Genomic DNA, 61,439 nt, shown 5'->3' with positions numbered 1-61,439 from the left:
CAGAAAGCTTTGCAGAACTTCCCCAATACAGCAACTACAAACGAAAATTTAATGAGATATGCTGCTTGTTGAGTTAAATCTTATACGACTTTAATATATGATTAGAAGCGATAATTAACTTATCAGTCATGTGGCGGCAGATATTTGCAGAAACAAACAACATGCACAGGTCTAGCAGGCATGTGTGACTTGAATTGCTCGTTAACAGGTCCTTATGGAGAAATATATATCAGTGTGAATTACTCTTACAAACCAAACATATTCACAAAGATAGAGAGAAAGAGGGGGGGGGGGGGCACAATCATATGGCTCGTGGCGGCATTGTTAATCGCCTAGCCAGGCGTGGAGCATCACCCGCGTGCTCAGTGTAGTATGACCAGGGGCCTCGTATGGTATGACGTACAATTATTCTATAACACGCAGTGAGGCGGAGCTCGGAGAGGAGAGCGGACAACAGCTGCTACTGTTGCGTTGTAAACACAGCCTCATATACAGCCTGCTGATTTTATGTATTCGTGAAGATCTGTTCATTGACATGTCCACAACTAACAACGCATAGTGAGTAGCCGCGGTGTAATAATGCGAGGTTGAGGCTGGTCCTGTTGTTACACATCGCTCAATTACTGAAGGGCGTAGGCCCCTGCACCTGCGAGGAAAACAGTAAACCCGAAATAGCGATTTTTTTTTTTTTTTTTTTTTTTTTTTTTTGTACGTCCGCGCCATCGATGTTCGGACACAATCTGATCTCTGTGAGAGAAACACGTGGGACGCCAACGTACTCATTGAGTAGTAAATGACAAATCGCTCTCGAGCTCTCTCTTGTGATGTTGTGTACTGCTGGTAGGACAACACACGTACGAAGAGATCGGGGAAGAGACGCGCTGATGACTGTTGGGCGAAAAGACATCTTTCAGCAACATCTTTCAGAGAGATTCCACAATTCAGGTACAGTCCTTGTGAAGTGCCGATAAGTTGTTTTTGTGTTTTATTACCTGCAAGAATCTTAAGCTTATCGAAGAAGAAGAAGAAAAACATGATACCCATCGTACAAAACCATGATAGTGAAGACTGACATCTTCACCGAGTGCATGTGTACCACCAGTTGGTATAGTAGACCCATGCATCATGCATACAGTCATCGATTTGAGCCTTTGAGGCTTTGTCTCTTTTCCACCCCTGTTTTGTGTAACTGCCGTGTAGCTCTATCCATGGAGCTATGGTAGCTCCATGCTCTATCACATTTTTTTTTTCTCGTAGCCGTTTCTGTAAGCAGATGTTTAATCATTCATTGTTTACCATTAACGACTGAGCGTGAGAATGCTGCCAGCAATGTCAACGATCATGATGTCTTAATGATGTGTTAGCTATCATACAATGTACGGGACCCTTGGGTATATAATGATAATATGACATTTCCCGCACTTGCTCTTAATATGCTCCCCATGTAATCTTGTAGTCAAGCACCTCATCGATGATAGGCAACGATGGTGATTATTATAGGGTATAACCTGAGGCAGAAATTGCGATATATTGAAACATATACTACTGCATGTATGGACCAGCTACTTTTACTACTCACTACTAGATTTACTGTACTTATACTATCTACTACTATACTACTTCGACTACTACTACTACTCTCTACAAAAAAAAAAAAAATCGAGTGAAAATATTCACTCTTAAAGGAGTGAATAAAAAAAAAGAGTGAATATAGAGTGAAATTGGAGTGAATTTTGAGTGAAAATGTTCATTTTCACTCATTTTGGAGTGACCTCGGGGATCACTTCAAAATCTTCGAGTGATCCTTGAGGTCACTCCAAAATGGGTGAAAATGAACATTTTCACTCAAAATTCATTCCAATTTCACTCCATATTCACTCTTTTTTTTTTAATTCACTCCTTTAAGAGTGAATATTTTCACTCGATTTTTTTTAAAGAGTACTACTACTACTACTACTACTACTACATTGTACTACCACTACAGTGTCCCCCTACACTACATTTATACTACTATACTACCACACTATTACTGCTAATTTGTTTTAATAGAGTGCCACTTTTTGTGTCTGATTGTGTGTGTGTGGGGGGAGTATGATATCTCACATTCCCTGCATGATATCCCTATATTCCCGGCTTTACCCATATGTCAGTAATATAATTTTTTTCTGTTTTTGCCAAAATTAAATGCCGCAATGGTGCACAGAGCTGGGCCACTTGCTTAACCGACAATCTGTAAATCGGGAGATTAACTTAAAGTAACATGATCAATTGCCAGTAAATTACGTATTCACTTTCCATGACCAAATAAATATTATTCCTGCGAATCAATAATTGCATGAGAGCAAAATAAATTTAGATTTAATAGGGTGGGGATGAGGAGTCTCGGAAGTTTTTGCAGCAGTGTGAACGTGCCTTTATCAACACCGGGTTAAAACACACACCACACAACCTTTACGTGTGTATACGCACATTGGATCACGTGCTGATCAGAATGCCGATGTACATAACAGAAAGTGATGTGTACGTAAACACATACTGCACACTGACGTAGACGGGGCGGGGGGGGGGGGGCGTGTGCGAGGAGTGATAAGGTTATGGTTGATAGAGTGAAAATTGCAATCCTTGTTATAGAAATTTAGTCTAAATGCAATGAAAGAGGCTCGTTCAATTTGCTGACTCCGCATTTTTAATTCAAATAATACACGTTGTATATTTACTTACACGTTGTATATACATGTACGCACCTGCACAAAAGCTATCCTGTCTTAGATGTGTGTGAGGGTCCACACACTCACACGCATTTCACAGTGCGATAATCTTCAAAACTTGAAGCTGCACTCTACCTGGAAGAAGAAGAAGAAACATCAACAACAACAACGTGAATATACATCATGGTATAGTCAGAAATGGACGATGAAATGAATTTTATGACAATAATGCATCTATCGACAGATATAGATTAAAATGTAACGATACGGATATACCATATAGATTGAGATAGAAGGAGAATTAGCCTGCTTAGTATACAGGATTATTAGCAGGGAAGGTATGGTGAGTGTATGAATTGGGGATTAATCTATGAGACAGACTCCTATCCAGTGCAATTCCTCGTACATACTTAAGCATTGAAACACTCGAGCTTTCTTTCTTTGGATTTTTTACTTCAATCTGAAAGCCTTCAGAACTAGAAATTTTAAGAGCAACAATAAACCACATGAGAACGACAGCAAAACAACCATGTAGGCCTACAGTGTATAGAACGAAAAATATAACATATAGAAATAATTGTATATGTAGACATAACAGCTGCATTACCTATATATGAGAGATATATAGAGCCTATACATATACACGCACGCACGCACACACGTTATGACATACGAGCTGATCCCGTTGCCACACATTCCTTTAGCAAACTTTTCGAAGTGAATGCAGTGCTATCAGTTTCACTCACATGACTACCCGTAAATCCATGATAGGCTTAATGTCACAGCTGAATAATATCGTAGCTGAAATGCTGTAATAGCCAATGACAGTCCTGCCAAGTATCAGCTTGGGAGGCAAAGGAAGATGTTTTTGATGGGAAAAAAATCCAAAAGTGTAAGACCTTTAACTTTTGATATAGTTTTCAGACGATCATGCAGGAGACATATCCGCCATTAAAAAAAAAAATAAGAAAAAAAATTATATATATATATATATATATATATATACTTACCAGTACAGATGGAGGGACAGACAAACAACCAGACAGATAATAGACGGACAGCCAGTCATCGGCTGGAATTAGACATGGATTAAATTGTACATAGGAAAGGACAAATATCATTTGTCTGATTGGTTATGCCATATCATCTCATTTGGTTAGACGTTACTATTCAGTTGCTAATCTGGACGGATACATTATTTTCATATGTTTTGAGCATTGATAGTATACTATCTCCAACTTTATCACTGACAACGTATAAAGAGATAGCAGTGTGTAAAGTTATACATGTATCTAAGAGCGTTCAGTCAGGCAACCTTGGACTCGAACAACCCAGCCACGTGATCAACCCTTGCCTACAAAGTAGATCGATATCGAAACGGATCGATTACTGGCACATGATTTGAGAGAAAGCGTTATATGTTATATAAATATGATTATTGTCGCAGGTGCGTTGGCCTGGTGAAGATACTCCACAAGTAAAGGGGTGTATATCACAAGTCGCGCAAGTTCGTATAAGGTTACCAATAGGTAGTTAAAGGGTTAATACAGTTTCAGTTCAGATGGGGCTTCACTTTTCTAACTTTTTTTATTGAAAATTTTGGAGATAATGAGAAACTAAGGAAATAATAACTTATTATAAAGCATATAATACAATATTCTAAGAGGAATCCAAAGTTTATGTGATGAAATTTTGTTTAGAAAAGAGTGAGATATCCGAAATAATGCTAACCTAATAAAAGGTGGGGCCCATCTTTTATTAGAATTGCTTTGTTTTACTTTGTTTTTGGATTTCTTAGCCATTTCAAAACCGATTTTCATCAAATAAACTTTGAATTCCTGTAGAATTGCATGCACTTTAACATTTTATTTCGTGGTTTCTAAGCAAAAAAAAAAAAAAATAAAAGCTGAATCCCCACCTCAACCAATGCTATACCATCCCTTTAAAGAATGATGCTATCATTTTTCTAATGGTCAGTCAATGGCCGTTACGACAGCTGTATTGTATGTGAATCTGGAGGGTCAAAGCCGTAGACTCTGATAGCCAGAGATGTCCGTAGTTGTCTTGGGTCGACTCCGATTACCACTTGCAAACCTGCTTGAATCGTGAATGGTGAAAACATCGCAAACATAACTAAATATTTGTGATCTGACACGGACATGTTATCATTACACAAGTTCCAAGTTCCAAAAGTGATAGTTGTAGTACTATTATAGTAGCAGTCATACTAATAAGCGACACCATCTTGTATAGTAGCACATTGTAGTGTGAATAACATGGCGAAATCTAGAATTCAACTGTCCATGATTTCTATTGATATCCCTGTTAGAACGGGACCTTTAGACTGACCGCGTGAACATAATATTCCATTACATTGCACTGCATTTCGAACAAAGCTTTATAGGATCAGAATAGATTGTTATCGTTAAAAAAAGTCGCCTCAAAGCACGTATCCAATCTCACGTGATCGTTTCCAAGTTATAGGCCTACTGTCTATCCGGGTTGATAGGAAACCAGCTATACATACCCATGTCATGTTCGCTTCAGTTTGCACCGTGCGTGAATATTGAATTTTAGGCCAAGAGTAATTCGACAAGTTAGTAATAATTATTGGGATGAGAAAATGTCACTGTCTACTCAGTAGGCCTAAACGATGAGCAAATACACGTACCATGCGTCGTCATTACTACTGTTTCCGAAATCGTTTGGTCGCAGCATTAGTGTATGGAATCTGAACATTGAAGTTGAGCATCGTTATCCACCCTTTTCTCTTTAAAGCGTTCAACAATCAGTTTATTACACCGTATTTTCATATCTGAATTTTACACATGTACCAGAGAAGCGCGGTAATGTGTGATGCAAATGCAATACATCCCAGATTTTCCAAACTGTAACTTGTTTTGACTACGTGCATACAGAGTATACACACAACATGCCACCAGCTCGTCAGTTGCTTTGCTGAAAGGAATTAAAGAGAAGTTTATCAGATGGAGCATTCTTAACCCATCTTAGCAAACGTCTTCAAAGTACAGAGTGTACAAGTTACAGTAATGGAGCTGTGGTTCGCGTTGGTCTGCCTATTCAATCTGACCCACAAAGGAGGTACACATTGTACTAGGCCTGCCTTCTCTCGCATATTCTTGTTTCAACTAAGACAACATCATAATGACATATCGTATCTGTATTGCATGCCAAACCAGGGAAGTGGGAATCTCCTTGCCCAAACGGAGGGATGGCCTGGGCTGCACCCCAAATACTCCTGCCACACCCTCTTGCACCACAAATTCGTTTTTCATGGTTGGTGGGATTTATACCGTAGCAGCATGATAGTAGTAACTGACTCTATTCAATAGACCACGTGTCCTTGTCCCCATAATATCATTGAAATGACCTCGAACAATATCAAAGCCCATGTAGGAAAGGAGGAATAAAAGACCAATCAACCATCCAATCTAACAAAAAAGTAGAGAAGAATAACCAGACGACCAGTCCCAAATTCTATTCCCAGGCTTCTCACTATTTAAGCTTTTTAGATAACAAGGTTGCAAATGACCACAGCCCTTGGACACTTCCTGCGTGTAATACTAGTAGTCGTTCAAGTTAAACACAGTAGAGAGTCAAATATATGGAGTACATAGTCATTCCAGTACACTAATACACGGCACAGAGTTGCCCGTCTGCTTAACAGTATTAATGTATGTTTTTTCTTCACATTGATAAAGGCATTACATGTGTGAAAATAAAACCTATGTTTTGCTGTGATTAATTTTGACTTACATGTAGCATGGCCAGTACGTTCACTTAACATTTTGGAACCGACAATAATATTATGATTTCTTCCTTTAATATCATACATTAATCCCGTCTCTCACTGTGCATCAGTACTCTTCTAAAAACAAATCGAGTGAAAATTTTCACTTTGAAAGGAGTGAATACAAAAAAGAGTGAATTTAGAGTGAAATTGGAGTGAATCTTGAGTGAAAATGTTCATTTTCACTTGTTTTAGAGTGACGTCAGGGATCACTCCAAAATCTTCGAGTGATCCCTGAGGTCACTCCAAAATGAGTGAATATGAACATTTTCACTCGAAATTCACTCCAATTTCACTCTAAATTCACTCTTTTTTGTATTCACTCCTTTAAGAGTGAATATTTTCACTCGATTTTTTTTTAGAGAGTAGGTTTTTGAACGTATATTTTGATTCAACTGCAATTATATAATCCAGTATCTATGGGACATGGCAAAATTGCTTCATAGGATGATGGGAGGCATTTCCGGAGAACCATTAGTGTCGCAGTGTGTCGCAATGTGAGTTCCTAGTCACGAGAATTACTTAGCCGTGTACGGAAGAAATGTACTGCAGGTGTACTTGACAGAGTGACACCTTACTGTTTGGATTGCCTATGACGAATCACTCACTTTCTGTACAAATCCCAGTGCACTAGATCAAGGAATCAAGGAACTTCACAGCAACTACACCTACAGACAGAGTCACACTCCCAGATGGGATGTTAAAGAATAACAACATACCGGAAGTGTTTCCAAGAGACTTACAGGTGATTGCCTGTACTCATGATTTTACCAACTTCAAAATGAAAATTTATCCAGAACCTCGAGTTGTTGTCGGATTTATCAGTTTGATTACCAGGTGTTGAAATGGGAAAAGCACGTGAAATTGTTGCCTTTCCTCTTTTTATTTTCTAAGAATACCATATCGTGTGTGTTTTTTGTTTGTTTGTTTGTTTGTTTTTTTTTTTTCATTTTGAAAAGCGATAGTGAATCGAATTTGATGAGAATACGATGTCACCCAGCCGGTATTTGTGTGGTCAATTTATTTTTAGCATGAGCAACAGAATGATTACTCACCAATCATGTCTTGATAGATTAGTCTAGAGTATGTAACGTCACGATCATTGGTGATTGTGGAAGTCACAATTCCTTTTCTAGTTGAAGTTCTTATGTTAAAAAAATACAGAAGAGTTTATGTTATAAAAATCAACCGACTTTACGAACAATATGAGAGAAAAATGTCCCAAGAGAAAAAGATATCTTAAACAGAACCTTTATACAGTGACTTAACAAACATAATAGGGAGGCGTTGGAGGGCAATCAGACATAATCTAACCTGTTGCTATTTTATGAGACACTAGCCTTGCCCCCTGTTCACTGATTATCTCAAATACGAGTTTATATAAAATCACATGGTCACCTCGCTGTGCCATTTCTTTGCTTTGTGTGCACTCACAATAATGCGATATATATTTCATAATAATTAGGATACAACATTGCATCTGTTACACAGGGTGTTAGGACTGTCTTTGAGCTCTTAGTCTTATCATTAGAGTAAAAACAAAACAAAACAAAACAAAATAAAGAGACTTGGAGAGTCAAGCTCATTATGAGAGACATGCAGAATAAGTGACTTTCCTTCCTAAAGATAAAAATGGAGCATTCCCTCAGTATGTGACGGAGAAAACTTAGAGATTTAAAAGTTAGAAACACTTTAGAAAAGGTTGAAGGTAATTATATGACACACTAAATTGTGAATTACATGTACTTTGACAAAAACTATTAAAACTTGTCCATTTTGACTGACCCCTTTTCCTCTTTCGTCATTTATGTTTATTCTAATAACTAAGTGTAGTCTAACAGAGGCATGATTTTTATGAAGAAAGGTGTCTTGGATTGAAAAAAAAAGAGACATGCTTAGTTTGATCTATCCCTCGGACGCCGTGCGAATTTGCGAAAAGCGACAGGGCTGTGTATAGCTAATTTTGGTCTTCATCTGTTACGGTGTAGGCTAAACCTTACGATATCAATATATCTTGCTTTAGTGATATAGTGAATATAAATTCAGTAGCTTGTGTATACATTTATTGAATATGAAAGACCCTGAAAAACATTTAAGAATATACGTCAACTTGGCCGGGGTTATTTCCTGGATTATTGTCATGGCTATGTTCCACTTCAAGTTTATTCTTTGCTGTAAACGATCGATATACTCTCATCGCTGTGTAACTTCCTGACGAGCTGTGTGTGCTAGTTACCATGGTAACAAACGCTCCTTCCTGATGAGTAATTGAGCGACGGACGCTGAGAATGTCATTACCCTTTCACTCCCCACGTGACGACTTCATTGCCGAGTAGGCTACTTTGCTATCAGATGGCAAGAAATGTACTATAAACCTGACAGAAGTGAATGTCAATGATAAAAACTGGGTGCGTGTGATGGCGTCTAGTGATGTGTGCGTGTTTGTTAGTATGTAATGTAATAAGAAATGTTTCTATTTAAAGTATCTGTGCGTCATCAGAATACGTTAGAAATGAAGGGATAATTATTATACTGAAGCAGAGGAAAAGAAATGGCACAAGAAAGTAGCTGTGGGAGTTCCTCAAAGGTTTGCAGCAAATTCGGAATTAAGAAAATTGCGAATGCCAAAACACCGAGTACAGTGAGACTGTTTAATTTCAGACCTCCGTCAGACACATTTTGACAAAGTGACATAAACGGTCAATGCAGTGTAATTCGATTTCTTACCAGATTTGTCTGAATAACTAATTTTCGCAGCTTATAAGAGGGACAGGCTAGCCAGTCACTGAGGGTGATATTATAGTCATCACGTCCCAGATGGAGTTCGAACTGAGAGCCGATGCGACAGACGATCAGCGTGTGGAGGCAGACAGCCCAGCCGTCCTCGACCTTTCGCCCAGCGAAAAGAAAGTCTTGTTGACGGAAGAAAAAAATCTCCTGGGGAAACCTTCTTCTCAACGTGAAGCAGGAAACGGGGAGGTAGTGGCCGGTGATGGCAGGGCAGCCCACACCGAGGAACCGAACAGGACAGGCAATGGGGGTGACCCGGGAGGAGGCGGGAGGGGTGTACGTGATGGAGACACCAGAGTTGCTGGAGACCTTAGGGAGGTTGGAGATGATGAAGAAGAAACTGCCTGTGGCTTCGGGTTATGGCATCCACGATTTCTCCAAGTAAGCTATGATGTATGACCTCACCATGCTTCAACTCTTTACCCAAGGAAAATTGCTGGTATCCTACTAGATAATATGAGATTCCTAATAGATAATAGATAATAATGAGATATATGAGATAACGGCAGAATCATTATTTGTCATTTCCTTTCTTTTTCAGTTTGAATGGATTAAAAAGTTTCTCATGTTTACATCGTCTTGTTCAAAATGGTTCATAACAAATCCATCAGATTGGTCCACCTTTGCCGACTGATTCTCTCTTTATTATATCCTTATTTGTAACAATTATGTCCTCATTAGGTGTTTGGGAAAACATTGTCATCAAGCAGACTGAGTCAAGTTGTGGTTTCTCAAAGTTTAAGAGCGCGATGTTGAGTCAGTCAGGATACGAGTTTTCATGTATTCAACCTATTAGTCATCTAGCATGCTATACATAGTCGTCTTGTTAAAATAGTTGACAAGTGCTTGTTGTAATACCATGCTGTCTAGTTTAATGCAGCTAATAGGTGTTTACGTACTGTGTCATATGGTGTGATCGGGGGCGCTGTGGCATAGTGGATAAGACTCCCGGCTCCCGTTCGGAGGACTCGAGTTCGAATCCCGCCAAGTGCTTACGTCCTTGGACAAGATGTTTTTACCCAATATTGTCCCTCTTGACCCAGGTGTATAAATGGGTACCTGGCAACCCTAGGGTAATAATAATAGCTGGGCCCTCTGGGAGAGCAGTGGCCCTCCTTTAGAGCAGAGGCAACACAGAAGAGGCTACTCTGGATAAATAAGACCTTACTATTAATATCGGAATGAGTTCACAAGTCTTTTATCCATGCCTCAGTTCTGTAACAGCCCCGTGGGTTTCCTCGTCTGTCTTTGCTGCTTCGGCTTCACGCAAGGCATGACGGTCAATGGAATCGTCTACGTGGTCACCACGACACTCGAACGCCGCTTCAACCTCCCCAGTGTGCAGAGCGGCTTCATCTCCAGCGCTTACGACTTCGGTGTCCTCATCGTCGTCGTGTTCGTCACGTATCTCGGGGAGCGAGCACACAAGCCTCGATGGCTGGGAATTGGTGCCCTGGGCTTCGCTTGCAGTTCGTTCCTCTTCTCTCTACCTCATTTCACAACAGGGGCTTACCAGTATGAGGTCAGTCAAGGGTAGTCCGTTCTATACAGAATCACAAATCATCGTTTGCATCTCTGAAAATCATATTAAATGTTATAAGTTATCACTATAATTATTATTATTTGGGGGGTTGCTCTTGTAACATATACGATTTGTTGGTGTACTATACAATTAAGGAACAATGAACGTGGTGAGAAATTGGGCCTTTGTTTTATTTCCATAAGCGTGGTCAGTATGTACTGGTATTTGCCAAGCTACTGTGTCTAAAAGTACTCGAACTAAAATTGTATTTGCTTCTTGATTATGGTGGATGTCGGGAAAAAAGTCAAATAATTACCTATGTTTTGCCTTGTTTTTATCGTTCAGACCCAAGACTTGGATACGTGTCATATGTCAGTCAACCAAAGCTCTAGCTCTGAGGACTGTACGGGGAGTTCTGGCGGGCTAAGTCGCTATATTGGTGTCTTCATTCTGGCCCAACTCCTCCATGGGTTTAGTGCCTCTGGGATCTACACTCTGGGAGTGACCTATATTGACGAGAACGTGGAGACCAAGCGATCCGCACTTTATGTCGGTAAGAAAATCAAAACACTGAAAGAAAGCAACTTGTTGAATGTTTTACGGAGAATGAAGTTGGGGTAAGGTCCTTTAGTTTTCTTATCCCGTTTAAGAATATTTATGATTCGAAATCTATTTCTTCAAATAATCCTCCTTTGTTATGGGGATATAAAGCAATAGGAACATGCAACAAACTCTCGTCTAAGTCGAATCCAAAGGGACCAGAGAAAATTCTTCGAAGTACTTGAATTTCCACTTATTCAATAAATCATCACATATCTACATCCATCCCGGGGTAGATTTTTTTCTTTGACTTTATTCATTTTAATACCATTTCTCTTAGTGTCAAAACTTTTCAATCACCCTTCCTCACGTCATTGTTGTAAGCTTCCATGAGACATGCTTAGACACTGACAAGAATGTCTAGTGGAGAATGACAGTCGATATAAATGCATGATCACATAGTATTCCTTTTGTGAAAACGTTTGGAAAATGCCCTTCTCTTTGGTAGGTTTATTTCAAGGAATGTCGACATTAGGACCAGCTCTTGGTTACCTGGTTGGAGGACTCTTCTTGAACTTGTATACTGACGTGTCTGTCGACCCGGCCAGGTGAGTAAAAAGAACTTAATCATGTACGTCATTATAGACGTAATTAAGTTGTTTCAGGAGCTGAAAACATAATTACGATGTTACAATTAGAGTTTTCGATTAATGAAGTATCATGTGTGTGATTAAAAGTATTATTTCTTTCATTTTGACAGCAGTACAGTTTGTGTAATCAAAATCATGTAATTAGGTTGGTTTGTCGTTACATTGCATGTTAGTATGATAAATAGGCTGCACCTTGCCGTGCAAGGGATCTTTATCCTGTTATTGTGTCTGTACTAATAATGTGAAAAGAGTCTATAGCATGTCTGTTGCTTGTAGCAAGTGATTCTTATTGTCTTAGTTAACAGTATACGATGATAATAATTATTTGCCACTTCTTTTATAGAGCAGACTGCAATAACTAGCCCTAATGGTAATGTTACGTTATAGCGTATAGAGCGAATGTATGCCTTAGCGTCCATATTTTGTTTTCCTCAAGAAAGTAAAATCTAGATTCGCTCAAAGTTTACTCGAATTCCTTAACGGAATCCTGATGTATATGATACAAATAAGGAACGAATGTTCGTCATCCTGTAAGTAGCATATTGATTAGTCACACTCTCGACCCTTATGGGTATGTTTCAGATTTGGTATGACCCCAGAGTACCTATTGTAACCTCAACGAATCCCCAACGAATACTATGTAGTGTAGCTATGTCAAGCTTGTCAGAATCAAAATAATGACAATTGACTCCAATTTGCGCCTTCATTTCCAAAACATCGGGCACACGTTGCTCTGTGCTCTGAAGTCGACTTACTATATAAGATCGTACACTCGTCAGTGACAACGATGGGTCAGGAAGATTTATTCTGTTTTTTTTTTCTGCCTTTTCGGTCCTGTACAGTTTGACCATCACTTCAGACAGTCCCCTCTGGGTCGGAGCATGGTGGCTTGGATTCATCTTGACCGGAAGTCTTGCCCTCAGCCTTGCTCTTCCTTTCCTCATGTTTCCTCGTGCTATGCCAGGCAAGGCAGCCGAAATGTCAATATGAATATCGTGGTGACTATAGTCATGTTTTGTATATCACCAAATAAAGTCAACGTCTTCTAGGACACGATGAATTGTTTAGTATGCGGCCTTGTAGTAGAAAGGTCGTTGTTAGCCAAGCGCGCTACCCGATGTGGTTCCGCTATGATAACAATGGCCTCCTTGTTGTTCACATTTCACGGTAGAATTGTTTATCCTGTTGTTAAATGCTTGTATGTATCTCATAAAGAAGACATTATAAACAGTCGTAAAGCTTTGAAAGGTTGAGAATTGAAACGCTGCGGAAATGCATCGAATTTAGACTGCTCTAAAGGGTAGTAATGTATAGACGTCAAAATACCGTTCGAAAATAAATCAAAGGACATCGTGTAGACGGAATTTTAGGGGGAGTATTTTGATGGTTGGTTGGAGAAATTTATGTTCCTTCTCTTAGTTTGAGGCAAATGTGACTTTTATTCTATTGATGTGTCTTATGTGCAATGTGTGCCAAGGGCGGTCTTCATTTTGTGACTTACGGTATTTAAGAATCAGTGACAAAATTCCATGCATTGTAAAACCTGAAATCCTGAACTTTAATCATGTAAGGCTCGACTGACTACCGACTTATTTACATGTTGTTAGTTTCTTGTCTATCTTTTGCTGATCTATGCCTCAATCCTTTCATGTTTTACGTACAGAGGCAAAAGAGCTAGCAAAGAAAAGGATTTCACAAGCGCAAAAAGGAAGCGAGTTCGCCGCCCGAGCTGGCTTTGGCAACACCCTGAGAGACTTTCCGAAGGCTGCACTGAACCTGCTCCGAAACCTTCCCTTCATGTGTGTGAACGGAGCCGCCGTCACCGAGTGGTTCATCATATCATCCTTGGCTACTTTCGGACCAAAATTCATGGAGACGCAATTCAATATATCAGCCAGCACGGCAGCTTTGAGAACAGGTCAGGAGACTAATGCTGAGTGATACAAAATCATCCATAAATAACATGAAAACATAGGTTTAAAGTACCCCTTTCTTAAACTTAATAATGAGGATGATATCCTCATTGTTTATAAGCTAAATCGGAGCCTGACTGGTTTTAGTCCGCACTTTTTTGACGCTAAAATTATTTGCACCATGACCAGATGTGGAGTTTGTGAACGCAAATCCAGAATAATCAGCATTTCCAGGGTGTGGTTAAAACGCCCCCCCCCCCCTTTTTTTTTCTGGCACGCATCATTGGAGTGGTGTGTGCGGTTATAATGACGATTTTCCAGGCTTATCATTTTTTTAGGGCTTCGTAAGGTAAAAGTGAGGATTGTTTTTTCAGAGTTTATGAAACCATTTTTTTTTTAATGCGGATTATAAATTGGAGGATACATTTTGCGAAAGGAGTATAAGCTCTTTCACAACCTAATCGTTGTGTGTTTTTGATGCTGCCGATGTCATTGAATGATAGCTTATACTATATAGCTACCGTTACGTTATCAAACTACAAAGCTTGTGGTCACATGCATCTCGCAAATCATTTTTTTTTTACCTATTATCTTTGTAGGTGACAATCATACTGTCATTTTCAGGGTATATGTGACTTTGTCTTGCATGTTCTGCATTCGTGTTTCGTATTTGTTTCTTTGTTTTCTTTTTTTAATGAAACATACGGTAATCTTTCGGATTTTTCCCCTTTGACATTACGATTACAACTCACTTCCTGTAACATTTCATGTCCCGGCATGTCCTGAATCCTTTTTTCCAAACTCTGTTGACTCATGATACAGGATTTACTTTTTCTATTTCCTGTTTGTCCTGTTCTCCTGTTTTCAATTTTCAATTTTCTGTTATGTCCTTGTGCTTTCATGTTGACATTACATGCGTTGATCTATAGCGAGGAAGTTCCTGAACCTAAAATTATACAAATGGGAAAAAAAATAATAAAGGAAAACAAGAAAACTGAATACTTTCGAGACTCTTATATCAATCATTTTGTCTGTTCGAGTGTTCTTTTGATATTTCTGATAGAAAAAGAAATGAAGCAAGCATTAACCTTTTCCATGCCGTCTGTTTTCACTGTGCTTCGTCCGCACTAGGTTTCCTGGTCATCCCTGCCAGTCTGCTGGGGGCGTTGTGCGGTGGATGGCTGGTGACTTTCTTTAACTTTCACTTCCGGGGCATGATACGTTTCTGCTTTGGTTGTCTTGTTTTCTCCTTCTTCATGCTAACTGCCTTCACCATACAATGCCCAAATGTGCCCTTCGCTGGAGTCACAGTGGACTACGGAAATGCGTATGTGTCAATTTGTCGTAGGAACCCCCCCCCCTTTTTTTTTGTAATGGCATGCGAGTAGTTCATTGCGTCTTATATTTTGTTATGTTATTTATGTTGTGTGTGTGTGTGTGTGTGTGTGTGTGTGTGTGCCAATAAGGGCAAGGACACACGCAGACCTGTCGCATTTTTTTGTTTTATTTTGTTTGATATCGGCAGACTTATTTCTTTATCAACATCGCATGCAATCGATTTTTTTTTCTTCTTATTTCATTTCTACTCGTGACCCTTTTCTTAACTTCGAGAGAGAAGAAAAGTCTTCCAATAGTGTAAATTTATCACGTGGGCAAGGAGAAAGACCTTACATAATATGATGCTGGCTTCAAGAATCTAGTAAGTCGATCTTAAACGATAAGATCGACTTAAAACTATGGTATGCTGTGTGTGTCTTCTTTGTGTTCCAACTTCGGAGTAAAACTAAAAATGTTTGGAACTGTTTTATGCAGTCATTGATATACAAAATAAAATGCGGGACGAGACAATTTTCAGTGAATTTTGTACAAATATGAAGTGGATTCTGAAAGACTGATAAGATTGAACAGGAGAACCTGTGAAATACCATAGTTTTTCACTTCCGTTAAGATCGACTTAGATCCATCGTGGAACAAACCCATGATAAGACAGATAAGAATTGTATACTAGTGATAAAAGATTGCACATATCAAAGGTATGATTTTTACCATAACGTATCCGTTTGTGACGTTTTCATAGGTCATCAAGAGAAGCGCCAAGTAGTATCGGCAACTTGTCGGCAGTGTGCAATGCCGGCTGTAGTTGTAGCAGTACATACGATCCAGTGTGTGGGACTGATAATGTTCTCTACTACTCGGCGTGCTATGCCGGCTGTCTGAATTACGAAGACACAGAAGGAACAGGCAAGGTAGGTAATCAGAGTTAAAGTTTGTTCACCTTGATCCACAGTAGTCGAGACTTCAGCGAAATTATGGTTATCGTCAGAGTTCGTAAACAGTAGTAATCAATATTCGCGAACATTATTCACAGAAGGTACAGGCAAGGTAGGTGATCAGAGTTTAAGTTTGTTCATCGTGATCCATCCACAGTAGTGAAGACAAGTAAAACAAGACCAAAAAAAAAAAAATACGAATTTGATTGCAACTGTTAACGAACATTTCGTTGTCACAAGTTCAAAATTTCTTTGCTCAAATTCTCAAACAATCGCCGCTCAGTGAGATAGAAGGATATTTTCGTACATACATTATTATCCTGAATAAAAACACCTTTTTTTCATTCATTAGGAAATGTATACGGATTTTAGATTTTGGCCGCCATTTTTGATATCTCAAAACCCTCAAGGATGAAAAATTTCTTTGCTCATTCGCTACGTTCGCAAACAATGGCCGCTCAGTGAGATAAGATTATTTTCATACACTATTATATTGAATAAAAACACTTTTTTTTTCATTCATTAGGAAATGTATAGGAATTTAAGATTTTGCCCGCCATTTTTAATATCTCAAAACCCTCAAGGATGCAAGAGTTTAATCATCCAAGTTCGAATGTAGCACCCTTGGTGGACGGCAAATCAAAGTTCAGGCTCAAGATGTGACTTGTTAACCCGTTCCATACTGATTTCTGAAATGCCCAGGTCACGAGATTTCCCGTACGGAACGGGTTAATACCTTGGAGAAGAATGTAATGATGTCGATTCTAGAAAAATAATATGACTGTTGGGGAACAATAAACATGGGAAAAACAAATAACAATGGTGCTGGGACTTGGAGCCAAGCCTCACGTTTTGCTGTGCGTGGTGGTTGGCGTGTTGGGGAATCGTGTACTGTGAGTGTATGAAGAGCTAAATATTGCGCGATGGGGCGTTTTGCTCTCGGGATTTTTTGGGGATCGTGGTGATTGGCGTGGCTGTGGGGCTAGCCTCACTGAGCGATGGGGCGTTTTGCTGTTGGTGTTTATTCGGGATCGTGGTGGTTGGCATGATTGTGGGGTTGCTGGGCGCGGGGTGTGGGTGGTGCTGATGGTGGTGCTGGTGTTGGTGGTGTGTGTGGTGGGTTGTGCCCGCGGTTGTGTGCGGGGCTCGTGCTGCACGTCCACTCATGGCGACCACTAGGGAGAGTTCCGCCCGACCATCCGGGGGTTGCATCTCTTTTATTGACTTCGGGGATGTTCTGCAAGAATGATCCCGAGTAGCTTAGTCTTTTCTTACCAGTCGCTTTATCCAAAATCTCAATTATGTTGGGTAATGTGAAAAAGACTTGCGCGTGGAGGCCAAACCCTTAAAGGGGAAGGCTAGTAACTGATCAGTGGGAATCAGTGGAAATGCTTGGAGATGATTGTTCCAATCCTTATGGGATTCATTCAAGAGTTCATTGTATATCTATTGTTGTGTGAAAATGATTTGCTTCAGAATGGTCTCATATTCAAGTAATGTGCAGTTTAATGCTTCCAGGTTAGCGTCCCTGGTCAGTGACGGAGCATTAATCTGCACATTACTTGAATATGAGACCGTTCTGAAGCAAATCATTTTCACACAACAATAGATATACAATGAACTCTTGAATGAATCACATGAGGATTGGAACAATCATCTCCCAGCATTTCCACTGATTCCCACTGATCACTTACTAGCCTTCCCCTTTAATTGTCCGGATTAAGTGCCCAGAATGTATAGGTACAATACAAAGAATTAACCCCCTCGAAACCACAATCCCAGAGTTCCAGTGATTCTGTATACAACAGGTTGTGAATAGTGATGGCAATTTAAATACACCTGTTGTTAGACCTTAATACCCGTCGCTGAAAAGGAACCTGTACACCAAGCATGCCAGGTAATCTTCCGGTGTGGTGGAGGATTGTTCAAAGTTCAAAAGACCGGAGTGGACAGTGGATAATGCAAGCTGAGCTTTCTCAACAGATTGCGTAAGAATACCATGATCGAATGTCGAGGCTTTCTGCCCGTATCCATTCGCTCCGCATTTAGTGTAGTGCAGGCACACGACCCTCTACGCCTGATATAAGTTATTGTCTTTCCACGTTAGCTGACTCTGAGAATCAATGACGAATAATTTCATTTCTATGTGTTTCAAGTCATCACGATGTGTACCTTGTTATATAACCCGACTTTGTTTTTCTTTTTCTTTCCTGATAGTTGTACACCAACTGTAGCTGTGTCAGTGATGATCTTGAATCGAACTCGAGCAGCTCCGCTGTGCTGGGTCGATGTGACCAGTCTTGCTCCAAAGAAACACTCTACCTCTTTCTTACCTTCGTGCAGCTCGTTGGAACATTCCTAGCTCTCGTCCCATCCACGATGGCATCCATCAGGTATCGATGCTGTCCTAAACAGTCCTAACATCACTATTACTTAAAATGCTTTATTTACATACAAAATAAGTGTATTGTTCCCAGCGACCATGCCAGCCCTGTTTGCCCGAAACGTATAATAGTGAGTTATGGTTAGGGTGGGATATCCCCTCCCCCCACCCCGTCTTGTAGTTCTACCACGTTGCCTCGCGTCCATCCAGTTTTTTCCTGAAACGTGATTTTCGTGGCCGCCGGGAACATGGCGTAAACGCAACATTAACGCAGCATTACAACTCTGAGATTGAATAGAACAGAACTCTCCATACACGAGAGTTCTGTGGAGACTGAATTAATGGTCTGAAAAGATGCAAATGACAGCTCCATGCCGATAGGGGGTAGCAGATTCATTTTTGCACTTTGCATTAAAGGAAAGCAGGGATCGAATGAATTCTGAAAAATTGAAAAATGAAAAGGTCGACAGTCAAATTAAATTGTATGAAGGGAGAATGAATAGAAAAGATGACATGACATAAAGTTGAATAAAAAGGAAATGGATAACGTTAATGGAAAGATGATACGGAGACACACACACACACACACACACAAATGAGGACATAGAGTAGGAACGATTAGTAAAATAATAAAAGGCAATACCTCGTATGTTATAGCATAATTATTCTGCAAGATGTCCATTCCTAATGGGCATGGAATACACTGAAAATTCTATAAAATTCTATGTGATGCACGGGACTGTAATGAATTATCAGTAAAGAAATACGTCGTACTTAAAGCAGCAGCCTGTAATATCAAACATGGCTTTCCTCACTTTTCTATGTTTTAGGTGTGTAGCACATGATCAACGCTCTTTCGCCCTTGGAATCCAGTCGCTGTGTTTCAGAGCGTTTGGTAAGTGACTAGATAATAAATAGTGTACCAGAGTTGTACGGATCCTTTCTGAGAGATGGACCACATCGTATTGCGCATACATGAACACAGATCATGGCAGACATGAGTCTAGATGTAGTATCATTATGCAGTGTAATGATGAAGATGACATACCTCGCCTGTACACCATGATATGACTTGTAGCAAAATAATGGCATCTTATACTGATTCCCTCAACGCTCTGTTGTTTTAACTTCACTTAACCCTAATAAGGCCGGGGCTTTTTTTTTTTTTTTTTTTTTTTTTTTTGCTATGCTATAACCGGAGGGGGGGGGGGGTGGATTCCGCCCCCCCTCCCCCCCCCAAGATCTCGGCCATCAGTGGTGCGATCACAAGGAAATTTGGCATGCGTGACACCCACGTCGTAATCTACAAGATTGTGTCATAAGATTTTTTGAAACAATCAATGTTTTATGTTAATTAATTAATTATGCAAATGAAGCCCAAGATTATATTTCAGCCAAATCAAAAGCATTGAGAGTCTACTTTTTGCTTTGTGTATCTGTTTTAGCATATTTAACAATATTGCACATCATAAAAACTCCCAAACGTCATTTCAATTCTTATGTATTTTATTGTTTTCGGAATTTCTTATGTATATCCTTGTTTTTCGACTTTTTTTTTAACGGAAATTGTCACTGACCACTTTTCTACCATAATTAGCCTAAAATTAATCAATGAAAGTGATTAATTGTAAAAATAATCAGGTTTTTATGACTTTTATGACAGAGCACTGGTTTCCATAGGAAATGTACACAAAATCACAAAATTATGCCCATTTTGGGGTGGCATACCGTTACAAAAATATGAGTGGCTTTGAAAAAATACGCGCGGACGTTGCAAATTTGGTCTCAAAAGTTGCGGGAGACTTGAGCAAAGAAAGTCAAGAAGCCTCGCGACGAGGCCTTCTCGCGTTACTATCATAGCGCAAAACGTCGTGGGGGGAGGGGATTCTGCACCCCCCCCCCCCGACCCTGTTAGGGTTAAAGGTTTCTTTATAATACAGTCGTAGTCTCTCCAGACCTGTTACAAGGTAAACGGGGTGTACACGGCTTTTAGTCATAAATGTCAAGATAAACTCCTTTCTGGTAGCATATTTTGTGAAGGATTCTATTATACTCAAATCTCATGTTCGGCTATGGCATTATCACGTGACCTTCCAAGTGACATAATCGAGTGTCAAGTGAAAAAGAGGTTATTCCTTTTAGAGCCCACGACACTGCTCTCTGTTCAACCTACAGTGTATATACAAAAAGTCCAGATTGAATAAATGAACGGTCAATCTCAGAAATTTGTCATAGAACCTCATCATTCAGACCAGGGATACCAAATGAAACAACGGCAACAAAAACATGTTGCCAATCCATTGATTTGATCCAGGCCCATTGATACGACATTCATGCAGGCTATGTAAGAGGAAACGGAGTCGTTAGTCTGTCTAGACAGGAAAGGCTTTTCATTCGTGTGTAGGTCTATTTACCTACCTTTGCCTACGTGCTTTTTCACAACTTTGCGTGAAACTCGGCACTTGATGTATTTCACGCCTCAGAAATTTATCTTATCTCCAATCCCATTTCAGATTATACAGTGATAAGAGTAATAGATGAGGTGATCATTATTATTTGCGAATCCACTTTATGTTTCTATCACTTCCAGCAACGCACGCACAGTTCATACGTTCTCTCTTTGATATTTTCTTCTTCTGTACAAGTCTCGTCCATCTCTAACAGTCACACACCGTAAAATTGTATATTTATCTAAAAAGTCTCTCTTATTGTTGCAACAGGTACCATCCCTGGTCCTGTGGTGTTTGGCGCCCTCATCGACAGAGTGTGTGTCTTATGGCAGGATTCGTGCGACGGTTCTGCATGCCTTCAGTATGACAACAAACAGTTTGGTCTTACTGCTTTGATACTTACCATGATGTTAAGACTCTTTTCAATTCTCTTCTTCGTCGGAGCCCTGGTATTCTACAAACCGACTGATTCACAGCCAGTGGAAGCGAGTCCAGAACAGTCTAGTAACGAGCAACGCGCTACAAATGCAACAGCATAAGGACGCCCTCATCTCAAAGTCCTACACGATCCGAAGCTGACGCTACCGGCCCCCATACTACTTACTAGTAAACTCCTCATAGTTTTCATAACTACTTAGTATACTGCCACAGTTTGGATGACGGGCAACATTTTGAAAATTGACTACACCTGTACTAGTATTGGTTTCCATCATAACATAATTTTCAGCCAAAAAAAAAAAAAAAAAAAAAAAAAAATGTGCGTCCTGCATTCCAGTATTATGTAGGTCGTTTAGTCACTGAGCCCAAGCTGCCATGCAGTCTGTAGTTTGGTAGTCCGTCCTTTGATCCTTCAACAATCACTGCTCTCTACCGTATAGCAATATTGAACTCCTCTCTAGGGAAGCTTAGTCATGACTTTGTGGAACTTTGTGTACATATGGATATCGATTGTATGAAAAATCGATTACATAATAGATTTATTTTTTAACGTGTTTAGAAGTTGGAGAACTTGTGTTAAAAATTCCACTCCCTCTACAGGAAAATGTACTATGTCGGTAACAAGGAGTAAAAAAAGAGCAGATTTTATTACTTTTTGTATCGATATCAAGACACTCTTTTTTTGCTCATTGATATGCACTTCCTTCTGATCTTACCACAGTATGATTGTTTCTTCCCATGTCAAGTGTACTTTTGATCCCCACTTTACTTTTCACTTGCGTTTCTATTCAGATATTGTCACTCAACACCCTCAATACTTTCTCGCAATACAGACATGACAGATGTATACTGGAAAAATAATGTTTGAAATTGGATGTATGACGAGACAGACTCTTCATATTTCACTATCTGCATCCATGTATAAACGACTAACAGTGTGAATGTGTCACACTGTTTCACTTTACAGTGATATTTCTTGTCAACAGGGTAAAATTACTGTGCACCAAAATGTGTATGTGGAATATTGTATTTGACTTGCAATCACTATGATTATGAAAAAAAAAGATATCGATTCATTATGTCTATGACTGTCTTGTCAACGACTCGTGACGTTTGTGCTGTTTTGGACATTTTTTGTTTTTTTTTTGGAAAAATAAATGGCTGCCTTAGCCGATGTGGTTTTAAAGAAACATTACTTTTAACTTGTACGTGTATGAAATATGTTTTTTTGTTTGTGTGTGTGTGTGTGTGTGTGTGTGTGTGTGTGTGTGTGTGTGTGTGCATGTGTGTGTGCAAACAAAGTCACCAGTAGTGATTTCTGAGCAGTTCTATCGTGTCCCTTGGCTTCTTCTGTGGGTATGTCACTGAACTTCTACTGTGAACTCACCGAGGACAAGTAGTTTTAACCTTGACCAGAAAAGAAGCAGTCACTATTTGTTTTATATATTGCATCCCACTTATTATGCTAACTTATGAAGGCATTGAAATGAACTTGTCGTGCGACCGGTCAGAGAAATTACATGAAGTATATTTTGACAATGCCGAAATACAGATACTCACATTTTGAAAAATTGCTAGCTGACTGCTGGGCAGTATAAACATAGCGAAAACTAGTGACTGCACCGATAACCAATCAGAATCGAAGATTCATCAAAGGAGGTATATATAGTAGGTATATATATATATATATATATATATATATATATATATATATATAAAAATATGAATATGTAACATTGTGGCTTTTTGTCAAAACAAAAAGGAAAAACAGAGTTTTGACAATCGAAAAACAAAAAGTAACATAGAAATATACATATTTTTTTTTTTTGGAAAATGAGTCACCCTGCATAATTCAGGAAGTCCAATCCTTCCGGTCACATTCTCCACTTTTACTTGCCAAATTTGGGCATAATGTCCACTCTCTGCCCTCCTTGGGTCAAGCTATGACCTCATAGCCCTCCACCCAAACAAAGAGGCAGTAAAAGTGACGTACGTAGGACTGTGCGTCGGCGGATTGAAACACTTATGTATCTTTGGGAAGGGTCCTAAACCCAATAAATAGAGAAGTTTTCCTCTCCTCACTTCACATCGGCAACTTTGACAACAGGAAAGCATCGAGATATTGTGCAGCAGAATTCGCGAGAGTCAGCTATCTGCGTCTCCGGCAGGGGGTTCAGTTATGATCAGAACCTGCGAATAATAAAGAACATCCCACATTGCGAGTCCCGGCTCCATTTGTTGCTCGTTACATATGAAGAGTTTGTTCGCAAAAACTGATAAGTCCATATTTGCCAAATGGAGATATTTGCGGTTAAAGGTCAATAAAACTAAAGAGAATAATAAGAATTTTTTTGCTTCTTTTGACCATAACCTCAAAAATGTAGCTTTGTAGTGATCAATATATCATTTAAAATGTACACTCTAAAAAGATTCCGAGTCAGAACTGGCAAGTATATTTGAATATACTGAGTTTCAGTTTGTCACAAGGTCACATTATACTGAATGCTTGGCTGAATGTCTCATCTTCTCCTCCTCTTTTCTCAGTTCTCTTTTTTTTTTCTTTCTTCTTCCTAGAAATTTTTCTCATTCTTTTCTTCTTCTTTTTTCCTTCTTTTGTTAGTAGTTTTGGTTAATAGTCAGATTGTATTTGAATGTTAAGGGCCTTCTGTCACCAGATTCAGTTTGTCAAGGTCACATCGCGATAAGTTTGAAACAATGGCTTGAAATACATCCAAAACGCGTCTATTCCGCATGCACCAGTCGCTGTTTATAATAATATCACATATTGATTCCAAAGAGATTCTATAACCTCAGAAGAACCTCTTTGATATATTACCTCTTTGGAGTATAAAAAAATCTACACCCTAGAATATCTTCGCGACGTAGATTTTGGCAAAATTCATGGCATGCTCTGCACACCAAGATCATAGAGCGCCGCGCAGCGGAGCTCCGCGGAGGCACTCTATCACACTGCATGCATTACGTGTGCGTCGTCGGGTCGTCGCCAAGGACTCGCGGTAGAGCGTTTCGTGAAATGAACTTGAAACCAAACTAACAAGATTTGCGGAGCAAAGTGGTCTTTCTCGACTTCATTATACATTTTCTCCAGTTCCTACCAGTCGAATCAGTCAGCCAGTATGGACAAAAAGAGTAAAAAGAAATCGATACGGGTGAAAATCATAAGTATGGGAAATGCTGAAGCAGGAAAGGTACGTTTATTGTGGTCGTCATTTGTGTTGTCCCATATATAGATATTCGTGCTAGGTTTCACTGACGTGTAGCACTATTCACACTAACACTAGAACCGCCCTACTCACTAACAGACTACGTAAACTTTACGTGAAATTGTCTGTAAAATAGTGTAATTTTGCCTGCTGCACCATTATGGAAGCTTAACGTTACAGTGCAAATCTACTCGTACCCATATTTGTTTCTCATATTTTGTACCTTGAATGCAATGTTTCCCCCTTCGTCTACTTAATCCTAGCCTCAGCTGACTCAGGCTTTCTTCTTAAACGCCAACGGTTAGGCCTAACTAAATACTTTTTTTTTTCCAGCTTGCAAACTTATTTTGATTTTCCAAGATGCAATTTTTCACTAGAACAATCTCCCAAAAGAAAATGCAACTTCTGACAATTAAGAAGTATTAACAGCTAAATTGAAGGTGCAGCAATTTACAAAAGGTAAAATGAATTAAAATTTTAGATTAGTGTCCCCACTCATGTCAGTCATGATGCCATGATTGCATGAATAAATTAACCCTTCCAGATCCTGGTGGAAGGAGGTCTTCATTCAGATTCAGGGGATACTGTGTATTTATAGGGTAGGCCTACATGGTAGGCCCTACACATGGACAAGGTACCACTAGCCTAGTGTCTGTAAAGAAGCACACGGCAAAACTGATGAATCTATCAAGACGGACAAACTCAATTTCATTTTAGTAGCCGAAATCCACTGGTACTAGTCTATGCACTATGATGTCATGGACTGTATGTTGATGTGTGTGTATTAAACCATTGAGTGGTTTCTCTGTGCTGTAGAAATGTGTCTTTAAACAATACATGAGAACTCTGAGTTTAATTATAGGTGGCTAATGCTTTGAAGAACAACAGACTCGGCGATGAATGTCGGACTCAGAAATTCATACATTGTTCAATTAGTAAATTTTGCAATGAGTAGTAATCAAGCAATCCAAGCTTGTGTGTATGTGATTGTTAGAAGCATTATCTGTGGAAATACCATAATAATTTGCTAACCCCACATGATATGAATGGTTTGTCTTTTCCTTTGTTTGGTCCCCAGAGCTGTATAATAAAGAGATACTGTGAGAAGAGGTTTGTGAACAAGTACATGGCTACTATCGGGATTGACTATGGTGTAACAAAGTGAGTATGATTTACATTGTACATTACAGTAGTATTTATTTGATTTCACATTTGAAACCCCCTAGAAAGTGTACTTCAGTCAACTCTTGCTAAAACTTGGTACTGTACATGCATAAAATTTTGGCACTCATTGTACAGCTTTGATACATCAAATGTGATGACTCCTTAAAATCTTTTTGTCACTCTTTGTATAGCTTTTGGCTTAAAGCTATGAGTCGCTATGCATGTATATTATTAAAAAAAGTCTCAGAGGATTTACAGTAAACAATTTGCTACAGATCCTATCTTCAATTCTCACAAGACTTCAACTGAAGCTTGATTACAATTTAGTATAGATTCATTCAAATCTACAATGACAGAGTTTCATTCGCTGCAGCACTAAAACTAAATTGCAGTTCAATTTGTTGTCTACACTTTCACTGTGTCCACTATTAGTAATGTACAATGTATATGGTATAGTTGTACAAAGGTGATGCATGTGGTTACATTCAAACTAGCATTTCATAACATATTGTCTCTGTGTTCTATGAAGAATGCATACATTTTAAAATTTATCTTGTAACATACAAGTCTTATTTTCTCTTTATTTTCCTGTGGATACAGAGTAACAGTCAAAGACAGAGAACTGAAGGTGAACATCTTTGATATGGCTGGTCATCCAATATTCTATGAGGTGAGTCTTTTGATGACAGCAGTAAATTGAGAGGACAGTATTAAACCTGTACTTCCGTCAAAGGCAGCCGCCTGAAAAGAGATAATCAGAGCAATGATTTTTAAAAAGAAAAATGTTAAAGAAATGGTATACTGTTGATGGAGATGAAGATTGGGCTTTTAACATTTTGTGATATACCAAAAAAAAACACTTATGAAATTCTACAGAGCATACTCTAAGAGGAACTCAAAATTTATTTAATGAAAATGCATTTTGGAATGGCTGAGACATCCAAAAACAAAGTAAAACCAAGCAATTGTAATAAAAGATGGGTCACATCTTGTATTTTATTTGCTCTGTTTTGGATATATCTCAGGCATTTCAAAACCAATTTTCATCAATAAACTTTGGATTCTTGCTAGAATGTCATGCTGTTTCATATTTCCTTGAGGATTCTCATTATCTCACCCAAAAATGTTAGAAACCTGAAGTTTGGTTTCAACCAAAACTATAAAATCCCTTTAATTTTCTTCTCCTAACTCCTTCCACATACAATGTAGGGACATAATAAACTTCCATGAAAAAAAATCAAGAATACTCTTGTATATGAAATAAGATGCAAATTCAGATGAATTTCTCTACAGATGACACAATATCCAAAGGAAAACAGTATTGTTTAACAATGAAATACATTGTCACTATAAAGTATGTGTGATTAAAAAAATGTCTCAGATGATTTACGGATTGAAAAAAAAAATGAGCAACATTGATACTGTAATACTGAATTCTTATGCCTGAGCGGTGGCAGAATAGTTAGTCAAGGTTTAATTTCCTTGCAGGTTCGGAATGAGTTTTACCGAGACACTCAGGGAGCCGTGTTGGTGTATGATGTTTGTTCTCGGGGAAGCTTTGAAGCTCTGGAATCCTGGCTGTCAGAGATGAAAAGAGAGATTGGAGATGCATCTGAAATGGATCGAGTCGTCTTTTGTGTCTGTGCAAACAAGGTAAACGGCACCCTCATCAATACCATCCAGTGGCCCAGAGCCCATATCACCTTTCTCCTTATTTCTCACTCTATTTTATTCATTTATGTATGTATCATTATTACTATTATCATTTTTAGTTATCTATCAATTTGGTTTTTTTTGGTTTTTTTTTAGGGGAAGGAGAGAAGAGGTTAGGGAGTAATATGCCAAATATTAAAAGGATTTTACATTCATCCAAACAGTCACGACATGAATAACCTCTGCTGAATCAAAGAAAGCAAGAGTCAGAACATTTAATTACATTGTAAGGAACACTTGTGGGTTGTACATCAGAATGAATCAGAAGATTTTATCAAAATTCAATTATTTTTAGTCAGTTATTTATTTATTCATTTTTTGTTAGTTTATCCTCTCTTTTTTTTTTATGAAGCAAGGGAATGGTGCAACTAAGTGGTATTCTGTCATTCCTTATTACATAGAAGCTAGCATAAGGGTGGTATGATTTAGTGAATGAACCCTGAATGTGCATTTACCGACTTGCACTTTCTGACACAAAATTGCCCACCTGTGTCTTCTACTACTGTATTTACCTTCTGTAGTTTGTGGTGGTGTACAGTGTTTTGCATTGAATGGGCTATGAACCTTTCAGTGTACATATGTACATCAGCATGGTAGACCTTCATGTGAATGTGCTCTGATGAATTCTTGAACAGATTTGCAAGTTCTTTCATCACTGGTCCTTCACCATGAATGACAGAATTATCTCTTGTTCCTACCTTCCATGCATCCTGCAGACAGACAGGGCTTCTCAGCGAGTGGTAGATGAGTCAGAAGGTCGACTATGGGCTGACGATAAAGGCTTCAGATACTTTGAGACATCAGCCCTTACTGGAGATGGTATACCAGACATGTTTGCGGTAAGACCAACTTAACTCGTACTGGTTAAAGTCATTGACACACTTATTAAAACAGACAGCTGTTTTTATATGAATCTAGTAAACCAGCCTTTGTGCCATTAAAAGTAATACACTCTATGGAATGAAGGCTTTTACATGTGGCAGAATTCAGTTGATTTATCTATTAACATTTTTCAATAAGTTACAAATTCTGATAGAACCTCAAGAGAATTTCATTGACCCAGAATTTGCAAATGTATCCATTAAATATGACTAAAGCTAGACATTGTAAAATGATAGTCATGTTTGGAACAAACTTACCATATCACACACACACACACAAAATGTATGATGTGTGGTTCTTATTTTTTTTTCCCTGAGAGCAGCTCAATCCCCTTAACCCTAATCCCACCGGCCCCCCTTCAGATCTCGGTTGTGGATCGCGCGATCCTTGCAAAAATTCGCACCAAGGTAGAGGCCAATGTAATCTTCAAGACTATACAGTTAGATTTGTCAAATTTTGATAGATGTATTTTATATTAATTTCTGCTAATTTATTCAAAAATAACTTTTTTTGCCTATAAATCAAAAAATAAGGTTCCAAGAATTCTTATTTTTGGTGAACATATTTTTTTCAAGGGGGGGGGGGGCAGCAATATCCTCAACAATAATATTGAAGCAAAAATTCTGCTTCATAATTATTTGTTATATATTTTATTGTTTATTGAATTTCTTAGTATTTCCATGTTTTTTACTTTTTGTTTTTGTTGTTTTTTTCATCAAAATTTGTCACAGAAACTTTTTAAGGTATAATCAGGCTAAAATAAATCATAATCAGCCATTGAAAGTAAAAATATTTATGCTTATATGAATTAATTGCAAAAACACAATTTACAATGGGCCGAATGCATAAAACAAGCAATTGCTTGTAAGCAATTGCTTCAAGCAAAAGCACAAGCTCGTCTAGCAAAAGGTCTAGCTCAAGCAATTGCTTAAATCTGTATGCATAAACTTTTGCTTATGCTATTACCTTTTGCTTGTCCCGCACAAGCAATTGCTTGCGTTTTCAGCAAAAGGGACTTCACGCCTGTGCGAACACAAGAACAAAGGCGAGTGTGACAGCATGTATTTGAAAGGGCATGTGTGTGAGGAAACATTTCCTGACATAGCAGAAGAGCTATGAAATGCACATACAAACACATACACACACATCTATACACACACACATATTACTGGCTGATTCCCATCACTGCGGCTTATAGTAGCCCGGATCTGCCAGATCGCACGCAGAGAGAGGTCTCCTTGCTCTCCACCGAAGTCAGACACCCTGATTTTCATCACATTTTGCGTGCTAACCACTGGACATTCCCGGTGTTGAAATGAAAAAGTGTCTTACACTACTCAAGGGTAATTTCTTGTAGATTTATACCACTCCTTCACAAGTGTGGTCTTTCTTTGATGAATATGAAAATGATTAAAAAAGGGAACGTTCCGGTTAAGCAAAAGCTCAAGCTCATTTTACAGAGCTTGGAAAATCGTAAGCAATTGCTAGCAAGAACTAGCAAAAGGTACGTTTTATGCATACGTTTTTAAGCAAATGCTTGGTCTCTAAGCAATTGTTTGAGGGCAGCAAGCAATTGCTTGTGCTTGCTAGCAAAAGCTTCTGCTCGCAAGCAATTGCTTGTTTTTATGCATACGGATTCGAGTAAAAGGCTAGCACAAGCAATTGCTAGCGTTTATGCATTCGGCCCATTTGATTTGTACACAAAATCATGTTTTTGAGCAATTTTTGGGTCAACAAATTTTTTTCAAAGGGGCGTGGCTTCAAAACGGTATGCCCGGGAGCGACAAATTTGGTCTCAGAAATTATGCGATACTTGAAAGAAAAAAGTCATAAAATGTCTCGGCGAGAGCATCACGCGTTGCGGAACAATCATGCGAAACATCGAGGGGGAGGGGGGCAAAATGCCCCCCCCCCCCCCTCGGTGGGAATAGGGTTAACATATCTATGCTTAAGATGAAAAAATTTTGCTAAGTTCCTTATGCTGGTCAGTACATATTCTGCCACCACATATCTCACTTAGCTGTATTGTTGTACACCTGTATGTATAGAAATGATGCTTGCAATACACTTTAAAAAAAAAAAAGAGAGAAAACTACACTGTGTAGATAAATAAAGCGTGTCATAGACAACATACCATAGAAAAAGACTTGATACGTGCGTGGCTTATTATGATAGAGTGTCGCCAGTTTGAAATGGTCCAGGTCATGTTCCATGAGTTAATTTTCTGTTATCAATTAATCAACTTCTTGTGCAATTCTAGGCTTTATTCCAGGGACTGGTAACAGCGTTTGAAAACGGCGGCCGAGTAGAGCGAATCGCAACCACCCTAGGCTACACCAAAGAGCAGGTTGAGGCCATCCAGAAACTCAAAAACAGCAAGGATGATTACCAGAAGCTGGGACTACCTCCAAATGCATCAAAGTATGTGAATGTAACATTCTTTTATGACTGTATGGTGCATGCATGGTCTAAAATTGTGTAGCTACTATGGATTTGTTTACTCAATATGAATAGTTTTGCTTAGTTTGTAAACTTGCATTCCGTAACCTATAAATAACAAACAGAAGATATCCTTATTTACCTGAAAATACATCTTTTGGAAAAAAAAAATAATAAAATTGATATTCATTTTTTCCCCTAATAGAGTACATGTATTATTTCCTCTATTGAGATCTCATATTATGAATCATAAAAGTCAAAGTAGTGGACTTCAACAATTCTCAAAGATGCATGATTCTTTATTAATCAAACCTTACAATGTTTCTCCTCTGTTTTTAATGCACGCTTTAAACACAACTTTATCATGTCAACATCCTAATATAGCTTCTTTTGACAAGTTATTTGTGGTATGATTAATCAGCTCTAATTTGTCCAATCAAAGCATAAAAAACAAGAATAGCCGCATTGTCACTGTCGCAGTATTTCGACAAACAGCCATGCAATTCAGAGTATATGTGACCCTGCATCACAAAACAAACAAAAAGTCGCCAGACATGGATTTTTAGTTGAGGACAGATTCTTAAAGAGCAGACTCTTAAGCTTTATCTAAATACATGTACTAGAAAGTGCAAACTGAGAAAAGAGGCTCTGAAGTGCAGGGTCAATTCAAGCGCTTAATCTTTACCGCCGTGCTAGCTGTGCAATGAAAGGGACAAAACACAGAATGTAAACCCCCGGAGCAACAACTATGAAGGGATTATCATATTAAGCTGAAATTGAGCATGTTCTATTAACACATTCTACTCATGATTGATGCCAACTTTCAAAAGGATAGCTCTTTCAGAAAATATGTGACCGTGCATCACAAAACGAACAGAAAGTCGCACCCCTTGATTTTATGTGATGACTCAAAAAAGATGAAATTGGTCAACCAAGTCAATCGTGAGTTTTTCATATTTTCTGAAAGAGCTATCCTTCTTCTACATTATTCCTAAGTTTGGAGTCATGACATGAATGGGAAAGCGTGTTTTCAGTAGTTTTTCTGTAACTCATTTTAGGGGAGATTAGAATGATCAGGTATGTCTTAGAGTCCCCTTTTCATTTATTGAAATCCTTTACACACACTTCACTTTCAAGTCTAATAACTTTTGAATGGATTACTCTGCTGCTTTGAAAGTTAGCATTAATCATGGATAGAACATGCTCAATATCAGCTTAATCTGGTAATCCCTTCCTTGTTGCTCCGCTGGTTTACTTCCTGTGTTTTGTCCCTTTCACTGCACAGCTCGCACGGCTTGGTAAAGATTAAACACATAAGCACACACTCTTCTAGAGTGTGTGCTGGTATTTTTTTAATTTTTAGCTCACCTGAGCCAAAGGCTCAAGTGAGCTATTGCGATCGCCCTTCGTCCGGCGTCCGTCGTGCGTCATGCGTCGTGCGTCGTGCGTCGTGCGTCGTCCGTCGTCCGTCGTCCGTCGTCCGTCGTCCGTCGTCCGTCGTGCGTCGTGCGTAAACTTTTTACATTTTCATCTTCTTCTTGAAAACCCCAAGACCGATTTTCATCAAACTTGGCAGGTAGCATCCCTAGGGGGTTAGGAACTCAATTTGTTAAAATGGGCACCATGCCCCACCCAGGGGGCCCCCAGGGGGCCCCCAGGGGGGCCCAAACCCCCCAAAATTAAGGAATCTGTAAAAATCTTCTTCTCTAGAACCAGAAGTGATAGAGCTAAGTTAATACTATGAGTTAGTACATTGATGACTGTAGTTTCAAGTTTGTTCATGGCAGAATCAGGGGTGCCCCCCTTGGGACCCAGGGGAGGGGGGGTGGGGAAGGGTTCTAATAGGGCCTAAATTGTACATTTTCATCTTCTTCTTGAGAACCCCATGACCCATTTTCACCAAACTTGGCAGGTAGCATCCCAAGGGGGTTAGGAAGTCAATTTGTTAAAATGGGCACCATGCCCCACCCAGGGGGCCCTCAGGGGGCCCAAGCCCCCCAAAATTAAGGATTCTGCAAAAATCTTCTTCTCTAGAACCAGAAGTGATAGTGCTTAGTTAATACTATGAGTTAGTACATTGATGACTGTAGTTTCAAGTTTGTTCATGGCAGAATCAGGGGTGCCCCCCTTGGGACCCAGGGGAGGGGGTGAGGAGGGGTCCTAATGGGGCCTAAATTGTACATTTTTATCGTCTTCTTGAGAACCCCATGACCCATTTTAACCAAACTTGGCAGGTAGCATCCCTAGGGGGTTAGGATCTCAATTTGTTAAAATGGGCACCATGCCCCACCCAGGGGGCCCCCAGGGGTCCCAAACCCCCCAAATGAAGGAATCTTTATAAATCTTCTCTAGAATCAGAAGTTATAGAGCTGAGATAATACTATGAGTGAGTACATTAATGACTGTAGTTTCAAGTTTGTTCATAGGAGATCCAGGGGTGCCCCTCTTGGGTAGGGGGGGAGGGGGGGGGGGGTGGTTGGAAGGGTCCAAATGGGGGCCTGAATTGTACATTTTCATCTTCTTCCTGAAAACCTCATGATGGATTTTTGTCAAACTTGGCAGGTAGCATCCCTAGGGGGTCAGGATCTCAATTTATCAAAATGGGCACCATGCCCCACCCAGAGGGCCCCAGGGGGCCCCAATCCCCCCAAATTAAGGAATCTTAAAAAAAATTGGGCCTTTATTGTACATTTTCATCTTCTACTTGAGAATGCCTGGTCAAATTTTGGTAGAGCTGTGAATAATTTAGGTTAGTGACTGCGTGAAAGGTGAACTTGCGATACTCAGGTGAGCGCTAGACCCGCGGGTCTCTTGTTTTTTTTTATGTGCCATGGTGGAAACCCCCTGTGTGCCACATTATTCTGAGACACCAAAGTAGTCATGCGTTGAGAAAACATTCTGTTTTCAAATCTATATAACTTGTATAGATTTATGTCAAATTGTAGATGAAGTGAGCAAAGTTGTAGAGAAAATGCCATGCTTTGCATTGATGTAAATTCTATGACAAATCTATGATTACTTTTCTTTCAAATGTCCATTAGCTACATTACTGTAAATGTTGACTTTTGCACACAAATCAGTGACGGATACTTGGAATTTGCACGCAAATCCAGCATGAAACACAGCTTGTTAGTCAATCACCACATTAAATGCAAGCTATAGACAAGAGGAATGGAATCGCGAGAAACGCTTTCACTGTACTATGGCATTTGGCGATATATCGACCGGTTTGGGCGGGTCTGTGCTTTTGAGCGAAATATGCGAAGTTGGCACGCCGTTGACTGAGTCGGACGTGCGAACATGGCACATAAACAGTTAAGATAGGTTAAGAGAGTCCATTTGAATCGAGCTATACATCATTATAAAGCATAGGGTCTGCTCTTTAAGAATCTGCCCTTATCTAAAAATCCATGTCTGGCGACTTTTTGTTGGTTTTGTGATGCAGGGTAAATTATGCCTTTAAAGTGTCTCATGCAAACTCCCTTTCTTTATCATTATTCTTCAGGGATGACATCAACAAAGCATACAGGAAGATGGCAGTCCTCCTCCATCCAGACAAAAATGTCGCCCCCGGCAGCGAGGAGGCCTTCAAGATTCTTGTCAGTGCTCGGACGGCTCTTCTCAAAAATAGGTAGCTGGCAAAGGGTGCTTAAGTAGTCTTCCCAAACCAGTCCGATGAACATTGCTGCACAGTGACATGCACAGGAAATACATCTTCTTTCCTCACCAGAACTGTCTGCTTGTGTTGAAGGAACCTGGTTTGAGACTACAGCAGACTACACAGCTATGAGTGGATGCACGTTGTTTGTAGTTTTGATGTCATCGTACACAGGGTTTTTATGTGCACCTTGCTTGTGAGATTGGACTTGATGGAGCATGTTTGGCTGTTTTATGATTTTTATCAACTCTAATGCAATTCTGATGCACTCTATAGCTGGTGAAGATGATTATGATGAAGGAATTACCTTTAACATGTTACTACAACCTAACCACTTCGGTATAAACTAAATATGTCATATAGAAGTGGTTTGTATCATGCTGTTATTGATTTATTTAATTGGGCCAGCAGGAAAAAAAAAAGTCGTCTTCAAGTAAAAAAGGTATGCTCTGAATTCGAATATAAATACTTCACAGCGCAGTGGAGCCATCTGTATCTGTCTTTATTATTTTGATGTTTTTGTGCATCTCCATGATATTTACTTCAAATGGTACCATATTTCACTATTTCATTGTTTTGCTATACAATGTATTTATGTTGGAAATAATGCAGCTGTATGTATGTTAGTACTGACTAATAACTTTTCTTATATACCCAAAGACAATTTGATGACCAGAGGCTCCGTTAAAAAAAAGTTTTAGCATATTTATCATAGCAACTATGTAGTACTGTAGCTTCCTTTGGTCTTATTTATAAAAGCTGACTAATTATTTCAATGTAATGAGTTTGCTGAAACTATTTTCACTGAAGTACAAGTCATTCTCTGTTCAGTTAACTTTCCTGAATAGGTGATAAATCAGACAAAAGGAACAGTTTCCCAAAACTGATAAAGAATTTACAAAAATTGATAAATTGAGAAAGATTCACATGTTTTCCCTGAATATTGATGTTGGTTGCAACCATATTATGCAGATTAGCTGTTAAAGTGATGGCGTCATAAACTCAGTGAGCACATTATATTGGTAAAAGACTTAATTTTTGGTTGTTAATTCCACTACAACCCTTTCTCCGTAAAATTCATTATTTTACAGCACAGCAAACGGATTCAAATGATGTGGTTTTTCATTTTGATTTCATGACAAAGGTCAATTTTATAAGATTTAATAGTATGTAGGTCAACAGGAAATTCTGTTAGCCCATAACGTCAATGCCTCATCCAGTATGCACATGTGGTTTCTACTCATATCTCTGTTCTGCCTAAACATGAGAAACTGTAAATTCCATGATTTTCATATATTTTGTCCAGTTTTGGTGAAACATATGTTATTTTGGTGGTTTTTATTGTACCTTATCTGTCAAAGTCAACTTAAGAACGTTGTAGAATTTTACTCTAAATTGGCAACAAAAACAATATGTTGACTTTGCTGTTAGTGGCTGTAGACGTCATGTAATGGGTACTGTATAGACTGCAGTGTGCATTTCTAAAAAGCCAACATCAGTTTGACTCAATATGCGATTCTAGTTCTGTTCAATACCATGAAATGGTGCAAAACTGCTGTGATCATGCAGTATGTTTTTCATTCAGTAGTATACATTTAACTTGAAATTTCTTTTGCCACACTGAACGAAATTTCTTTGAATTATTTTCATTTCACTTTTAAGAAAGAGCCAGAGTGGTTCGTCCTCATGCTAGGAAGAAAGGATATTGTTCATTGTTCCACAGCATATTTGCTGGCTAGCTTATTATGTGAAAATGCCAGAGGTTTATTCATATTGTCACCTTGGCAAGATTGTCAATGAATCATTAGTCACTAACATTGCCTTGTGTGACTGCATGCATCCCAAGTTTCCGTCCTAAGTGAATTCATTCAGCTGAGAGTGAAAAGTCTAAAGTTGTTCATGCGTCCTGTTATTAGTGTGTGCTTTTATACATAAACATTGATATTCCTATACCGTTACATTTGTATTTATGAGCAGGTTGTATGTCTTGAGAAATTTGCAGATGCATGTATGGTGTATTTTCCAACTAGACAGAGGAGTAAATGATGGTATTTCTAACCACTGTTGACCAGTTTTTGCATACTAAGTCTTTCTATCATTCCATGGTTGATTTGAAGATCTACCTTATGTGTAATTCACAAAAGATTGCAATTGACAAAAGATTTATAAATTTTATAGCAATTTTCAGTAGGACCCATTGTTGTATGTTAAACTTAAGAACCATGGGACTAAAATGGCATGGACTTGCCCTCAGCGTGTGGTGGTGAATATAAAAAGCTTATATTCTCTGAAGCATGCAATGCTTGGTTGCCTTGATTTTTCTCAATGAAGGTCTTAATACCACCGTCCTTTGATCAGACCATGTTTTTTTTTTTTTGTATCTTTACAGTCACACCACCGCACATTAGTTTGTTTAAGGTATTCTAAACTTTTTTAATTCTATGACAATTTGTGTTACAAAGCCACATTCTTGTATCATGCACAATGAAAACTGAGTGTGCGCTCTGTGATCTTATGCAACAAAGTTCATTGTGCCTGGATAAAACAAAATGATATATTTTCTTTCGTCTAGATTAAACAGACCCTTTTGGGTTTTTTAAATGTTATTTGTTACTTTGATGATCCCAAAGTGACACAATTTTCAACATGTCCCTGTCCATTGGACCTGTCTTTACTAATTCCAATATAATTTAAATTTTCAATCTGATTTGATGTTGAATGAATTACTCTTGTAGTATGAAAAAAGATGTGATAATGTTAATTATGAATACATGTATTATTGTGGAAGTAAAAGTGAATGACACCAAGCTCATTACCAAATTACTAATATATATAATATTGTAATATCTATATTGATAATAACAATATGAATGTGATATGATAAGTAAATCTGCTTCTACTGTTATTAACAATATCAATGAGCATCTCTATCCGGTTGAAGTATGCAATGTATTCACTTAATCTCGCTCATCGTGGTGCTTTAGATTACACATATTTAAAGGACAAGTTCACCTTCATAGGCATGTGGGTTTAGTGAATGCAGCAATATTAGTAGAACACATCAGTGAGAGTTTGAGGAAAATCGGACAATCCGTTCAAAAGTTATGAATTTGTGAAGTTTCTGCTGAGTGACCACGGGATGAGAAGACTACTATGGCTTGTGATGTCACATGAGTACAACGATATAAAGAAAGAAAAAAGGAAATGCAACATACATGTATTTCCATTTTTCTTGGATAACGAAAAAACATTCGACTTCTCTCTTTCAGAAGGCAAGGGGAATAATATTACCCTCAACATACGCCAGTAACAAGTTGAAGAAATGTGAACTTTATTCAAAAAATAAAGTTTTGTGAAATTCTCTTTTTATTTTCCTTATATCGTTGTACGCATGTGACATCATACACTGTAGTAGTCTTCTCATCCAGCAGTAACTGCGCAGATACTTCAAAAAGTCATAACTTTTGAACGAATTGTCCCATTTTCCTCAAACTTTCACTAATGTGTTCTACTAATATTGCTGCATTTTCTCAATCCTTATGTATATGAAAGTGGACTTTACTTTGTACAGGGAAATTTGCTTGTCTTTTTTGGCAGATTTCAGACAGTTTTTACCTTATCTTGTTGCGCGATGCAATGGATTTTATGAATTTAATGTTCATATCAGGCTCTAAAGGAAGTTTGTCATCATTTATATACAGTTTGTGTGAAAGTGTTCTACAGACCGACCCACAGCAAAGTGTACACTCAATTGTTATCACACCATCGGAGTAAATATGGATAATATGTGACGGTGCACCTCAAAACGAACATTAAGTCGCACACACTGATTTTGAATGAGGACTGAAAATAAGTGAAATGGGTCAACCTAGCCGAACTTGACTTTTTCATATTTTCTGAAAGAACGAGTCTTCTTTTACATTATGCTAAAATTTGGTATCATAAAACGGGCAGGAAAGTGTGTTTTTTAGCAGTTTATCTCGAACATTTTTGGTAGAATAGTGTGATTAGGTGTGTCTTCAGAATCCCTTTTTTATTTCTGAAAAACCTTGTTCACACTCTTCACTTTCAACTCTAATAACTTTTGAAAGGATAGTGCTACTGCTTTGAAAGTTGGCATTAATTATGGACAGAATGTGTTAATGAGGCATGCTTAATTTCACTTTAATTTGATAATCCCTTCATTGTTGTTACTCTGGTGGTTTACTTCCTGTTTTTTTGTTCCATTCATCGCACAGCCAGCACAGTTTAGTAAAGATTAAGCGCTTGAATAGACACTGTACTTCAGAGCCTCTTTTCTCAGTTCACACTTTTCCTGAGTTTGTGCTTTCTTTCCCATGTTTAGATAGGTTAGGAGAGTCCATTTGATTTGAGTTATACATCATTTTAAAGCTGAAAGTCTGCTCTTTCAGAATATGGTCTTAACTAAAAATTCATGTCTGGCGACTTTTTGTTTGTTTTGAGGTGCAGGGTCACATATTGTCTTTGAAGTGATCAAGGGAAACAGAAATATATGTTAAAAAAAGAGAAATACATGTAGTAATATAAGTTTACCTCTATTTCATCATTTTCACTCTTTGAGGGCATTTGCTATATTGTGGGCAATCTAAGGAAAATCTACCACAGTATTATTATCTGTATCTGATAATTTCATGCTTCCGTATTCCTGGGTTTCGTTGCCATATTGGGTTTTACTATCAGACACCAGTCCTACCGCTTCTCTCAACTTGAACTGCGTTCTGTAATGATCAAAGTACGTAATGGAAGCTGTCAATTTTATATATTTATTTTGGCTTCTTATTTGTGTCTGTATGTTTGTGTGTGTACCTCTGTGTGTATGTGTGTGTGTGTGTGTGTGTGTGTGTGTGTGTGTGTGTGTTTGTGTGTGTGTGATGAAATGTTAGACTGTCATCGGTTTACTCAATATTTGAATGTTATGTGTTTGGAATATACAGAGTGTAATTAGACCTATCAGGTCGGACTTTGAATCCGTTTTGGTTTTTATACTGCAACAAGATTTTACTTTTTTTTTTCTACACGTACAGTGTATCACTTCTTTTGTTTTCATGCTACAGAAATTGTAGCATGCCCCTAAATTGTGAAGTGTTGTACTTCTTGAAACAAAGTTTTGTATTCATCAGTTCATCTTAATTTATTTTATAAGTTCGTATTTCTTTTCACCCTCGTGTTTGCACACTCTTGGGAGTGACTACGGGAACAAATTGTGTATTTTTCCAACAACGTGAAAGACTTGTTACTTCAAACATTTTAATGGTGTTTGTCCCATTTGTCGTCTTGTGATGTTGGTTCGTTTCTTGTTCCTTCCAATAGTACCTTCCGGGCGTGATTCTGATTTCAGTGACACACTTCGACGGCTTTCTTTTAATACACTGTACTTTTGTTCATGTATACGCATAATTATGTAGATTATCTGTGTTCTAGAGGATAAAATATGAAAACTTTATTTTCGCTTACACTGTAAGTCATGCTTCGAATAACGGAGCTAGGAAGATGGGAAAACATTATCTCAACGTTTAACGCTTGAGACATGATACAAGTGTAGCAACTTTTTTGTCGTTGTTTTGAACCATTCGATAAATAGGTGGAAAGATTTCGTAACCTGAGTCAAGATAGACGTACGGCATCCGTTCTGCCGTATGATAACGACAATATCCCCCTAAAAATCAAGTGAGTAAACGAGCAAAGGAAACAATTACGAAGCAAAAAGCGATATCACAGAAACTGAAGTGGAGGTATGAAATGGATGAATAATTGAGCGATTCACGTTACCAAGCATTTACATGATTAGAACTTACTCTTTTGACTTTTGTGTGTGTGTGTGTGTGTGTGTGTGTGTGTGGAGGAGTAATGGAGAGGGCGTAGTTTCTGTTTCTGCTGTGTGTGTGTGTAGGTAAGCACTATCTGGGCACCCGTCCCGCTTCATCATCAATATTCATCCTTTACATGTATCCGTAATACCGTGGAAATACATAATTTTTTCATTTCCCGGCAGCGTTTTTACATTTCTCGGCAAAAATGAACATTTCTCCATCTCCCAGCGAAACGTTTTAACATTCCCCGTTGATGCAATTTTTCGAGATTTTTACATTTCCCGGCCGCGTGTTTTTTTTAGACGGCACAGATTGGGGAAACTAAAAATCTATCGGGGACCCTATCCCTAAACCTAACCCTAATCCTAATCCTAACCCTAACCATCAAACCCTAACCCTAACCCTAACCCTAACCCCAACCCTAACCCTAACCATAACCAAAAACCCTTAACCCAACGTTTTTCCCATAGGTTTAACACGCGCCATGCCCCAATCTGTGCCGTCTTAAAAAAAAAAAAACGCTTCCCGGCCATACGTTTTGCTCGTATCCAGCGTTCTGCCATTTACTAGTATACAAATGATGCACAGGATAGAGTGCGTTAGTGTAGGCGTAGTGCACTCGAGGGTATTTACAATTGTGAAACATGCACGAGGCGAAGCCGAGTGCATGTTGCACTACATTGTAAATACCCGAGAGTGAGCTACGCCTACACTAACGCCACGAAATAATCCTGTGCATCATTTGTTTTATAAAATGGGTCGAAAATTCGAAAACTAACATCATTTTTCAGCGTTTTTCACGTACCTTTGTGGGTCAAGACGTCCGAAGATGTTCGTCCCAAACTTTTACGCACGTCGCACTCGCGGAAGTCCCGCACATACAGTATAAGTATAATGGGGGGTTGGGTTTCCGGACACCCGCATGAAAACTTACTTATTTTACATAGAATATGCACCCTTTACCTTAAAGACTTGATATAGACTCCTCATATAGGCCTACTAGACAACATACTCTGAAAACGGCGTGAGAATTAACCTGCTAAATCGTTGGACGACTGCCTGATGAATATTCATGATGAAGCGGGACGGGTGCCCAAATAGTGCTTACCGTGTGTGTAGGCGCCTACGTGTGTGTACGTGTACGACGGTCGTGTGTGTGTACGTGCGTGCTTGCTGCGCATGTGATGCTCATTGTATGCATGCGCGCGCCGTATATATATCTAGCTAGTATGCAAACTTTGATCGATGATGATAGATATGGCGGAGCGAGACACCTCCGAGGAAATTGGTGTTGGAAAATTAGCTCACCCATGGGAACTGTTGAAGTATGCACGATATCTCTCCAGGGATGGCGATGCGAAAAGCTATGTCACAACAACCCCACGAAAAGAACAACAATGGAAGGTATGGCAAAATCATGTTATCTAATATTCTATAATCATAAGATTCGTAGGTTATCTCGACTGCAGCTTGCCGGCCACCATCTGCGCAGCTACAGCTCATCTGTGCTGCCAGCCAGCCGGCTGTGTAGCGTGAACTAACACGCGCACGTAGGCCTACGTAGGTCCGGTATTCTTGCGGTCGGCTACACGTCACTTCCGGTCGACTGGAGTGAAAACAAACAGCTTGCATAAGCGCTAAGCCTGCATATTAAATGCGCATACTGCATGCTGTGCATGTGCGACGCGTATAATTTATGTGCAACTCTACGCAGCTCAGACATGGGGACTGTTTTTCATTATTCATTTTGTCATTTGTGCCATCATTCATGAGATACATGCATCATGTCTTGCCAGCAATATTCTAAAAATCTGGATCCTGTCGATCGATCGGTCCCGGTATTTTGCCAAGTTTAAAGGCGGCCGGACTGGACCTGTGCCCGAAATCGCGGCAGGACTCTGGATCAACGACCCGACAAAATGGCCAGATGTGCAGTAGAACCTCTTTGAGTAGGCCCTACCCCGATATCTACGCTTACTTAGTACCTCATAGAAACTTCAGGTAGGTCTAACGTTAGTACTGTAGTACTTAGGGTAGGGCCTAATTTAGAGTAGGCCTAGGGCCTAATCCTGCCGCCCGCACAGCTACAGTACCAGCTTGCGCTAGCGCTATGCTCGCGGGGCGCCCCGGCAGAAAACACGTACAGCGTTCACTCCAGGCCAAAGAGATTATACCTATAGAGTAAGTAGTCGCCATACGCGTGCGTACAAATAGTGCGTCCAAAATTGAAGAGGGAGCGCACACTCAGCTCCTGGCACTGGATCTAAGTCTACGTTCAAGTCATATCTTCTCATATCATATCTGGAATGATATGTTATTCTTCATTACACTTTTCATTTTCAGAATCACAATGTGGTTAATTGTTTGAATATTAGTTTCTACGATGGTATCATATCATTTGAACCATTTGGTAGAGTCCAGACCTTTTTGTTGTTCGCAAAATAAAGAGTGGGAACTTGGGTGTAGACTAGACAGTACTTGAGCATTATGACGTTTGTTTCGCGTACATTCCCACTCGAGCCATAAAATCAAACAACCTCAGCACCATTATGACGCTTAAACATGACCATTGTGACGTCACAATAAAATAACGCAAGGTCACTGCGCCGAATATTCAAGTCGAGCGCATTAAACAGTGCGCTGCCAGGATCCGTGCAATGGCGGCTCCCACAACGGGAAATGGCAGCTACCTCGCGCGGCTGCCTCCCCACTGGACTACGCCCTCTTGTGTTATAATAGGGAGCTTTAGATTTTGACGCGCGGACGTTTGAGCCGACGCTTGCGCTGGACGTTCTCCTCTCCCTGCGTCGTGTGGAAAAGTAGCTTTAGATTACGCTGGGACGCAACGTATAAAAAATAAAATCGCGCCCCCATATGATCAGTGCATGAAGTAGCTCTCTACGTCGCAAACTGTGCGGACGTGAAAATAGCCCAGTACGCGTAGTAAACAACTCAGGCGACGCAAGCTAAAAATAGATTGACTTTACGCGCGCTACTGCGCAAGCTCAGAACATGTTTTTTTCCTTTGAACGTCCGCGCGTCTAAAATCTAAAGCTCCCTAATCTCTTTGCTCCAGGCTCACGCGAGTGGTTTGTTTTCACTCCAACGCTATCCATGACCCCGTGACACGCAAAATACCCGGATGTCCGACCATGTATGGGCGGGACGAGCCCTGGCCCTAGCGCTAGGGCATGCAATAGGGGGCTACGCCTACTGCAATGTGGATGCTAACAAAGACCTCAGTAGCTGGAGGTGTGAATTGAGTGTTTCGTGCCAAATTAATCAGACCTAGATCTATATGTGGCTTTTACAGTCACACCCCGTGCCAACTGTAAAATTAGTTAGATCTAAATCACATCAATTGAGCTGCACGGTGGCATGATTAGTCCCATGAACTCTCCCGACGCAGTCCCATATGCACACAAACTCCTAATTCCTATCTAAGCCTAGTGTTAGCGTCAGCATGCAGACGAGAGAGTCGCGAGCAGTGCCACTGCTATGCTGCCTACGTCTAACGTGATTCTATCACTAGCTCAAGTTGCTGACACAGTGAAACAAATAATACCAGAGACTCCAACTCTCCCGTTTTCGACGGGAGATCTCCCGCCGAAAACCCATTTTTGCAAAATCTCCCGTTCTCCCGTTTGAGATTTAATTTCTCCCGCCCTGGCTCTGTGTCTCCCGTTGGAAAGGATTTCTTACTTATTGCTCTTGTATGTTGAAGAAATAAGCCTTAGATAGCACCAGAGAGCATCTACAACCCTAGGAAGTTCGCGCTTCGCACACATCAATTTTGGAGTCTCCCGTTTGCTAGGGGTTTCAGGCGGGAGAATCTCCAGATCAGAAGGTGCTTTGGGTTGGAGTCTCTGTAATACAGATCTGTGTTTTGTTTACACCGCTAGACCAAGCAAGGGCTGGGTACCTACATTTTCTTGTATAATGTTGATTTTGTGGTAACAATCCGCACCAGTAGGCCTAGTGTACTTCATCTCTTGTTGTAGTAAAATAGCGGTACACCCTAGTTCTTTGTTAACCGTTTAATAGTAGTGCTTTATATAGTGCGAGTAGGTTTTAGATTTTCCAGTCTGATGTACAAGTGTGTTACTGAGTGTGACGATGCTTCGCGAAATGTGTAATACTGTATTGTATTTGTTGTTCTCGAATTAGAGTCTCTCTTCATGTTGATATTGTTGGAATGATCTCAGGTAGAACTAAAATCAGGTCAAGTGCAGTGGCTGATAGCATGGATCGAACAGATACAAGCGATGCCGATACGCCCGTTTGTTATCAAACCTAACCTCTAGCTGTCTAGTTCGAAACCTGTATTTTACTAGTGTCCTTGATACGAATGTTATATTTTCTAAATACCGGAAAACTCAATAACTTTCATTTACAATTTACAATTTTACTGTCTCCATTAATGACTCTTTATAGACTCTTGACTAGATTTTATGTAGAGAGAACAAAAACCCGCAAAGAAATGAACCTAACGAAATTTCAAATATTGTACTTTTGAAGTACATTTCCTCTTCAGAGCCTGGTGGGCTAAAATTGACTGTCACAAAGGGACACCTGCTGCTGACAAATGGCGAAGTCATCTTGGTGAGTGGCAGCCTGAGTGTGTTCAGTGTTATTTACAAAGCACAGGATCATCCAATAGCTTCTACCCATCTTTTTTCCCCTCGCTGCAAATTACAAAGCAATGGGCTGACGGGAATGTTTGGTAGTTGGGACCCGTTTTCATTATCGTTATGATTCATTTATTTTTGTAGTTTGAAACTGGACCCATCTCTTAACATCTGTTCGAACATTTCAAACCGTCTATTTCTCCTTCGTTTTTAGTTCCACTGGTGTGTAACGAATTCTTCCTGTTTAAGGGGAAATGCAAAGACGGGATTGTTGTCTTTCTCTGATGTTGACACAAAGTGTGGTTTTTCTCACGTCGAGGCCTAACCCGAAAACCCTATCAAGCTGGAATGAATTTGACTCTTCAAGTTTATGCGTAGAAACAATACCGCCTCAAAATCTGTACGCCATGAAAGTGCCAAAATCTGTGTACATGTACGTAGTTGGCCTGAAAAGAAGAAGTAAAAAAGAATATTTTATGTCGTAAAATAACTTGGACATTTTCGATAAATTCACCCTACGTGACTTGATGCATAGTCCCTACATGTCTTTGGAAATTGTCCTTCATATAATATCTTTACGAAGTTCAACCACAAAGTGTGGCTATCACGTCGAGGCCTAGAGCCTATAAACTTTGCCGGAATGAATTTGACTCTTCAAGTTTATGCGTAGAAACAATAACGCCTCAAAATCAGTACACCATGAAAGTGCCAAAATCTGTGTAGGCCTACGTAGATGGCCTGAAAAAAAAAAAAAAAAAATTATATTTCATGTCGTAAAATATTGGACTTGGACATTTCCGATAAATTCATCCTTCGTGACTTGATGCATACATGTCTGGAAATTCTCCATGATATCTTTGCGAAGTTCAAATGAAACACACAGCGCCACGGCATGATACAAAGAATAACAAACAAACAAACAAGCAAGTAAACAAACAAACAAAAAGCCTAATAACATTTTTAGAGACGAGCATGGTACATCAGAACTACGCAACATAGCTAAGATATATTTGTGACCACACTATATCTGACTGCGAAGGTAATTATCAATTCTATTTCAGGAGAACTACTTTTTGCCAGATATGAGGGGCACCATGCGGGGATTCGTACGAGGTGACAGCTTGCTGTTTGTCATCAAAATCAAGGTAGAAATGCCACTGTTTTTGCTTTGATATTGTCTCTTTCTCTCCATCTCTTATTTCCTGTTGCGTAAAAAAAAAAGAAAAAAAAAAGAAAAAAAGTGTTCTCCGTTGTCTCCTCTGGTCTTTTGCCTTCCTAGCTAGTCAGTTAAACCCAACTTTTGATACAAATATCACATAGACCTTTGTCTTTTGGCTTCTTTTGGTTCACTTTTGTGCCATTCTCTAACATGTCTATATCATCAAATATTATCTAATTCTAATATAAGTAATAATTTTGATTTCTATTTAGGGGATTTGATTTCCAAAACTATTCCCATGAACCTTTCTGCAAACACATGAAAAGGGACTGCAAAAACAAACTCTAAATATCATCCGCGCCGGAACCAAATGCTATTTGTGCGAGCCCAGGAAAACGATATTGTGTAATCATGGTAATAACAAACCAATTAGTCGTTATCTTTCCATGACGTCAGGTATTAGTATATGCATGTGTCACTACACTATTTTCACAAAATGACAGATATACCGATTGACATCTAAGTTATTATGACGGTGAAAATAGTGAACATTACGATATCATTTTGGAAAATCTGTTTATTTTCGTTACTTTGTCATCTCCTATATCTTCGTTGTTTATTGCATAACGATTATAAATGTTAATTTTACATTACTGTATTTGTATCAGTCTGATGGGTTCGGTGATTTCATTTTCATTGTTATGCCTATAATGAACTCAGAATGAAGCCAGAAAGTTCCGAGTTCGCTTTGCGAAAGGTCAGAGGTCAAGTGGAGAGGCCATGTGTGACGACTGTGTTTCCTGTCTGTCATTCTTCTTTCCTGTTAAACTGTTTGAACCAGCGAGAAATCTCGAGCCAGTAAGATTTCAATCTCCCCTGCTCATTCTGTTCCCTCTTCATCAGCTAGAGGTGGTTTTTTTATTCGTAATTTACGGATACATATCACTTTACGATCGAACAGAATTTTAGATTCAATTAAGTATGACTGTCATAGTTCCAGAACAATACATTTTGAGAAGATTATGAATTTCTCACTGAATCAGACTTTTTTTTTTCAGTCAAGCATGTTACATGTTTGTGAGCGCATACTTTAGTTTGAATGATCTAAGGTACATAATTAGAACCATACCAGATATCACGACCGCATGAAGACTGACAACAATCGCGGCAACGGGTGTGAAACTTTGTATGATTTTCATTATTAGAATTATATACCTGCGTATGTATACATACCTATTATCTTGATGTGTGCTTACAATGTATATTAATGTTGTTAAAGTCTTTTCATGGATATAATACATGTTTTGGTTAACCGTATTAACGCTTCTCATTCATCATGGTCTATCATGTCATATTAAAACTGAATCTGTTGTTCAATTCCATACAGTCCTCGGCAAAAGAAGAAGCAGAGACTACGATAAGAGGCAAAGTTTCGATCTCTGACATGTCAAAGGTTAGTCTACATCATGCTATTGTATACTACACAAGATAACCTTGTATAACTTGAAAATAATTATACAGCACACATGAAGGGTAATTCTGACCCGTTTCAAAATCTTAATCAATAAGTGCAATATATTACAGTTGAGTGGCGAGCCTTTGTACGCAGTCCGTATCTAGCCATATATCATCGGCATAAAATCACATACATGTATCGACATTTTAAATACATGGAGACGAAGTTTTATCGGGCAGTGATAGCCGCATAATAATATCCATAAACTTTCGGACATACACTAAACCACTGAAAACTATCATGTTTCCACATTTTTATTCCATCATAATGTTAGCACTCTATTACAATATTTTGCTTTAGAGCGTGTCAGACCCAGAGGGCGTAGCGCTCCCCATCCCTTACCTGGAGTCCTCGGTCACAGCGGACTCAGGCGATCTCAACAAACTTCTGAGATTTCTCCTGACTGACGCCACTTTTCCCGCCTTCGTAGGAGCCGTGGAGAGAGAACTGAAAGCTATCGAGTCGGACGAGTAATAGTCCTACATGATCTATGGGAGAGCATGAGTCTGGACCAATGAAGATCGGTGATTGGATCCGTATAGTTTTTATGGTAGACAGTTGACTGGTGAAAAATGTGTGTAGTAATGCCGAGTCAATCGGATCACAAATCAGGGAACCAGTTGAGATACAGGAATTGTTATTTCATAGGTATCATGGTCTCTTGTATTTTTGTCTTGTGTGTGCGTGTATGTATATAATATCTTGCGTTGCTGCTCTGTGAACTGTGTATCGCCTCTTTGTCATTCATCAGCGTTTTCTAGATAGGGAGTGTTTATCATATTTATGGATCGTTGTAGGTACGTATGTATGCATTGAGTCTTTTTATTCAGGAGAAGTTTGGCAAGATACGAGTCTCATGAAATCTGTTTAGAAAACGATTGGAGCTGGCTACATGACAGCCATTTCACAAGTCTTTGATATTCTATAGTACTTTGTCAATACTAGAAACTAGTTACGGTTGCAACAATTTGTTCTTATCCATTAACTTCCAGGGTATTTGTGACCGTGCACCTCAAAACGAACATAAAGTCGCACACACTGATTTTGTGTGAGGACTGAAAATAAGTGAAATGGATCAACCTAGCCGAACTTGACTTTTTCATATTTTCTGAAAGAGCGGGTCTTCTTTTACGTTATTCTAAAATTTGCTATCATAAAACGGGCAGGAAAGTGTGTTTTTTTAGCAGTTTATCTCGAACATTTTTGGTAGAATAGTGTGATTAGGTGTGTCTTTAGAATCCCCTTTTCATTTCTGAAAAACCTTGTCCACACTCTTCACTTTCAACTCTAATAACTTTTGAAAGGATAGTGCTACTGCTTTGAAAATTGGCATTAATTATGGGCAGAATGTGTTAATGAGGCATGTTTAATTTCAGTTTAATTTGATAATCCCTTCATTGTTGCTACTCTGGTGGTTTACTTCCTGTTTTTTGTCTCATTCATCGCACAGCCAGCACGGTTTGGTTAAGATTAAGCGCTTGAATAGACACTGTACTTCAGAGCCTCTTTTCTCAGTTCACACTTTTCCTGAGTTTGTGCTTTCTTTCCAATATTTAGATAGGTTAAGAGAGTCCATTTGATTTGAGTTATACATCATTTTAAAGCTTAAAGTCTGCTCTTTCAGAATATGGTCTTAACTAAAAATTCATATCTGGCGACTTTTTGTTTGTTTTGAGGTGCAGGGTCACATTTAAAAAGCAAGCATTTTGAGTTTTATTGGCTGTATCTAGCACAGTAGTCATGCTCATACAACTGACAGCTGTTGTTAATCGTTTGGACAAACCACACTGAACCATGACGATCGATCTAATTAAGGCCAGGGCCAGTATTCCATAATCATGAATTATTTTCTTACAATAATCCAAGCAAGATTTCTTAGATTGTAAGCGATTTTGCTTAGATTCAAGTTAAAATTGCTTACAACTGATACGAAGCAATATCGCTTACATGTGCTCAATAAACAATTATGCAAAGACATTTCGCTTATTTTCAACAAATTTCTAAGAAAAGTTATGGAATACCGGCCCAGGTCCCAGAAAGTATGTCTGTACATGTACACCAGTGTGGTAGAGTTTCTGAAAATCGTGGCAGAATGCTATAGAGTATAAGTGTCATGTACAAAGCGAACTTACTTACTTTGAAAATGTATGAGTGTGTGTGTAGGTGGGGGGGGGATGTTACTTGACCATGTATCTTCTGTACCTAACGAAAAATAGTGATCCTTTTGAAGCGCTCTATAGCGTATCTACATTACATATAATTAAGTGGTTCTATCATCGACTTCATTGGGAACTCTAAATGACTGCAATTTAGATTTACAACTCCTATTGGCCATGAGAAGTACCACTGCACTGGATCAGCATGATTTAATGCCATGCATGATTTACAACTGGCTATGCACCCAACATAATTATGAAGAAAAATCTGTGTTATTTTTTATTTTCTTATCTTTTTAAGACTGAGGCTGTCATTAAGCCAGGCACTCTTTCTTCTTATTCTATTTCTGGAATTTGTCATTTTAATAGAAAAGAAAGCATTCTGCAGTCCACCCACTGTTTGCACATAATGTCACATAAGGGTTCTGCTATGAACAATCTATAATACGAGGAACAACCATCAGTAATGTGAAGGACACTAGTCTCATGTTCGATATTTACATGGTATTTATTTACATCAACATGCGACTGGTATACAGCATATTATTCCATCGCTTAAAAAAAAAACAAAAAAAAAACACACGAAAAGAACAAACTGTCATGTGTTAAAGTATAAAAATGGTAATTTACTCTTAAAGTTAAACAAAAATCGAACAAAGTTTCTTTTATGAACCAATGGCAATTAAAAAAGGATTGGATTTAATGTTTGTGTATGCATGTGTATTTGCATGAACCTTACTGTTTGTATTAATGAAAAAAGTAATAAATATCAAATTTGATTTCACGTCATCACACTGGAGTTATGGATATCATTGTCAATAGCGTTTTAGATGCATGAGTTTACTTTTCACAAGACAAATCTATGAAGAGCCATACTTTATACATCACAAATTACATCTTGGGTATGATCAATGACATTAACTACATGATTGTCACACGTCAAGATAAACATGCGCCACACATACCGACTACATCTGACTTTTAAATTACTAGATTTAACAAGCATGGGAGGATTAGAAAATAAAACAACTTTTAGTTTTGATGTAGACAACCTGTGGTCGTATACCCCTTTGGCGTGTCGTTATAGTATCAGGTATATTGTAATGTGTAAAACATGCAATGAAAGTAGCTTGACAATCTTTCAGCTATGTATCGTACATAATGCATCATAATATAGTGCACTTCCGTTATAACGAATACGGGTATAACGAATTTCCTGTTACAACGAAGTATAAAATGCCCCAACATTGCCCGTCTATGTTTTATTGTTTGTTCGGTTATAACGAAAATGCGATATAACTAAAGAAAACTGCTGGTCCCGAGGACTTCGTTATAGCGGGAGTCCATTGTAGTCAATAAACCGAGGTCAGACGTTGACCAGCAAATGACGGCTGTTCCTATACCTATCTCCCATTAGCTATGCACAGTCCACCGGAAAGTCTTCAGCCATTACAAAATGCAGTTCAAGAGGCACCTGTTAGCATTCGTACAGTGCACTCTCGTTAAAACGAACACGGTTATAACGAAATTCCGGATACAACGAAGTAAACATTCAGGTCGCAGCATCACGCGCTCTCTGTCTTTTTATGTTGTGTTTTGTTTTGTCTTTTTTTTTGGTTCGGTTATAACGAAATTCTGATATAACGAGAGAAAACTGTCGGTCCCGAGGACTTCGTTATAACGGGAGACCACTGTATTTATTTCCCACTTTGTCGTGGCAGAAAGAAATGTCAACTACAGAAAAAAAAAGAATATATACAAAATAGAAACAAATACAGTTAACATTGTTTTTCAAGTAATTTCAGAAATTGGTTTTTCATTATTCAAACATCAAGGTACCGAAAAGGGACTAGTGAAAGCGTCTTTTGAAAGTCAAGGAAAAATCAAATGTACATTTCCAGACAAATTGATCGACACGGTCATTCTGTTTTTGACCTAACGTGTTTCTTCTTTTCTCCAACCAGCGTCGCATACACGTTAGACGTCTCTCTGTCTGCTTTGGTTACTCTGCTGAAGTCTAGCGCCCTCAACCGAGGCAGTCTAGACAGTACGCGCAGTCTGTATCCTTTTTCCGATTCGACAGGATTTCCGTGCAGGGTCAGACTGATCAGTTTTGGTAGTTTGTCGAGCTTTTCAACCTCCGCAATATCATCTACTGCGTTTCCATGGAGATAAAGGATCTTGATGTTGGGGAATTGGAGCAGTACCTCGTCTATCTTGATGAGATAATTGAAAGATAAATCAAGCCAAAAGAGTTGCTGTGGATGAGCCAACATGTCATCGAGGAACTGAGCGAATCCTTTCCATTCCTGCAGGAGATTGTTGTTCATTTTTAGCGAGGTCGTTTCGTACTTCCCGTCTTCCGTTTGATGAAGCTTTTTTCGTCGCGTTTGTCGAGGTTCGTCGTCCTTACCGTGCAGGTACGAGTCGAAATTACCAATGTTCATAAAGGAGAAGTCTAGCGGAGCAGCCGTGTAGGGAAATTCGGTGTCGAAGGTGTTGATGAGAGCCTTGGCGTTCCGCGCCACTTTAGATTGAGCGGGCTCCGGGCGAGGGAGCTGCTGATAGAATGCCGCCATCTTGATGGACTTATTTCGCTGAAGTCAGTACTCGGATGTCTAGATAGAGTTCACATCACCGTGTCTGCATTTCACATCTGTCATGGCTGCCTCCATGTTACAATGAGGCCGAGATATCCAGTAATCTGCAAAATGATTCAACAAAGAAAATGGCAATTACATAAACTGTCGTAGATTAAGTTTATATTAGTTACTAACTTTAATTTCTATTCAAAATGATGCAGAGTAGAGGGGATTCTTCACTCAAAGTCAAAAGATGTTTAGCATTCTGGTCTGGATACAAAACAAAGAAAGCTGGTTCCAAATTGCGTCTAAATCACGTGATCAAAGCGGCTAATCCCTCGTGAAGATCACATCCACTTTGTGTCCATTCATATTGTGCGGAAATCCAACAGGAATTTTTTTTTATAGTTTCGTTTATTATTACTATAATTATTTTTATTTTTTCAGCACAGAACTGTTGTACTCGAATGTCATTATCTATTAAATCTTAAACAATTCTTTCCTTGCAGGGTTTTTATTGGTTTTTGTGATAACGGCAATTGAGTTATCGTGCAGGTGATTTGAAGCTTTTTTTTAACACTTGTAATGCTCGATCATGAGTAGCACACACACATAAACGCACGCTTGCACACACACACGCACACACACACACACACACACACATGTATAAACATCACATGAGGACATCTTGAGATAAGGTTTGAAACCATGACTAGAAAAAGCTCGGTTTATCTTCCTTCTCATTATTGATCGAGATTCATCACTCATAAATACGGAAATCCATTCAGGATCTGCTTGTCAATATGGCGCCGCTGCCAAGAACGCGACGTTCTCAGCAGGTGCTTTCAACAAGAGCTTTACATCCGTTGGCGTTGACTTTCGGCAGCTTATTTATAGAAGCCTTGTACTCGGGAGGCGAGGCAAACCTCGTGAAATGATTGGAGCTCTGAGCTTTATCATTCTTTATAAGATGTGACAGGTGCGCATTCGTTAAAGAGAACGTCGAGAAGCGAGTTTATAGAAACCTCCCAACCATAATTATGTTACACTAAATTCTAATAGAGAAAAAACCTTTGTAACGGCACAGCTTGTAACTTAATGGAAACTTACTACAAGTTTTGGCATGCAAAATCACAGATACCTTAAATATCATGACAATCAGTAAAGCAAAACTGTTCATACAAGTTATGTATATTACCAGGGTGAGATCACAGTGTTAATGCTGGAGCAGGTATACTTCTACATCCATGCAAGTCTATAGTGCACATGCCAGTAATTTTGATCCCGTGTCTCCGCCTGTCTTTTTTCTTTTCGTTCATTCTACTTTTTGACACACTTTAATCACAGCCTGTAAATAAGCGTATTATATTCCCAGTCTGTCTTCATCATGTTGTAACAAAGTGCCCAGTAAAGTATTTTGGCGTCAGTGATCTGTATTTCACTGAGGAGGATTATCTCACATACAGACTGGGATATAATACCATCGGAATGTTGAGCGAATATCACATCGTATAAAGCACCTTTTCTTATAATCGTTATGTCATTACAGTAGAGAGCTACAGACATTATTTGATGACTCGTGGAGTTATTGTACATGTAATTTGCTTTGTTTCCATTTGAGCACAGGGTATACCAGAAAACAGAAGCAAAAGCTCTGCGTAATGTTTATTTTTCTGTAATAAAGCGCATAAAGGTGTTTTGTGTCAACATTAAAATGGTTTTAAAAAAAATCTGCTCCGTACTGCTGTCATAAAGTGGGCGTCATACATTATGGTTTTAGCGTCCCTTTGTACATGTTGAAACAAAAGATACATTTTATTCAGATTATTGAGCACCAAGATTAATCATTTCAGTTTTTAACCCATTATCTATAAATAGCGTGATATTTCATTTGGTATCACCTCCGAGTGCAGACATACAGATAGTGTAGAATGCCATTCTGGTATCTAATCTGATCCAAATCTTATAGGCAAGAGAGCTTTCCGCTTTGAACAGTGGTATAAAGCTATAAAACAAGGTTGGGAGTGATAGTCACGTGTTTGGCATCAATACTACCTGACTGTACTCGTGAGAAATGCATTTACAGAATGAGGTCGATCAATCTACCTGGTAGCCTACTATATTAATTTCATTTGAACTGGAGCGTGACACTTGTTGCACGTGTTTTGTTTACTGCAGGTACTCAAGCGTTTTATGGTTCATATAAAATGAGGTTTCGTACAATGATTCTGCTTGCTATAGAACGTCCGCATGATAGAATGATTTATTTTCCATACCCTGATAAAGCAAATTGTAGCAGTTGTCAAATGTTCAGACGTTCCTTGGGTGGTTTATTCGTTTGATACTGTATACAAATAGAATTTAGGCCTATACAAGAATAAAACATCGACTGCAGTTGTGAAACCCCTTCGACTGTTTGATAATGATCCACATTATACACTCACAAAATCACTCAGATCGCAATGTCACGTGTGAGGCAGTACAGACACGGACAGAATATGCCACCACACTTAAACCTCGGATATATTTCCCAGGCATGACAGGGTGGATCAAAGCTCCCGTGTACATCTGCCCTCAAGTTCATCCTTTAATCTCATTATATCTCTAGCATTCCTAGGTGTTTTTTCTTTTCTTTTCTTTCCGAACCCGCCCCCCTTTTTTTTCGCCAAGAGTTTGTTCAGTGGTCCGTACCGAACCCTGACCTCTGAGCTAAACTGAGAGATTAATGACCAAGAGAAGGTACGGTAACCATGGCAACATGGAATTTACAACTCTAATGTTTTACAGCGAATCTGTGCAAGACCTCTTTTTTTCAGAGCTTGAGTCCATTGCAGTTGTTAAAAATTATTCTGTTGTAAGAGGGGACATTTTCTTTATGGCATATAGGCCTATACGTCATGTTAATTCAGTGTACGCATGAAAAAAAAAAGATATTGGAACAACCAATGAGGCTTTGAATTCAGTCATATACGCAATTCAGAAATCGGTGAGGTTTGAGATCTTGTTTAATTCGATAAAACAACCCCTTTAAATAGGAACTTTACTACAATTCATGATGTCACATAGCACAAAACAGCAATAAAGCAAGAGTTCACAAAGATTCATTCCCTATGACGTCGAGTTAACATTAACTTAATCTGGCTCTTTGATTGATCAAAGAAATCAATAAATTTTGTCCCATTGCTCCCAGTTACAATTCGATGGAAGGTGTCCATTTCATGAGAATCGAAGAATATGAAATATATATGTACAGTATATATATATATATATATATATATATACACACTGCATATGTATAATATAATATGTATGTGGGCAACGTCAAAGAGTTTGACAGATAATATCCTTTTGTTGCAAAAGAAAGCTGTTCGCATATGTACAGGGTCTGGTTTCCTAGAACATGCAGACCTATTGTTCTTGAAATTAAAATGTTTAAAAGTAGATGATATACATTTCCTACAGACTGCCCTCTTCATGTTTCGTTCTAAGCAAGACCTATTACCTGTCCCTTTTTCGACAATGTTTCAACTTAACAGTGCAGTTCACTCGTATCCCACGAGACAAGCATCAGATATACATTTAGTGAACCCCGGTACTGCACTAGCCTATAAATCAGTCAGACATAGCGGTCCTGATGTCTGGAATGCGCTACCTCAGCATGTTCGTAATTTACAAAAAATAGTTACTTTCAAAAGGTCGATCAAACATATTCTATTATCAGCTTCACGCTGAACTCCTGGATACTATTAACTATTAAACTTGCTGTGATCATATATTTCCCCTGAAATCAACATTTGAATGGGATTTATGAGAAATTTAATCAATTTAATCAGTATAATTTGCTTATAATGACTTAACACTTTAAACTTTTTCTTGCTCTCTCTTGTCAATGTCCGACAGGACAAATAGGCACCACACATGCATTTCTTCTTTCCCCCTCATGTTCCCATGCTCTCTTTGTAAATACCCCCCCCCCAACTTCTATCAAGTATCATTTAAACTATGTATTTGCACAAGCATATATAGATTGTGTGCACGGGGGTTGCAACGATTTTCAAGCTTTAAGCTTATGTTGCAATTCCTTTGCGTGTTCGTTACCTTGAATAATGTAGCTCTCTTAGTAGAGTTGTGTACTATACTGTAACTGCTTCTTATCAATGTATACTTATTGTATATATTCAGTCTTGGCTATATGAGATGTACTTGCATACATTTGTATGCATTCCTATTTTGTGAACACGCATGAAATCTTGAATAAATAAATAATATTATACATACAGTGTATATATAAACCCTCTCGTTCTATTATACTTTGGCATCATGGATTGTCGGTCTCCATCTATATAGAGGGCGGCATGTGGCATTAACTAAAATCTCAAAATTTTCTTGTGCGATTTCCCACAAGTACGAGTTATGTACCTATACATGTAGATACAAAAACTGTAATTATTTCTAGATGTCTAGGAAGTGTGACGTGCAATTGATATTCAACAGACAGTGAAGCACTCCAATCCATTCACACCCGGTCAACTGGCCCTACTCCAAGAAACCTGTGACGTCAATATAGATCGATGCTATTGTACTGGTAAATCTGGTCCAGGGGTGTTTTCATGGCTTCTGTAATCTTCGCCCGAGGACTCAGATACACAATCTCCCTACTCGAGCTTGGCCTCTTGTCTTCATGGATAAACATGATGGAAAGGGGGAGGGGGTTGACACGGGATAACATTATTAGATCTTGTATCGCAGTCCGCTTAATAATCAAAGCGATATGGCATTGTCGGGTAGTGTACCTACATCACTCCCTCTCGATTAAATCTATTGTTCTTTGACCATTATATGGCTTCCTTTTATTTCTCCACAAGGCAAGTAGGTAAGTTAGATGGGTATAGACTGCTTGCTATAGGGTTGCTATGGATACCCCCTAATGGAGTAGGACACCAGTTGCGATGCAAGGGAGGTCCTCATTTACAACTGGGGATTCCTCGGACTCTTTCTATCAAAATAATCCTATTGATTTGAATGCGGCATCCCTGGTCAAGAGAGCTGTGCAAAGCTGACGTTGCAATTAAAGAACCATAATGCAAAACATCACGATCATTATTATATTGGAATGCAGGTATCGTTTATTGGATATTATTCCATTGTACCTTCACTCTTTGAATGCCTGACTTATAAGCAATTAACCGAAGAACAAACACAAGACGTGTCTGTTTTGATATGGAAGATATGACAGGTCCTCTTGATGTGTAATATTTCACATACTGTACTTTGGAAAAGAAGAAATGTCTGAAAAAGAAAAACAACTCAAGAACAACAAAAGGTACAATCAAAGATGCACTCGGAAATATTCCGAGTTTTTCTGTCTATTTTCAGTGCTTAAAGGATTATAATATACAGCAGCATAAAATATGAGAAGTATAAGCATCTACAAAGTTTCACTGATTCACCTGTTTCTCTATAAGGGATAGACCTACGTGCATGCTGCCGTGCTATAGCTGCGTAAGTAATTGCCATCAGATTATGTTAAAACTATGGTAATGCGAACAAATTTACTCTTGGGAATGGCAGGTTGATTCAAATATCACAGGGGATCCAGGTCTGGTCACATTAATCAAAATAAGCCTTTGTTATCCCATTTTTACTCCAGACCATGCAGAGTACAGCGACACACAATGGGACAATTGGTACCAGAATAATGACCAGATCCCAGACTATGCACGTACTTTTGACGATGAAACCTTTCAAGACTCTTCCTTCAAGAACGAAGAAATTCTTATGAAAGGAGCACAAGGCATTGTATGACGGATAAGTCATTTGTTAGGATTGCGGCCGGTCGACAAATCGTTGACAAAGTACTATCACTGACCTATCATATGAAGAAGTATGACACAATTCTTCCGATATCAAAATTGAAATCAGGTATTTTATGGAACATATTCATATAAGTGAGATTTCGGCAGGTTGCATAGTATACTGTAAAAATGGATATTTTTGCGCGACTTATTTTTTTTTTTTTTTGCGCTCGGCTGGGTAAGAAGAGTTTCGCGTGTTTTTAATTCCGCAGAATCCACACATCAGCTACTGAAACTAATGGCAAGCAAAGATTATGTATTCGCAAAGCGATTCAGACAAACATCTTAATCAATCAATGTACACCAGCTGCATCACCTGCTTAATATCAAGCGATATTTCAATAATAAAGCAAGGACCCTAAGACGCAGTACTCTTTGGGCACAACCCACGAAAAGAAGTCAGACAATCAAAGTAACTCTCGAAAATTAAATACAAAATAGATGTGATAATGATTAGTGCATGAAGGAATATTGTCTCATTTTCGCTGTGCAAAATGTTATTTTGATTAATGTGTTTGTTTCGTAATGTGACGCATCAACGATAGTTAACACTTAGAAAACAGGCAAAGATAATTCCATATGAGAGTAGCTGGTGTTGTGTCAATACGCAGGAGTAAGTAATCAGCCACATAGAGAAGGAGTAATTAATCAGCCACATAAGCAGGCGAATCTATTTGTTTCACTGATGTGGTCTATATCAGTATACACATACGAACAACAACAACAACAAATAAATCAAATAGACGAGTATAAATTATTCTTATATAATATAATGAGTTTGTTGCTGTTAGTAATTCCAACACATACTTGATCTCGGAATATAATCATCCGTGTAAGCATGAAATCGATTAGACCTATTACGTGATCTTCAGCGTCACAGTAAGTCACGAGAATTATTTTGTTCTATAAGTATAGCATTGCAGGTGATTTGACAAGAACAACAACAACAAAAAAAAAACATGATTAGGAGGTCGAGGATATTAATGATAGCAGCAACACAATTAAAAAAAAAAAGTTGCGGTGAGAAAAAGAAAACTTCATCCTTTTTATGTTATTGTTTCGTACAAAATTTAAGTGACTCAGAAATTCACTTAATTTTAAGGCCTTAATTGTAATACATGTACTATGTATCACATTATTTTTATCTAGGACGCGCCATGCAAAAAACCAACAAAAACAACCCTTTTCTTTTCCTACAACATTACTGTACTTTTCACTGATGGATTGTTGATTTACGAGTCGAATTGTTTCATGAAAGAAGCTGGAGAAATAGAGTGAAAAAGTATGTAGATTTGAAAAAAACAAACAAACAAACAAATGTTTCACTAAGCTGGCAGAAGAAGTAATGCTTGGAGATTTATAATTCAAACATCTATGGTTCACTAAGTTATGTAATAATTTACTCACCAATCTCGTAATAATCGGCATTTATAAGTAGTCGTTTGATCTAGTCAGAATCAAATCTTTACGATATTTTTTTGTTTTGTCCAACGAGCAGAAAAGCTTAATTCAGTTGTACCATTCAGTAGGCGATTCTAGAGCTCTGTTTAAGATCCTTATTAGTGTTTGGTGGTAAATTTCCCTTATTTACATGTAATATTATTGATTTTTTATAACTATCGTAGTCGAGGGTTCACTGCTATGTCGATGGTTGTTAGCTAGAGGTGTGTGGTAAGAAAGTGACTTAATGATAAGTTACTTTTTATTTTTTTGCTCAACTTCCCGAAATGGCTAAAAGAGAAAATTGCCGTCTAGCCGTGCTGTACTATCTATCTTGTCCCTGTGTCAGTTGTGTGTAGTTCCTTGTCATCTAACCACTCGAAGGGAACCATGCCTCTCACAGTGGCAAACAAGTACCCTGCCAATTGTTTGGAAGGTACACTTCATTACAAGTCTATACACAATACTGTTTGCTGAAGCCCGGTTGGGGAGGGGGAGTAACTCATCCCATAAGTCATTAGCAACGCGCACTCACTTATCAACGGGCGCTACCCCCCGCTATTGTCAGACAATTGTGGCAGACAAACAATAAGCGTTAGGAGAGGACAGAATAGTACAATCATTGTCCCGGCAACATCACCTGTTCGCCGCTATGTTTAACTTGATGTGATACATTGTGATTTTATTGACCTGTTGTGCGTTCAAACAAGAGTCCGTTTTGACATCCATCAATACCACTTCATAAATTTGCTGAATTGACTATAGGACTACATGGGAATTGTGATATTGTGATATCGGTCCCACGGTTTAGGACCAAAGGAGCAGAATATTTAGCTAATCAGTTTCGTAAGATCATGGGGCTCGATGGTAAAATGTAGGCTTGGCAAAGAATGGTAGACAAGAAAGATACAATCAAAGTTTTCTATAGTGCTCGTAGATGGTGCCGATACAATCTTTGCTGGACCCAGATTGTCTGCAGATTGACGTGGATTCATCAAAGTACTTGTATAATAATTATTTTGAGGCAATGCGGAAGACAATGGTGTTATGTATCCTGTGTTTTCTTGTGTGTGAGTGACTTAGTGTGTGCATGTGTATATCTGTATTATATATATTCTTTTTTCTTCAAAAATTGATTTGATGACAATCAAAGCCAGGAGTTGTTCCATTCGAACATCACTTACGTCATTGTGTCAATCACTGCATGCAATGTGGGAAATCTGATCATTGATATTTCAATATCATCGAGCGGAGATGCGTATCAGTCCCTTTTCAGGAACCCAGATTTTTTTTTTCAGTGTAAAACAATACGTGATGTCTTGAACATAATCGTGTCTACACAAACAGTAATGATACAAAACTGTAACCGTACGTGCTGGGACCCTCCCATCACTTCTCACTGAAGTATCTCCTTGCTTTTAGGCTCCTTACTAACACCTCTGGATATCTACAGATAAGGTTATTACGCCTCTGCCTGAGTTCACGAGTATCTAGTTGGTCTAAGAATTATGAAAGATAAACGTTATCACATCAATAACACTTGTGAAACTAGTTTCATGGCAGAAGTTATGTTCATCTTAAAGAAGTCAAATTTGTTTCTCTGTGGTCGAAAAGAGAATGGAAGGGAGAGAGAGGAGAGGAGTGACATAAAACGTGCACTCTCCAGTATGATTTACCAACCTTTTATTTCAAATTCAACTATTTTTTTTCCCCGCAA

At 38.8% G+C, this 61,439-nt stretch overlaps 3 protein-coding genes and 1 pseudogene across 3 annotated transcripts; 3 read left to right on the top strand and 1 right to left on the bottom strand.

Annotated features, from left to right (window-relative positions):
* Positions 1–9,336: 9,336 nt before the first annotated feature.
* Positions 9,337–21,672, top strand: LOC139716048 (solute carrier organic anion transporter family member 4A1-like). The gene is made up of 11 exons (XM_071627601.1): positions 9,337–9,690; positions 10,523–10,831; positions 11,177–11,384; positions 11,880–11,979; positions 12,864–12,985; positions 13,685–13,939; positions 15,066–15,261; positions 16,012–16,180; positions 18,422–18,597; positions 19,418–19,482; positions 21,308–21,672. Exons 1-11 carry the CDS (start codon positions 9,337–9,339, stop codon positions 21,574–21,576), a joined length of 2,223 nt encoding a protein of 740 aa, XP_071483702.1. The 3' UTR covers positions 21,577–21,672.
* A 2,837-nt stretch (positions 21,673–24,509) lies between these two features.
* On the top strand, positions 24,510–34,532 carry LOC139716090 (dnaJ homolog subfamily C member 27-like). Its single transcript, XM_071627647.1, has 7 exons — positions 24,510–24,684; positions 25,778–25,860; positions 26,464–26,533; positions 27,352–27,516; positions 28,293–28,415; positions 30,719–30,879; positions 34,403–34,532. Exons 1-7 carry the CDS (start codon positions 24,613–24,615, stop codon positions 34,530–34,532), a joined length of 804 nt encoding a protein of 267 aa, XP_071483748.1. The 5' UTR covers positions 24,510–24,612.
* Positions 34,533–41,643: 7,111 nt separating this feature from the next.
* Positions 41,644–48,163, top strand: LOC139716047 (meiotic recombination protein REC114-like). The gene is made up of 5 exons (XM_071627600.1): positions 41,644–41,790; positions 44,905–44,988; positions 46,076–46,159; positions 46,894–47,031; positions 47,990–48,163. The coding sequence occupies exons 1-5, from the start codon at positions 41,644–41,646 to the stop codon at positions 48,161–48,163; spliced, it is 627 nt and encodes a 208-aa protein (XP_071483701.1).
* A 3,601-nt stretch (positions 48,164–51,764) lies between these two features.
* Positions 51,765–52,424, bottom strand: LOC139716046 (leucine-rich repeat-containing protein 51 pseudogene; annotated as a pseudogene).
* Positions 52,425–61,439: the final 9,015 nt, after the last annotated feature.

The sequence above is a fragment of the Diadema antillarum genome, unplaced genomic scaffold (assembly GCF_040938485.1).
Source record: "Diadema antillarum isolate AM-2024a unplaced genomic scaffold, OU_Dant_1.0 scf00000060, whole genome shotgun sequence".
Classification (NCBI taxonomy): Eukaryota; Metazoa; Echinodermata; class Echinoidea; order Diadematoida; family Diadematidae; genus Diadema; species Diadema antillarum.
Note: the sequence above shows the minus strand (reverse complement) of the source record. Positions and strands in the feature narration are given on the sequence as shown.

Coding starts and splice junctions, on each gene's coding strand:
- LOC139716048 (XM_071627601.1), top strand. CDS start 9,337: ATGGAGTTCGAACTGAGAGCCGATGCGACAGACGATCAGCGTGTGGAG. Junction 12,986..13,684: donor GTTTCCTCGTGCTATGCCAG/GCAAGGCAGCCG, acceptor TTTTACGTACAG/AGGCAAAAGAGCTAGCAAAG. Junction 16,181..18,421: donor ACACAGAAGGAACAGGCAAG/GTAGGTAATCAG, acceptor CTTTCCTGATAG/TTGTACACCAACTGTAGCTG.
- LOC139716090 (XM_071627647.1), top strand. CDS start 24,613: ATGGACAAAAAGAGTAAAAAGAAATCGATACGGGTGAAAATCATAAGT. Junction 27,517..28,292: donor TTTGTGTCTGTGCAAACAAG/GTAAACGGCACC, acceptor TGCATCCTGCAG/ACAGACAGGGCTTCTCAGCG. Junction 28,416..30,718: donor GTATACCAGACATGTTTGCG/GTAAGACCAACT, acceptor GTGCAATTCTAG/GCTTTATTCCAGGGACTGGT.
- LOC139716047 (XM_071627600.1), top strand. CDS start 41,644: ATGGCGGAGCGAGACACCTCCGAGGAAATTGGTGTTGGAAAATTAGCT. Junction 44,989..46,075: donor CAAATGGCGAAGTCATCTTG/GTGAGTGGCAGC, acceptor ATTCTATTTCAG/GAGAACTACTTTTTGCCAGA. Junction 47,032..47,989: donor CAGCGAGAAATCTCGAGCCA/GTAAGATTTCAA, acceptor ATTTTGCTTTAG/AGCGTGTCAGACCCAGAGGG.